The sequence below is a fragment of the Haemorhous mexicanus genome, chromosome 2 (genome assembly GCF_027477595.1).
Source record: "Haemorhous mexicanus isolate bHaeMex1 chromosome 2, bHaeMex1.pri, whole genome shotgun sequence".
Lineage (NCBI taxonomy): Eukaryota > Metazoa > Chordata > Aves > Passeriformes > Fringillidae > Haemorhous > Haemorhous mexicanus.
The window spans coordinates 58,434,865-58,495,231 of NC_082342.1; the positions used below are offsets into that span (position 1 = coordinate 58,434,865).

Below are 60,367 nucleotides of genomic sequence, written 5' to 3' on the forward strand. Positions count from 1 at the left end.
GGCGCTCCAGACCTCATAAAGGCTTGAATTAAGCATATATGGCATTTTCTGGATAAGACTAGGTGGAATCTATCTTCCTTCTGTGGCAGGATAACAGATGGGAGAAGCAGAAGGTGTCATATCTTGACTGTTTTTGACACTGACATGTATTAGTCTTCTACCTCAGACACAGAAACACAGTTTAGAGGAAACTGATATGGGACAAGTACAAACTGGGAAATCATTCACTAGAAGTATTTGTCAGTGGTTAGTTATTGAAATAGAAGCATATATAGAGTGGAATTCCTCAGGAATCCATGCTAACTTTGGGGCTTATCAATATTTCCATTAGCAACCTGAATGAAGATAAAATATGCTTAATCATTACTGCAGATAATCCTATAGAGACCATCAGCTCACTGGAAAATAGGACTGAAATTCAGATTATCTTGACAAGTTGGAGAAATAGTCTTAAAAATAGGTGGCAAACTTATGTAAGGACATATGGAAAGTCCTGCACTTTGACACTACACAAATAAAGTCTAAGCAAGAAGTGGTAAGACAGCAGCCCCATAGAAAGGAGTTAGGAGAGCACAGCCAGGGTTTACTCAACAGTGCTGTTGCAATAAAAAATACATTAAAGAAGAGTAAACCCCACACAGGGATAGTAAGAGTAAAGAGTAAGATAGCCTTGGGAGACTTGAATTGTGGCAAGGTCCTAGATGGAATACCGAGTCTAATTTGCGATACAGCAAAAGAGAAATTGGACAGAGTTCAGAAAAGAGAGAGAATTGTGAAAGGTAAAAAAAATTAGCACACCAGTGAAGAAAATGCAAAAGGACTGGCATGGTTTAGTCCACAGATGACTGCAGAAGACGCGCCAAGAAAACACTTCCAGCAGGAGGTGTGGTTAAACACTGGCATCGATTGCATGAGGAGTGTGTACAACCTCCATCCATGGATATCTTTAGGAACAGGCTAGACAAATGGAAAAGACATAGGGCAGCAGATCATCAGGGCATAGGGAGAGGTTCAGTGATCTCTGGGCTCCCTTTTACCTCTGTTTTCTAGGATGCAGTCATTCTGTATCTTCTAAACTTTTTGCTGAGAGCAGTTGTGTTTAGAGTAATTGTGCAAAGACCAGCATTTCTCATTCAGCAACCTTGGAGCTGAATGAACCTGAGCTTTTAACTTGTTATAAATTCAGTAAGTTTGCTACTGCTCAGAGTTCACTGCACTAAAGCTAAGGCAGTTAGACAGCCTGCTTTTATAATGCTTTCAGTGAATAAATTTGCACAGCTGCTACCTACAGTCTACATTATTGCTCAGCACCACTTTGTTAATTTGGAATCCAGATCTGGTGACTGATTTAGGAAAACAGTTCAGCTAATCCCTAGTGAATAGAAATCCTCAGCCTAAGATTGTATGGCTCACCAGATTCCCACACGTGCAAAAGCAGCAGCTGCCTTGCAAAGGGAAGTTAAAATATCAAGCACAAACTTAGGGGGTTTTCATATGACATGCTTATTTTCTTTCCTCAGAGACCTAGGGCTCCAAAAGGAAGAAGTAGAGACAATCACAAACTTTCCCAGTAGATGACTTTCATAGTAAGGTGGAAAGTGCTCTTATGTGTTCTAGAGAGCTCTGAGAGGGCCATGATCCTGGCAGGACAACATGCAGGGCTAGTGTTAAAAAAAATAAATTCTGCTAATCAGCCTAGTCTTGTTTCTTCAATCAGCCAATACAACTAGTGTGCATAGCCATGTGAAATAATAACCCATATATTTTAAACTATCTTCATGTAATTGTCGTCTGCATGATAAAACACATTCAGGCAGAGAACTGTGAATTACAGTTTCTTTGGTGAGAGTTTCTGGGCTAGAATCCATGGTTATGGGAAAGCTCCTGCGCATCCTTCAAGCCAGATAGGAATCCCTTGAGTGACCCACAACCTGCTGAGCTTTGGGAGAGAACATAAGACCCATTACTTCACTCAAACTTGGCGTGAGGTAGGCAAGCAGCTGGGATGTGGAGATAGGCCAACCAGTCAGACATATGTTATGTACCATACCTGTTCCTGCAGTAGCCATGCAAATTTAGAAAGGAATGAAAAAATATAATAAAACCAACTATTTTAATTAGAAAAATGGAAATTCATTTCTTCCTCAAAATTATTGTTATAAAGATATAATAACTGCTCTCAGATGAGCCCTTCTGACTGGCACTGCATTAGCAAATGGCTCTGCTGCAGCTGGAACTAGCTTCTATTAAGCACAAAATTTCCACCTACCTATATTCAGGAGAATGTCTCCCAGATATGATTCTCTCTATTCTCATATTTATAATACAAGCTTTGAGAATGTTATGTAAGTTGTCTAGCTACATATTGATTTATATATGCCTCTGGATATCTCAAACATATGCCTCCCTTTTCTCATTCTTGCTGTGCTCCTGCACTGATTTTTTTTTTCACTTTCCCCCCATACTTTCTTCCACTGTTTCTGAGATTTTTTTCCTTCCAATAGAGGCTCCTTTTCAACAGACTTATACTTCTCTCCTGTTCTCAAGAGCAAAGAGATTTACTGATTAAATACTCTCACCTCCTGCCAATTACAAAATGGAGCTCACTGCAGTGCAGTGCAATGCAGGCCACTAGAGCAGAAGAGCTGAAATCTGTTCATTAGAAGTAGGATATTCTTGTCCAAGGTTATTTTCTTGCAAGTGTACATATTCAGGTGCAATGAGAAATCTCTGATGTAATACCTAACTAAAAAAAAATGAGGCTCAGAATTTAAAGTTATTCTGATACTTACCTCCTACTGCCCAGCAAAAAATATTTAAACAGGAGTCAGATGCCCAAGGACCCCAGATGACCTTTGGGGATCCAGGCCTATGGTCCCATCTGAGCTACCCAAGCACCAAACAATTCATGGTGCTATCAGGTGAGTAAGAGTCTCATGTGGAAAACTTACCTAAAGTTTCTGACATAAATATACTTCTGGGAAGTGATCTAGGTGTTGCTGGTCTGTTTTCTGAGATCTGTATTACAGATAGCCAATGTGTACCAGAAATGGTTGTGTGTAAGTCATGTGTTGATTGTGTTAACTTCCAGTTTTTGTAGTGTCACACATTGCTGAGCCACTCACTTGACCTGTAAAAAAAAGAAAAGAAAAAAAAAAGACAAGCCGTATTTACCAAAATTATGTAACAGGCTTTTGATTAGCAAATTTTTTCTGAATATCATTTTAGATTGACAAGACTTCCTTTTCATATAACATCTTAAAATTTTTACCTTTAGCCAGATACTGACAGATAGGGATGTGGCATCTAAGGTAGGATACACACTTCCAAATCAAGTGTTTCAATTTGCTGTGCAATACATGAGAAAATCTGCACTCTCAGAAGAGTGATAAACACACAGTTGCATATTAAACCATGAAGAGTCAGTAATACAACAGGCCAGACATGTGAAGCTGCTGAAATCTCATTTCTCTCTGGAGTTTGCATACCTTGAAGCAACAATTCAAAAGTAGTTTGAATTCTAGACCAGCACCTAGCATCACCCTGAAGCACTGAGCATTGCTAGCATGGGTGAGCACTTCAGCAGGAGCAGTTCTATTACATTTGCACATTGCAAATCTCCAAAGCCACAAGCACACGCATTTCATCACCCAAATACTTTCATTTCTATCTATGCAGCCGTACTTTAGAGATACTGAAGGTTTCTCCATATATTAGCCATTTATTGCACTAATCATTTTGATTACTCTTCCTTCAGTTCATTCTAGAGAACTTATTAATTTATGACTGAGAAGTAATAATAATTAATCTATTAAAAGGAGGAAATATACATTCAGATGTATGCAGGGAAATATTTTTTTCTCTGTTCACTCTTAATATACATCTTGATGAGTCAAATCCCCACTGTTACACTGCCAAGTCAAACAACATTTCATCATCGATTAAAATCGTCCCACGGGATTGTAGAACGCAAACCTCTTTAATGAATTTGGTCCACTAAATGATTATGGCCAAGAAAAAAAACTGTATTTTGCATCTCTAAGCAAAAGTAATGAAGAAGACATCTTTTCAGAGGCATTAGTTTTTGAGAGGGCGGATGATTTGCACTTTCAATAGAGGAGTATCGGCGGACCAGCTGCACCGCCCTGGAGGCGGAATGGCCGGCGGTGCCGCCCCGGGTGACCCGCATGGGCGGCCCGGCGGCGAGAGGGGGCGGCGCGGCCACGGCCCGGGGTCTCCAAGGGGGGAGGCGAAAGAAAAACAGAACAAGCGGAGAAACCACAAGGTGTATTGGTGCAGCTGTACAGAAGCCAGAAGGGATTGATGTTATCAACAGCCTTTTCGAGCTTTGGGCTAACGATGTGCTTTTACAGGGCAGAGATGCGGGATGCGGACACTTTCTGAACGCCGCATATCGGCAGCCCCGTGTTATCGGAGAGCCCGGGGGGAGGCGGCGGCCAGCTGTACGGAGCCCTGGGCGAGCTGAGCGGAGAGCCCGGGGCCGGCTCGGCAGGCCAGCCCTTCCCCGCACGGACCCTTCGCCGCGGCCGCAGGGAGGCCGGGCCGGGGCCGAGCCGCGAGTGTCCGGGGCGGTCTCCGCTGCGAGCGGCAGAAACCGAGGCTGAGGCTCAGCCCCTCCGCGGCCCGGCCCCGCCGGGGTGGCGGCGGTGCCACAGGCAGCTCCCTCCTCCCTGTATGTCCTGCCCGGCTCGGCCTCCGCCCGACCCGGCGCCTGCCGGCGCTGCCCTCTGGCAGCACGGACTGCTCCGGCTGTCCCGGCACCGTCCCCAGAGGTACCAGCACTGTTCGAACTGTTCCAGCACTATTTCAGCCCTGTCCCAGTCTGTGCCAGGACTGTTCCAAGCCAGTTCCAGACTGCACCAGCACTGTCCCAGATGTTCCAGCACTGTCTCGAACGGTGTCAGGGCAGTTCCAGTCTGACCCAGCTTTGTCCCAGCACCGTTCCAGGATGTCCCAGCGCTACCACAACTGTTCCAGTACTGTTCCAGTACCCGACCATAGTCACAGACTGTCCCAGCGCTGCCCCAGACTTTACCAGTGAACTGTCGTGAGCTGTCCCAACACAGTGTCATAACTGTGCCGGCACTGCCACATCTTCTCCGCGGGTACCCATCCCACCTCTCCCCCGGGATACCCTAGGGCGAAGGTCGTCCCCCGTGTGCTGGCCAGGCGGCACGAAACGGAGGGACTTAGCGAGTGCAGCCGCCGGCGACAGTTCCAGGGCCACGGGAAGTGTTAATCGCGCCCCAGGATAGCACATGGCCACTGTTAGAGAGACAAGCACGAGAAAAGGAGCCGAGGGCTCTGCCGGTGGGACCCACACGCTGCTTTGCTGTGGTGTTTGCAGTTACTGTGCTCAGGGAAAGATCAGCAACACTTCAGCTCCCCAGGAAAGTCCGAGCACGGACAAATCCGCAACTCGGGGTGTCAAGTTTGCAGAAAATGGCCGAAGATACTGGGGGTTTTTTTATTTTTTTTTTTTTTTCTTCCCGGAAATAAAAACAGTAAGCTGAACGCGGGAGATAAACAACTGTCTGGTGGTAAATACTGACCAGCAGTAGCAGCAGCAGCTGGAGCCGGATCACCAGCACTGCCAGCGTGTTAACGGCAGCGTTCAGAGGAGAGCGGGAGAAAGGGGAGATCTCCGGGCTGCCGCAGCTGCCTGCACGCCCACTGCCTTCACTGGCTTGAGTGTCTGCGAGAAAAGATAAGAGGCTGGTGCAGAGAACCAATAACATAAAAAACAAAAAAATATTTGGGGGGGGGGGGGGGAACAACAAAATGTGAATCATTTGGAAGTAGCTGCAGAACCACTGTCCCCGGCCGGGCGCTCAGGGCAGGTGGCAGCGGGTGGCGGTGGCGGTGCTGCGATCCCTCTGTCCTGCACAGGCCAACCAAAGGGGCCAAGAGGGGAGCGGGGAAAAAGAACCCCGGCCGCAGGGAGACCCCGCTGTCCCGCTGGGAAACCTGCAGGAAATGGACAAGGTGCCCCGTAGCATGGATGGCAGAACAGGCGGTGATAAAGGACTCCCACACTCTCCAGAGGTGATGGAAAAGGAAAGTCTAAAACTCCCCAAGCACACACGTTTCAGTTTCAGCGGAGCGGTATGGAAATGACTGTCGTTCATTAGCAGGTCCTGAAGGCTTTTCGGAGAGTCAGAAGTTACGTTTCGAAGCGGCGTCATTGTCGTTTCTGTCTTTACATATTTCCAACACAGCGGAAAGTTTTCATCCGAGCAATTTCAACATTTTACAGTAGCCACTCTTTTCCCCGGAAGCCAAAACCAGCCAGGGGATCAGATCTGCAGATCTGCCAGGGGATCGAAGCTGGCAGCTGCTCCTCGCTTCGCCTGACCAGGAGATGACGGTAAGGACGGCTGCACTGCCAGGACCCCCCGACCCCTGGGTCCACCACCGTCTCACTGAGAACTGCCCCGGGACCAGAATCGTGTCCTTCAGCAGCTTGGCATCTTCCCCGAACGAGTAAATACCTCAGAAGCAGCAGCTAACTCAACTCCAAAATGTCACATTTGGGGGGAAGGGGGGGGGAACCCTAAACAGTTGTTGCTAGTTTTTTGGGTTTTTTTTTTAATAACGGTATTCCAGCTTTTCCCGACTCTGAACTTCTTTGCTTAATTGCACCGTATGACTTTCTGCTAAAAAGACGTGATCCCTTGCTTTTTTCTACATGTTAAATAACTCCTGATGTGCCAGGACAAATAAAAGTGCCACCAGACACCCAAGGTGCCGAGTATTTGCATTTGGTATTTTTACAATGAGATTTTAAACCACATAATCCTGAATTTACACGCAACTCTGTGCAAAGTTTGACAAGAGACGAAACCCCGCCTCAATGCCGCTGGGGCAGGAGAGGGACGGGGCACACAAAAAAATATGAGCTTGGGGACATCTCTGCGGAAAAGGGTGTTTGAAAACGGGACGCTGAGAAAGCTGACAGCGAGGGGATGAGCAGGATGTTGAACCTGGCACGAAAGCCGTCACAGAGATATCTTGTTATCATCAGAGAAATCTTTGGACTGGGGAACGATAAGGAGCGAGAAACTTAACGCTTGCGGAAGGAAGAAGTGATGCCCCCATGCCCATGGTCCCGGTGCCCCGCAGCTCCTCTCCGGCCAGAGGCGTCTAGGCTGCCATGGAGGACATTTATGAAATTATACCCCCTGCTCCTGGCCACAGTTCTGAAATCACGGAAGTTTTTAATAAATAAATAAATAAATAAATAAATAAGAAAATAAAAGAAAAAAATGGAAAAGACAAGTGCTCGCTGGGACACTGGTCATCCAAACCAAGGTTACTGCATTTCTTTTGCTAAGCGCTGTCATTTTTTGCGGTATATATCGTCCCAATCGTGACGAGAACGTGTTAAAGACACCACTAATTTGCAAAGAACAAAGACACTTTCCACTACACTAGGAAAGAAAATGAAGAAAGGAGGGGAGAAAAAAAAAAAAAAACAAAAACAAACAACCCACACCAAACCTCGACTCAATTGAAAACAACGATTTTGTTCTTGGACGGCTACCAGGTTTTTGCTCTTACCGTCCCGGGACTTTGATATAACCTCAGTAACATCCTGAAAGGCTACAGTCACTTTGCATACATTGCATCGTACCTTTTCGGTCCCGCAATAGAGAGCAGTACCGAGCTGACGGCGCGCTCCCCACAAAGGTACTTTTTTCGGAAAAGAAACGTGATGAGCCGCACGGGGTTAAATTAAACCTCGCAGAGATCCAGTTTGTATGAACAAAAATCCCCTAGTCTTTAACAACCTGGTAACACACGCTGTACATCGACAACGGTGTCTGAAAAATTATTACGAAATTACGCGGGTCTAGACATACCCCTCAAAAAAAAAAAAAAAAAGGATCAGACAAAAAAAAATTAAAAGTGCCCCAAAAATCTCGGTAGAAGTGACCGGTGTTAACTACGGCTTACTGATCCTTCAGCTTCGCTTCGACACGCAGTCCACGTCCATTCTCTCCATAGGTTTCCCAAATTCTCGTCTTTCCAGCCCATTCTGGGGGCTTAACCGTACGGAGAGCGATTTGGGGGAGAGGAGGGGGCTCCGCCGCCCGCCCTCGTCCCGCTGCGGGGCTGCCCAAGCCCTCCGGAGGCGTTTGAGCGAGGGGCAAGGGGAGGTCACGGCGTCCTGGGGCTCCCTCGCAGAGCCCGGGGAGTGCAGCCCGGGAGAAACCTCGGTGCTCCCGCAAGAAAACCGCCGAGGACGAAAGCGGGATGTCGGAGTCGCTCCTGCTTCGCTGGAAGTGCAGACGCACCGTATCAGCCCCGGTACAGCTGAAGCCCACCCTTCTTACTCCCTCTTCCCTCACTTCTCTCTCCTCCCCAGCTATATCTGGGGCTTTTATTGTTGGGCTTGGATTTTTGATTTTTTTCTTGGTTTGGGTTTTTCTTTCATTTTTTCCTCCCTTAAGCGCAAATATCTTCTCTCCTTTGCCTTTGACATTTGGGGCTTATGAGCAAGAAGAGCTCTCTCTTTCCATGACACCACGGGGGAATTTTAGGGGTTCTTTGAAAAAATAAAAATCAGGCAGGCGAAGGCGTTGACTTTATTTGGTGATGGTTGGCAGCACCCGCCGAGAGCAGAGCCGGAGGTGGCTGAGAGACAGTGGCTCGTCCCCACGGTGGGGCAGCAGGGACGTACCCCCGTGTCCAGCTGCAAACTGAGAATCTGCTGGGAAACGGAGCTTGGGGAGGTGCCCCCACCAAACCGAGAAACAACTCTTTCCCGACACCCAAAACCGCAGGAGGCATTTTCCTGCCCCCCCTCCCTGCTTAGGGGCACGGGGAGCTGCTTACAGCCTCTGTCTCCGAATTTCTCTGGTTTCTTAAGAGGAGACGCTGAACTATTACTGCTGCAAGAAAATCACAGCTGCTACAAGTTTTTACTAAAGAGTGTCAAGTCTCTATCTCTGCTGTGATATTTTCTTTTTAAAAATAAATAAAGAAAAGGAAATTAGATTTTTCTGTCCTAATATTAAATGCAGAGAGTTACTCGACCAATAAAACCCTAAAAGTTTATAAAAATATATCAGTCATAATAACAATAATACCAAAAGCAGCGCTCGAAGCGGTGGGCAAACCGGTAAAAGCCTGACCGGAAAACCAAGGCGTTTGGAGCTAAGTTTTGTCTTTTCAGTTCTCCTGCTGGTGGCAACGACGGGTCGATAAACAAAAAGTGAGAATTGAGGGGGAACGGCGGGGGGCAAGGGAGAGGCGGCAAGCGCGACTTTCCAAAGGCGGAGTTTTCTGAGGTCATTTCATCTCGAGGCTTTCGTCATTTTGAATATCAGAGAAAGCTGACTGGATGGTTTTCCCCATCCCTCGCCTGGCCGGGGTGATGCGGTATCTTCGCGCACAGATTACTTTAATCAAGATGTTAAAGCAGTCGGGGCTCTTCCCCTGCCGCTGACCGTGCGTTTAACAAACGCTCGGCGCAACTGTCCGAGCTCCCTGCAAACTGGATTCAATTATGAATCTTGACAGTGTGGACATTTGGAGTTTAATCGTTGCTACTTTTACTTTACATTACAGAAGAAATATGGAAAGTTGTTCGGTAAGTTTTTGATTGGAACTTCAGAGTTTCCTTCTCTATCGTAAGAGCAAGCAGTGTGCAACATGTAGTAACTTTTCCCTATAAGGCATCTATTTCCCGGTGGAGAAAACAATGACTACCCCTTCGCGATATAAAGTACAGCTCTTAAAAACTTGGGGAAAAGACCTTAAACTCCTCCGCTTAAACTCCTTCCCCCTCAAAAACCAGCCGGTAAACCGGCGCTGAGGCAGGCAAGCCGCTCTGTCCGCAAACCTGGGAGGAGGAAAAAAAAAAAAAAAAAAAGGCAGCGGAGGCATTCCTTAGAGCAGAAGTGAAACCGTCTCGATCCAGGCGAGTTTGTTTGTAAACCCGGGAAGCAGCGAGCCCGGGCGGCTGCGGGGGGGCGGCTCCGCCCAAGGGGTGCGGGGTGCGCGGCGGCGGCGGGACTCGCCGAGGCTGGGGCTGCAGCTGCTGACTCAGAACAGCAATGTAGGTCATAACGCGTTTCCTTAAGTTACCTAAGTTCCAACAATTCAGCTTTTCTTTAGAGACTTCTAAAGTGCTGTTGCAACATTTCTGAACGCCGTGGCTTCTGCTGAAACTCAGCCGCCGGCTCCGAGCCACCGGGCTGCGGCGGGGCAGCGCCCGGGGCGGGCATACCCATGTCGGTACTTATGCCTTTTACATCTCACTTTTATCATCCCATTTCCACCACAACGCTATTTTTCTTTCTTTGCTCTTTTGTCTCAGAACGTTAAAAAAAAAAAAAAAAAAAGTGCCAACGCGTCGCACTTCTTTTTCAGAACAGAAGCGAGAGAATTGCCTACCTACTCTCTGCTCACTTCAGCTCTTTCCAATAAGGTTTATTCACAGTTAACAGTTTGGATCTATCCTTTATTTCCACTATTTACTACTTTCCACCACCAGTCAATTTTTACACCATCAGTTAAAAGGCTGTTAAAAGAGCTCACTGGTGCCAGGGGTTTTCTACGCAAAAAACCAATCCGACACTCAACACCATCCGTCTTCGAACTACGTAATTTTCGTTATTTTTTTTTTCTTTCTCCTTTCCCTTTTTTCTTTTTCTTTTTTTTTTTTTGTTTTGTTTTTTGTTTTTTTCTTGCAACCACAGCAGAAGGAGCAGAGTAGCCGCAGTCCCCACGGAGAGCCCACGGAAGATGAGCAAGCACCGTGTTCTGTCGCAAGAGCAGCGATGTGGGACGGAGATCTGGCGGCGAGGTAGTTGAGGAGAGGAAAGCGCGGCATTCAGGGGACGCTTCAAGAAAGGCACCACACTAACGGAATTTATTTTATTCGCTCTGAGCTTTCCTCGGGCATTACCTGCTCTCCCTGCTCCGCAGGGAGCTCCACCACAAGCAGGGACCGTGCGTGGGTCGGGCGGAGCAGGAGAGGGAGAGTTCCGAGGGAATAGCACTCTCCCCCAGAAAATCATCATCGCGAAGGCATCTGTTGCCCAAAACCTAAGAGAACCCATCGCCCATAGAACTCACGAAAATCAAGGAGCGGGAGAAAAACCCCTAAACGTCGCCCTGTTCGACGGTTGTGTTTCTGCTGGGCAAGGATCGCCTGCGGGTACATCAGGGGTACTTTTAGGGCGATCACACAGCCGATGTCACGGTCACGCACGTCTTCAGCCTTCCTCCTTCCCTCCAGCTCCTCTCTAACCCCGTAGTGACAACCCACCGGCCTGTGTGATAGCAAGGAAGGATTTTCCCGTCTAAGTATAGAAAGATTTGCTCAACCTAGCAGGAGCCCCGTGGATGTTTCCCCGAGCATGTCACAAGTAACAGCATCAGCAGCTCCACGGAGCCCCGAGGCTGGAGCCGGGAGCGCTCGGCAAGCTCGGACAAGCCCGTTCCCGGCCTCCGCCCGCCCGGGGCACAGCGGCTCTGCCTCCCGGGGCGGGAGGGACGAGCCCTCGTTCTCAAAAAAAAAAACCAAAAAAAACCCCCAAAAAAAACCAACCAAACAAACAAACCCCAAACCAACAAACTTACAAACCAAACAGCAACAACAACAACAACAACAAAAACCCACTCCAAAAAACAAATAGAAAGGAAACAAACAAAACAACAACAAAAAGGAGCACACTTGTTTTGATTTTCTTCCAGGCTTGCTACCCTGCGCCGTCCCCGCCGGCAGAAAGTTTCCCCCCCGTCCCGCGGCACTCGAGGGCGGTGGCCGGGGTGACCGTGGGCGTTCAGGACCCGGAGGGAAACGAGGCGTGGGCAAAGCTCGGCACCCCTTTGGGAACACGTCCCCCCAGCCTTGGCGGCGGTGGGAGGCCCTCCTCTGGTGTTTGCAGTTTTCTTTGTTTACATTCAGTTTAGAAACATTGGCCTTCGGCCAGAAAAGCGGCGGTTCTCCTCTCTCCCCCCACCTTCCGTGCCCCCTCCCCCCGCTTCTTCTTCGGTGGCGGAGAAAATACTTAAGGTTTAGACCCCCAGGTTTTAAAATGTTTTCCCCTCGGCTCCCCAGATTCACCCTTCGGGGCTACCTCGTAAAGTAAACGGAGCCGGGTGGTGCGTGCACCTGCCCTCGGAGCTCCCAGCCGAGGGGTTCGCAACAGGTTCTACCGGGAGACGGAGGGTAGCGGCGAGCCGATCAGCGCCCAACCGAGCGGCGGGTCCCCCCCTCCCTGTGGCCCCGCCGCTCGGCTCGGCGCGCCTCGCCTCGCCGCCCGCGGGGCGGTGCTGTGCGGCGGCAGCCGGGCGGGGAAGCGGCGCGGTTCTCCCCGCCGCCGCCGCCGCGGCTGCACCGCCCGGCTCTTCTCGTGGTCGCGGCGGCGGCGGCGGGTGGGGGAGAGCGCTGAAGTCGCTTGTACTCGCCGGGCTTGCACGTCCCCGTCCCCCACCCCGCCCCGCCCCTCCACCCCGATATCTTCCCCCACCACCGTTCGGCGAGGAGTAAGTGCCACCGCTCCGCCTTCTCCTTTTCGCAATGTTGACGCAATCTATAAATAGTGGAACAAAAGGACCAACTTCCTCGCAGCTTTGCTGAAACTGCACAAAAAAGGCAACCGGGGGGGGGACACACACGCGGTTATTTTTTGATTTTATTTTTCTCTGGTTAAAAGCCGAATCCTCCTCCTCCCTTCCTCCCTCTCTCTCCTTCCCCCCCTCTCCCCCCCTCTCTACTGGAAGATCTTTTTTATTTTCTCTTGCTGCCTCCTATGCTGGCAACGTCCTGCGAGTGGCTATTTTGCTTTTGCACCGAGAGAAGACCTTCCTCCCTCGCCCTCTCTTCTGACAGTAAGTGCCATTTCGCTACTGCTTTTTCGGGGACTGGGTGGGGGGGCGGCCGCCTGCTCGCCTACCTGCCTGCTGCCCCAGAGAACGGGCAGCGGGGACCGGGAGCTCCAGGGAAGCGGAGGGAGCTTTGGAGGCGGTGAGGGGACAGCGCCGCGGAGCGAGCGGGGAGGCGCGCAGGGGGAACGGGGCGTGGGGGACCAGTGGATTTGGCCGGGGGGGCCGCCCGGTGAAATAAGGTGATCGGGAGAGGGGACGGCGGCTGCCGCCCGCCGAACAAAAGCTGACGCTGATATTAAACGGGCTTTTGTTAGGGGGAAGTGAGTGTGCGTGCGTGCGTGTGTGTGCGCGGGGGGGACACCCCGCCCGCAGCAAGTTGCCGTGCGGCGGAGGGCACCTCAGACTTGTTTACCGCTCGACGCTGAGCTCACTGGCGTGTTTACCCTGCACACACGGCGCGGGGCTCCCCTCCTCCCCCAGCCCCATCACTCTTCCATGCCCCGGGGAGGGGAGGGATGAGCGGAGCGGGGTTTAAAGCGGCGTTGGGGGGGGTGCGCCGTCAGGAGATGCTGATACGATCACGCGTAAAAAAAACCACCCCCCTCCGGTTTGCAAGTCGGATCGGTGCAAGCGCAGGCAGTCACTGGCCGGAGGGAGAATTACATCATCCCCTGCTCCAGTGATGCTACCTTTCGTGCCGCTACCATGCGCGCAGAGAAACAACCGGAGGCGCGCCTCACGCCTCCCCGGCCGGCTCGGTGCCACCCTGGGGGCGGCGGGGGGGAGCTGGGGAGCGGGGAGGCGCGCCCCCGCGTCACTCACACACACACACACGCCCGCCCGAGTGTTTACAGCGCTCACACAGGCGTATTGTGACGTCGCCTGAGTGACAGCCCGCCGCGCCAACGGGGGGGGTGCGCGGCCCCCGACGCCGCGGCAGAGCACTGGCGCCCCCCCCGGCCCGGCCCCCCCCCGCCCAGCGGGACCGGCGCCGTGAGCGGCTCCGCGGGGCGCGGCGGCGGGGGCTGCGGGGCCCCGCCGAGCCCGGGGCTGAACGCATCCAAAGTTAAATCCAACTCACACGCTCCAGTAGCGGCGTGGTTTACGCTATGCCGATCGGTTTGAGTTATGACGTTCTGTGACGTTTTAAGCGCACGCTGTAGAAAGGATAGCTCGTGAGAGAGGCGAGGTGTATTTGCAAGCCTAGGGTGTCTGTGAAGTTACACCGCTCCCTCCGGGAGCGAGCGGGGACGCGGGGGCCGGTCTCTTACCGGGGAGCACGGTCCTCATGGGACTTTGGGACTGGGACGCCGTCAGCGTAGAAGCTGTCATATCGATGGCCCTGGACACTCCATTGTCCACAGTGGACAATAAAAAAATATATATTTTTTTTTTAAAGGGATATAGACTTCAGTACTGAGGACAAAATCTAAATATCACACATCTTATGCTTTGCCCGGTGTTACAAGTGTAACGTTATAGGGTTAGAAACTTGTTGCAATATGCTACTGAGTTGGGAGAAAGTGTCGTGGGGTTTACTCAGACTGTGAAAATATTGAAGCAGTACTTACCCACTGCAAAGTCAATGAAACTAATCACACTAAAACCAACAAAAAGTGCTTTACAAATTGATATTTGTCAAGAATTGTCTGCCAGAATGAAGCAGTGTAAAAATTACTACCAAAACACCAGCATCTACTTGCTGCAAAATTCAAGTAACCACGAAGCCTTGTTTAATAGTACACTCAGTTTTTAATGTGTTAATGGTTTGGGGTTATTCAAAGCATATTACTTTTTGAAGTCTGGGTGTTTCTATTTGTGCAGAAAATAGACTGAGAAGCTTTGAGCTCCTACTGTTACAAAAGTTAAAAGGAAACAAAGTTGAGCTGCTAAGTCGGCAGTCTGGAATGAGTCAATAGTATCTCCTTTGTCCTGCTAGCTTTCTCTGCTGTGGTGTATCTTTGCTCTATTTCCTCTGCAAAAGCAAATGAGCATTTCTACCCTCAGCATATTTAATAGACTTAGTAGAACTCCTGGCTTCTAAATATTCTAAACTACCAGCAATATTCCAATGTGTCTGCCTTTCCCAGCTGTGTACAACAGTCGGGCTACTGTCAGTGACAGTATGCTCATTTCTTTAACCACAGAGATACTGCCCCATTTTCCATTATCTATAATTAATAGAGCAAATTATTTTTCCTTTGTTCTAGTATGCCTTCATAAGGGACCAAATATGCCTTTTTAAAGTACTCCATTATCTCTTGGGTTTTTGGTTGGTTTTGGTTTGTTTTGTTTTTAAGAAAAAAAAAATGGGCTGGAAACATGAAGGAGATGTAAATAACTCCCCTCTTCATTTACTTGGGGGTTCCCTGGGAGTCTCAGAGGGCAAGGAGGTAACATAGCTGGCTTTTACAACAGGATGACAGGTCCTGACACAGGGTCACAGAGAATCTATGCTTGGCTAGCCCTGTGCTCCAGTTTTGTTTAGCTGGTAGCTAGTCCCTTGAGGGATCAATGTCAACTTAAGCATGCTAACTTCTACAAGCAATGGGCTGGCCAGTGACCGAGAGCTGTGACTGGCTCCTCCAGGGCTCCCTACTTCTGCTGCACTTGGAGCTCGAGTGCTGCTGCCAGGCTGCTCCTGTGGCTCTGCAGCTTGTCACAGAGAGAATTAAAGTGGCAACAGTACAAAGCAAGCCCCAACACTGCCTGTTCTCTGGAAACAAAAGGTGGCTAGATGTATTAGGTGGATAGGAAAAGCAGCTTGGGTAGGGACACGGCTTCATGACTGAGGCACAGAAACTGGAACCAACTCCCAACACTCTGAGCTAAGTATCTGTGTACCTCAAAACCACTTCCCCCCTTAAATTCTGGCCTTGAATTGGTATTAGTAGTTCCACAGATCTGTCACACTCCCAGAGGTAATAAACAGATGTCAATTCAATATCCCACAAATAAAGGTATTAGATATCAACCTACTTTCTCTTTTAAGATATGTATATCTTTCTCTTTTAAGATATGTATATCTTAAATTTATCGATTAGGGAACAAAATATATGTGTGCATGTGTTTATGCACTCACACAGGCACACCTCCTCACACTGTCAGTCCTTTCTGGTTTAACTTTCAAAACCCACTGGAGATTAGAGTTGGGTTACTAGAGTTCAAAGAAGAGTCAATTTGTATTAAGTCACTAGGGTTGAAACCTGTATTTTAATATGTACAGTATGTATTTTTATCCAGTTTTATGTTACAATGTGAAGGCTTTTAAAGTCTGCAAGATCAAGGCAATTTTTTGTGTTTATAAAAATAAGGCTTGTTCGTTAACAATTTATCCAACTCTGCTTTTCTTTTGATACTTGAAGTACATAAAAGAGTAATTTAGCACATTATTAGCTGAATGATCCTTCCTTTCCTTTTCCACACTTGAAAAAGATTATCAGCCAACTACTGTTGTATTACTGTATATGTGACCAGTCTGTCTGTACCATTTGATGTCTGATACTTTTAATTTTTTTTTTTTTATAGTCTTATTCTGTACATAGAATCCCAGGGGGTTTTGTCTGTTTGTTTTTTAATGCCCTATAATTCCTAATGATAACAAGCATTTTCTCTGATCACCATAAAGGCCTATGCTATGGATTTCTACAGCTTTCGTTTAAAACTCTAGACACATTTGCATCTTTTAATTTGTAAAGGGTGTTACTAACTTACACTTGGAAATTTGACTGATTCAGACAGCACAGTTTTCCTGGTTCTGCAAGCAGGCAGTTCCAGTGTTCCAGCTTTTGCACAGTAGCACTTTAACAAGGAGCAGCCATGCATAACTAACAAGATTGCAAGTCCAGTTACTGCTTTTTAGAAGCCTCCACCCAGTTCTTATGTTATCCAAAATGTTCATTTTATGTGGTTGCAGGCATATGACAGTACTACTAACAGCAGGAAAGTGTAGTGGTTATTCACAATGGATAAGATACAGGGGGAGAAAAAGAAGTTTTAAAAAATGGAGCCTGAGGTGCAGGAAGAAAGAAGAACAGATCCAGTTATCCTTTTATAGTAACTGGTATTTTGTGGAAAGTGGTTAAGAAAGGAAGACTCTTGCTTCCTTCCAGCAGTTGGCCAGTGAGGGCATGATACTTCTAACTCAAGGCTGACAGCATTCTTGAATAAACCCTTTTGCAGGTTTCATATCCAGTATCTCACACTGCTGAGCTCCTTCTCTTGAAACTACTTTTAGATTCTGGGTCTTACCCTCTAATTATATTGATGGATGTCTAATAGAACAGTTTTCAAATTTGGCATTAATGTTTCATAAAAACTAAAATATTCTTGTGAATATTTAAAAGTACCATTTTAGTTTTCACTGGTATTTTTTTACTGCACAGTTAGCATGGTGAATACAACATATGTATAGATAATATTAGCTAGACAAGGCATCACTTCAAAATGTGGACATAATGTGTACACAAGATAACACCTAGCACAGACTCCAAAAAGTGCTCTTAGCATGGATTACAGGTACAAATGAATACTTTGATGAATGGAAACTAGGAATTCAGTAGTAGTTCACCAGATGAGAAATATGCCTTTAGACTCCAGAAAGAAGTAAAAAATAAATATGCTGAAAACTAGTCAATGCTAGCTAGAAAAACAGATTATTGAGACCACTGTACTTTTTAAGGACTCTTAGTATCCTTGTTTCTGTCTGAATGTGTTATTTGCATAAACATCCTTTTTCATAAAACAATGAAATTTACAAAGATTCCACTGTACGACACTGTACGGATTGGCTGTCACAACTACTGACTAAATATTATTTTTGGTCATCTTTCTAAGCTAAATCTATAAACTCCTACATCTGGGTAACTTTTAAAACTCTACACACAAGTGAAACACTCAACAAAACAATTTCCTGACTTACACATTGTCCATCCTTGTTTTTAAAGATTTGGTTAGTAATTTAAATTAGTTTGTCAATTTTACTTTTATTTGTTCGATAGAGAAAAATTAGATGGCCTCTTTTCTTTTGAAGTGTATTTCATCTCAGTTTTATTACACTAAGGAGAGTGATAAACACTGCAGGCTAACTAGGAGTTCCACATTGGTGCAATCACTTTGGTTTCATAACTCCTACAGATTTTTATCCCTTACAAGCAATGATTTACATACCATTGAGGGAAAATGAAAATGAGGGGGAATCTCATTATGACACTGCAGAGTCTTAGTTTCTCCTAACACGGACTAGATTAAACCTGGCCTATGTCACAAGAAATGTGAAGGGTGAAAGCAAAGGGTTCTTTCTCATAATAGTCAGGCACAATTAATGCTCTCTTTACTCAATAAAGAAAACCAGACCCAAAATGAGGAGGAGGATATGGGCTCCTATTCTTTCACCTTCACTCCCCACCCCCATCCTCTGAGCCGTAAAGAAAGGATCAGGTTGCACTATTTTAAAAGCTGGTGCAGTACGCACACTTCCTCACTACATTGGCAAGCACTGGGAGAAAATATCTGTCAGAGCTCCCTGCAGGAGTTCCTACTGCTTCATAACATCCTTTACTCAGGATTGGGATGTCTCAACAGAGCTGAGTCTTCAATAAAGTGAGGAAAACTTCTCCCATAAACATACAATATTTTTAGGGACATATGCAAGTATCAGTATTATTGAAATAACTTACCTTTGACACATGGCTTTGAAAGCTTCACACTTGATGAAAATCGTAACAATCAAGCTATCACAATAGCTCAGCACGACAGGCAAAGTAGACCTGTAAATCAATTAAAAGAGAAGTTAAGCAACTTACTATAGTTTCCTGAATATGCTTAAATAAGCAGGATTGATTAACACATTAAAGAACAGAATTGCTCTGTCTTTCGTGCTACTGTCTGAGCACAGGTTACTGCTCCTAAAGACACTTCAAGTTAAATCACACTGCTGATGTTAAATCAATATCAAGGTGGAAGATGGATGGTGCTTTAGCCAAAGTCTGGAATGGGAGTCTAAACAAGGGCCATAATCCTGTCCTTGATCCAGAATTTCACCAATGGCTTTTCCATTCTAAGATGGGGACAGTTAAAACTGTCCTACATCTCACTGACTCTAAGAGATAAAATAATGCTTACAGGATGGGCCAATGCTACACGTACCAAGGTTATAAAAGTCAAAGATAATCCAAGATCTGAAATAAGTGTTTAGCAACATTTTGTTTGCCTGTACATTTGTCTTTTTCAAAATATAAAACTCACAGTTCCCAAGGCAAGGTGCCTAGTTAGCAATGCCTAACAGATGTCAACAGGCTAATCCAACTCTGAAGATCTCTCTTAAGGGGAGTTCCCATGCCATATCATATCTCCACATTAAAAAAGAAACCCAGAATTACAGTGATTGAAATTCTCACCAGTCTTTCATTCTCTTCACATTAGAAATTAAGACTGACTGGGAAAGGGCACTAAAAGCCTCATATGTCACCAAGGGATTCTCCTGCAGGGACTGTGGAAGGAAGCCATAAGCCACCTCCTGTTGGAATAGGGCAAGTTTTGCACTGGGAGAAGGAGTCTGCACAAAGCCCTGCATAAATGCTGGGCTGAGCCAGTGGCACTCAGGGGCTAGAAGAGCTGTATCAATCTGTCAAATGGCCTAAGAGTGAGAAGGAATAAATCCTGTTTAGTCTTGCCTCAGCCACTATTACCTGTGCTCTGAGAGTTTTAAAGGAACAAAATCTCATTCCAGGCTTAAAAGAAGCTTGAGGTCTACAGATAAAAAGCTGTATACTACATCTAGGTACTAAAATTGTAGTTGCAAATAGTACGCAGTTTCAACATATAGACTGGGAAATATTTCATTTGAAAGCAAGAAGGAAAATAATGACAGATTGTGTCATATGACAACAAATTTACAAGTAATAGCAAAACTGTCCTTTTCTTATGCCTAAGAGTCATCATTCTAGAGGGACACCTGCTGGAAATAGGAAAGTGGCACATGAAAATGGAAGGAAAGAGAAGAAGTTTAATGGAAGATGATGATCTGGATGACTGAAGTCTTCATCAAATAAGAAAGCAGTCTCCTATTTACTTTCTGATGCTGTGTAAATGAGTGAATCAAAGCTCACACATTCTCTTGCAAATCATGTCACAAGGATTCTACGTCTGTATGCCCCTGAGGTCATGAGTGACCATGTACTGACCCCTGACAGACTCCTGCTGCCTTTCTTTAATACACCTCTCTAACCACTTGAGCTCCTTTGAGTGCTATACATTGCATGCTTCCTACACTTCCTTTCTTTTATTTTAGCAATCTATACCCCACAAAAATTTCCTATAATCTTGTGCATTTCTCTACAACCTTTCTTGTACTTGTGAAGTTTCTCAGTACTTAAGCAGACATGTTAAGGGGTAAGGAAAAATATAAAAAAATAAGATTATTTCAGGGAGAGACTCAGTAAGTTTTCAGTAAAAGGAATACTGTATTTCAAATAAAATAAGATTGTTTTCAACTGGAAGAGGCTCACTTTTATCTTACCAGTAAAACTTCTGCTGAAAGGGGGAAAGGGGAGGAAACAGTAACTGTAGACAGTAGTTCAAAAGGAAGTTCCGTTTCAGTACAGACCAAAAAAAAAACCTTCTTCTTATCAAGTATAAAATATGTAATTAATGCTGAAGTTCTGCATATGCCTTAAATACCGAGCCATGAGTATAGATTGCTCTTTCATGTGTCCAACAGCCTTAATGCTGAAACCTATACAGGGAAATAATTATGACAATAGCACTCACCATACACAAAACTGAGATATTCTTTCATCCAGCTCTAACAAAGACAGCATTCAAAATAAAAAAAAGGCAAACAAACCACAAAACAAAACAAAACAAAGAAAAAACCGAAAGAAAACAAACAAAAAAAAAAAAAAACAACCCAGCATTCGAAAGACCACTGTAGATGCTGGACATACTGGACATAGACTGATTCTTGAGTTAAACACAGACATCTTCTAGCCAAAAGGAGTAACTCAAACAAAGAAGAGACCTAGAACTAGTTTCAGACCTCTAGTTTGAACTTATCTATGTTTTCACACATCAGTAAGTTCAGTGGAGTTAGAAATATCCAGTATGTGTAACGAAAACAATCTCTATCAGTAGATACAGCACGAACATGATAACGGGTGTTTCCCAAGCCTGGAGCAATTGTCAAGCAATTACTGTTTGTCAAGACAACACACTTGATAGTCAGGGTCATCTTACCCCAGGTCATCTCCTTCTACCCTACAGTGAGGCAGCTCTCAGGAACTCAGCTGCCCAGCTTTCGTTCGTTTGCCCTGAGCCCAAGCTGCAGACGCAGGTTTCCCCGCTGCCCGCAGCCAGAGAGCCGAGGCAGGCGCGGTGACAGGGGCTCAGCTCCCGCACCGCGATGGCTCCAACAGGCAACAGATGCTGGGGTTTTGTTCCCAGGGAAGGAGGGCCCGCACGGGTCAGAGGCGACTCCTGACAACTGATTATTAACCAGGCCTTTCTAAAGCACTTGCAAGGCCCATATTGTGTTTGTTTAGGACCCAGAACTACAAGTGCATGTTATCGGCAGACTGGGTGAATTGGTTGGTGTCTCTGAGTTCAATTACCAATTCTAGCTACTTTTTAAAACAGAAAAGAGAATAGCCTTGTCTTACGCAGTCTATTTTGGACCAGTTTTATATTTCCTTTTTTTCCCCTTTCATTTTAAAGACCTTTATTCAATTAAATATATCCTCTTTATAAAGTATTATTCTTTTTGCTATCTAGATTGTGATGTCATGCCTGCACAATTTTTATTTAATCATTTATATAAGGGACTTCTTATTCTTAATTTTTACATCTTATGATAGAAAATTTAATGGCTTCTCTTTACCAAGACACTGTCTTCCAATTATGATTTATAAAAGTGTGTATGTAGATGGAAAATGGAATTAAATTTAAATGTAGCAAAATAGCCCTTAATTTTTTTCTTGGTTAAATTAAACAGCTATAACTGTACACAAATGTGAGAACAAAAAACTTATCAGAACATACTGTATTGAAAACTGATTTATTCAACAAGGATGAATCACTGCTAGTCGGGGAACTTAGGTGATTGTTTCTGGCTAGCATGACCTTCAAGACTGTACAACTAGTACATCTCATCCTCTTTCAGATTTCATTCATGGACCTAATGAGAAAAAATGAATTACCTGCTTTTTCATCTCCCAGTAGATTTTTCAATTTTGAACATACTAGCCATTAATATAAAGTAGATGAGTACATTAAAAGAGAAAAAGAAAAGCCATCAGAAGGTGGTTCCACATTCAGCAGGTTATAATTCCAAATGCTCTGCCAGTGACTTTCACCCCTTCAAGAGGTTTGACTTTATCTAGAACTTTGGCATAAAAAAATGTGTGGCACGGTATTTCTATTTTGTTATTTTAAAATACTATGGTAAATTTAACCTTAATACTGGCTGTCCTAATTTCATAATTAATTTTAAGTAGTCTTGTTAAAGAAATAAACTTTTAATTTAAAGAAAGCCTACATATAGAACTCTTTAAACACATGTTAATTGTTCCAGGAGACCGCACAAGTAACACAAAACATGATTTCCCTCCTTTCTCTTATAGCCATTTAGACTATAATATGTTCAAACCAGCATGGGTCCCTACTGTGCCTGCTGGTGCACATACAAAGTTAAAGAGACAGAGCCCTGGCACAGAGCAGAGATTTGCCTTCATCTACTCAATACATGAGGCACTAGAAGTAAGATCAGGATAGGCTGTTTCTTTAATGCACTGGCTGTTCAGGTGCAGAGTTACCAGCAGCAGGAGGGAAAGGGTGAAAGGATGCCATGAAGAGCTCTAGATCCTTCCTTGTTCCTCCACCCATTCTTCTCTTCTTCAAGCTATAGCTGCACCTATGCCTACCTACTGAAAACTGAACAGACTTCAGGCTAACCAGGAAACTGAACATAAGAATTCACCATCTTAATCTCTGCTAAAAATAGATACTTATCATTAAACTTCCTTGTCCTTGCAAAGTGACTTAGAAGGATAAACCTACTGTCAGGACACTTTCCCAAGTTTAAAGGGGAAGGAAAGTTATTTCTGAGAATTTCCTATAGTTGTGATCCTGGCTTGCTGCATTTTGGAATATGACTTACAGATCTGGTATGGCAGATCTGTGGACTTGATCTATTCACTTAAGATGGATGAGAATGAAATTCTTCCTCCTCCAAAATTACTGTGATGGAAACAACACTATCCCATGGATTTTCTATTATTTTCATTGCTCTTTTCATTGCCAGGCTCAAAGATTTCCTCTCTGTAATAAAGAGAATCTGAAAGCCAGTACAAGGAACAAGAAAAGTCACTACTCAGAATTACAATGGCAGCAACAAGTCTCTAGAGAGAGAAAGATGAGTAAGGTTTGATTTAAGGAAGGGCAAGATTAGGTGAGAAAAAAAAGAGAGGCAGAGGCATTTCATTAACATATGTCAAAAAATACTTTGAAACACTACAGATTGGAAAGTTGAGAGTGCAGTAAAAGGAATAAGAATGACTAAGGTTGACTCTTGTTGATTGAATTCAAAGAAGGGACAATCCTGAAAGTATTTTGTTTCACTTTTGCAAAGACTGGGAGTAGGTCACGATACATAAACAAACTTTCTTTTAAGAATACTAGAGAGGTCAGACTGGTTCAGGCCAAGCATACACTTGGCCCATTTACCCGTGTCCAACAGCTGACAAAAGCCACTTCTTATCCAAATATTCCCTCAGTGAACAGCAGGACCAAGACAAGCACATTTGATAATGCCCATATACTCCAACATCCAACTTTGTTTTAGCTTGGAAGGTTTCCTGAACCTGATGTGGTTTGTCCAGTCAGTGACTTTCACTAGATCTCTCTTCCAGGGCCTTATGCAGTCTCTCCTTAGATTGCTGTGAACTTCATTAATCTGTACTTTAGTAAAGGAATGCTGTGAGTATAATACCCATGAGCATATAAAGTAATATAATTTATTGTATTATTTACTTTGAACAGACCTACTGCTGTCCTCTGATGCACCCTTATTTTTTCATTGATAGAGAAGGTGAAAAGCTGATCTCTGTCCATTCTTTCTATTTGTGACTTTAAAACATTTATTGCTGTTTTGAAAATGAAAATTTTGCTGTTTGTTAGAGGGGTGCTGTAGTTGCAGTGTCTGAAGAAGACACTGCATTGCCCAAGGGCTGGATATCTATTTCTTCTTAGCTCTGCCAATCCACCACCAGTCTGCCTGCTATCTGTGGCAGATGCTGAAGCTGCTATTGCAAAGAAGTCCTTCCAAGATCCTGGGGAACTGTAAGCCTAGATGAGCACATTCTGAGAGAGCCATTCTTTTCCACTGTTAGGGAAGATGCATTAGAGGAAAAGATGCAGTCATGCATATTGTGCTCTTAAAACCCTGCTGGTCTTTCTGCAAGCAGAAGCTAAAAGAATCGTGGGGAGTGGAAATAAAAAGAAGAAATTTTGCCACTGCACAGAAAACAGCCCCATTCCAAGAAAATTACTTGCTAAAAACTAAAGCTCACGGAATCAATGTAAACTTTATCTAAAATTGGAAGCAGAAAACTGAAGCTAAAGTAGTTCAAGCCTCCTCTAAAAAAGGAGGACATTGTTTCTAGAGTAGACCTTAAGTGGGCACAGTTAACATCATAATGAAAACCGCAGAAGCTTGTGAGAGTTTCCTATTATTTCAGTAGGAGATTCTTAACTCATGCAGTATTCTCCCATTTTCCCTGCCATGTGTTTTACAAGACACAAAAATACTTCTCAGGCAGACAGGAAAACACAGTTTCTATTAGTAAAAAATTATACAGACAGGTAAGACAGGTCTCCGTTGTTAGGTAAAAATATAAACAAAAGCATTTCCTAAATCTTACTACAAGTTAAGGTACATTGTATCATTAAACAGAAGAAGATAAGCAGCTAATACTGAAAAATGCACTTTTAGAGAAATTATATAAACTCCACTTAGTGTCAAAATTATTTAACAGTCCCGTGCTATTGAAGTAGAAGAGGCTAAGGGAGACTGACCATGCCAGGATACTCAAACAGAAAGTCTTTTCATTCAGGTTTGTGAGTAACTCTAGTTAAAGTGACTCTATTTGACACAAAATGATCTGCACTGTTGCAAAATAGTTTCTGTCAGCAGATTTCACTTAGGCAACGCCCTGTCTATCAGCTATAATCATACCAGGTTTGGCTGCAGGATCTGATTATTATTTCAGAAGGGGATGTCTGGCTAAGCAGGTAAAGAGAATGTACTGAAAGTTTTACAACATGCAAAGAAAGATAAAAAAAATGCACACAAAGCCCATATTATAAACAGGTAAACAAAACATTTTGCCAGGAGCTCTCGGCATCCCTCTAGTTAGAACAGGATGCCTATTTGTATCTGTTGTGAACAAGCACACATTTTGAAGTCCTCATTTGAAAAATGTGACGCTGGAAGACAAGTCAGTGCCATTGATTCCCTGCTATGATGGCTAGATATGCTGAAGGTTAGAAAGGCTCAAGGCTCTAACATTTTCAGCTCTAATCCCAAAAGTTTCCTCATTCTGACTGGCTTAACTTAGAGCCGTATGTCACATAAAAGCTCCTGAGGATGGTCTTTCCCCTCACTAGCTCGTTGACAAAAATATATAATTAATTATCATGTTGACTATTGGCACTTGTTTGGGAAGTCCCTGAAAAACAACCCCAAATTTATTTATTGTTCAAGGCAGAGAGTACTGACTGAAATATTTATATGGAGAGCAGGCATCTCCTGAGCATCTCAGAGATTTTGAATGTGAGCAAATCCCTGTCTCTGAACAGCTCTGTCGGTCCCCCAGACCCTTGGTACTTCAAGGTAAGAAGGCGACACTGTAATGAGTATAATTCATTCAAAGTTTAATGAGGAGAGGACTCTTTTGTGTACCCCAGACACCTGATGCAGCAAGTACCAGGTCATTGTAAGGCTGTGCTTTCAGAATGTAGCTCAAGCACAAAATGTTTTGGGAGAGACTATAAATGCTGAGAGGTTTTTACTGATCTTGAAAGATGACCTAGAGGCTGATTTAATTGACCTGTTGCTGTCTACAACCTCTCCTCTGGGAAGTAAAAAGCTCTTGATAATATGATGTCTAACAGTAAAACCATAACAAAATGTTTTAAATTGATGTTGTTTCTGTAAGTCTGAGAATTGTTGATGATATAGTTTTAGACCTGTGTGAACAGAACCAACGATCTGTTGTGGTACTGCACCTCAATGCTTTATCTTCTGAAGCAGGCTGTGGTAATGGCCACTTTTTCTGGAAGGAGGCAGGGTGAACACCAAGTCAACAGAAAATTCCTGTTTTGTTCACAATGACTCAAGGGTAGCACTCTGTAATGTAATCCAGAGTTCCTATGAGGAATCTAATATCTTTTCTCTGCTGCATGGATCCCTATGTAAAAATAGACATCTTGCAGGCTGGCAGTTCAAAATCCCTGAGGATTAGTGATTGGTTAGGAGATTATGGATACTACTCCAATCTGAATTTGAAATAGCAAGTGAAATTGCTGAGGCACCGATAGCTGACACTGAACTGCTAGCCCCCTCACCCTTCCTGTAGAGACAGAAGGTTCTGCCACTGATTTGGAATGGTACATTTGCTTCTGCAATCAGTCATAGAAGACACCCTGTTTCTGGTGTTAATTGTTTCTAATAAGCTGGACAGCTTGTTAGAGAATGAGAGAGGAAAGCCACGAGGCCAATAAGTCACTCAGCACTTTGTATGACACCGTGCTGAAATACAAAGGCAATCACTACTTTTGGGGCTATAAATACATAAGGCACTTAACACAAAACCAGCCACTATCAAGGTCCCTGCAGAGAGTATGCAAGTAATAAAACTAATCTTGTCAGGACCTGAACTTTAAAATACATGAACCAAAGACATGTGATACTGCTGAGGAGTATTTCATCCTTTCCACATGCATGGGCAGCAGCTTGTACTGAGATTCATGTTCCTCTTGTCTCCATCAGACTTCCCTGCCAATATAAGTGGATCCTGATAATGGATATGCCCCAGAAGATCAGAATCCCAGCTTTTAGGACACTGAACAAGAGACAATATCTTTAATCATAATTATAGCTTTACTTGTAGAATTTAGAAATAAACTGATCTCTGTTTAAGGGAAGTCTTCACTGTCTCCCTCCCTTCCCTGCTCTCTGTTTCATCTCAGAAAGAGGAAATGTTGCTATGGGATATGTTGCTCCCATAAGAATCATGCTAGGGAAAATGTTAAACACCAGTAACCTATGACTCCCTTATCCATATACAAAGAGGTATATCTTGTATGTTAACTCAAGCTGTATTTCCCTAAAGGTCATTAGGGGACCTAATTTATTGTATTAAATTAATTGTACTATTACAACTAAAGTAAATCACACACACAGTACATGTACTGCATGATTTCCATCTCTGCGGTATGATGGAAATAATTAAATCATCCACATTTGTATTCACATGGCTATTTAATGCCCTGAGGTCAGTGGACATGAGGGTGCTTCAAGGATCTGCTGACACCATTTAATGGACCTTTTTGTTCAAATGACTTGTCCTTGCACTCATGGGGCACATGCACACCAGCAATGAAACACTTCTACACAACCACTCAAAGAGGCATCCAAGGGCATCCCAGAAAAGTTATTCACATTCTTTATAAAAACGGGGCAATTAAAGTACCTGTCTGTGTTTTGGCCAACTTAGATGGAAAACTGGGTTATATAAATTAACACACACAGAAACTGAATTAATAAAGTAATTATCTCTTTATGCTGTGGCTGTACCTCACACTATTAGTCTGGAGAGCCCAAAACTGCATAGAAATGCAACTTCTAGTTCTTCAAATACAACATTTTTCTTAATTCTGACATTTTCTTATTTATTTCTCAAAACTGGCCAAAAAACTTTAACACTCCTAAATATTAATACTTCCCAACCTATATCTTTCTGGTGTGAAGTTTGTACTACTTCATTCAGTCCAACTGCACTTATGTTAAATAAAGGGATTACATTATATAATTAAATCTGATAAAACAGAATAACATAGAATAACTACACACCATGTTCTACCAATTCTACTCCAATCATATATTCTTCTGCCAACTTAAATAAATATTATATCATTCCAGTTTCCTTGCATGTGGCTGTTTACCTCACTGCATATATTTTTTCTTCCTAACCACCTTTTAATTATTCTGGTTTTGGATGTCTATATTTAATCTGTAAGTAATATTTTCAAAATTATTAACTGATAATTTCATTAACACCTTCCAAAATGGGACTTATATCCATCTATATATTATTAACTGTATGTTTCTGAGTACCATACTACTCAAAATAGATGCAGTCATCTTGCTGGGAATTGATTTCTTTAGTAGTTGCGCTGGACCTCATGCAGGAAAACTAAATTTCTCATCCTAATAAATCCCCTCTGGTCCTCTGGTTACAGAAATACTCTCTTTAGTCAGATTTTTTTTTAACTGTTCAATAAAATATTACATGGGAAAGCTTAAAAAATATAGTTTGCATTTGCAACTTCAAACTGTAAAAGTGAATGTTCCATTACAAAAATTCTTAAATTAATATACATGTTGAGAAGCAAGTTCTTACAAGTAAAACCAGACAGCTGTAGGTTTCAATTGTAAGTAAAAGAAGCTTTAGTAGTTTTTCTCAATTTGTTTAACTGATTAAGGCATCTTGCAATTTAAAACCATTATTCTCTCTTCAGGAAACATCTTGGATCAGAAATTACATTTCTGACTTACATGAGAAGTCAAGTCACACAATTTTCAGAGGCCTCTCAAAAGCAGTATTCACTTCTACCCAGGAATTATATTTTCCTATCCTTGTAAAAAACTCTAACTTGAGCATTCTAAAGTTATTTGCTAGACATATTCCTCTAAAAACTTCTCTGACCTACACTGATTCCCTTCTAAATAAACTGAACTAATATAAAGATGCAGTGTTATGTGAGTCATATTTTTGAATAATTCTATTCAAGGTGACAACAATCTTTATTCAAATTGACTTGCATCATAAAAGTTTTAAGACTTTGGTGGTCGCTTTCTAAGTTAATTCTCAAATAGCATAAGAAGATGCCTGCTACTTCAAAAAGAAACAACAAAAAAAAACCAACCAAGAAACCATAAACTAAAGCCAGGTAAATCTAAGTGGTTCAGGTGCAGTATTAAACAAAAAAAGTCATACTGGAACCCCTTGGTTCCTTACCAAGATAACAAGATAAAATGAGCCACAAAAGTCAAGGGGTGCTACTTCTCTTTTTTCCTATCTGAGGTGTTAGCTGAGTGAAAGCTATTTGATTCTCTGTACAATACTCACATTTTTAATACAGCTGCATCTACTAATTGAAACTTGTCTAACATAATTTGAGGGAAGAAGGTAGAATAAAACGTCCATTTGTGCACAGCCTTTCCTTTTGCAGACCCAATATAAGAAAAACCACTTGAAGATGAACACTTTAATTTGAAGACTTTAATTACTGTTTGATTTAAACACAAAAGTCCTCAAGCATCTAACAGAGTACAACAGAGTAATAATTATTAATACTTTTCTCATCATCCTTCAAGTTGAATCTCTAAGAAAGAACAGACATTAAAACCAGTATTCTGAATAGACTGAATTCTGTCAGTATTCTGAATAGTCAAATTATCTTTATTCCTTCAATATTCTTGTTCTTATGTTACATATTTTATGCTCTAACAAAAGCATATACATGGATTATTCCCATTTTTATCAAGGCTATGAATGTTGGTAACATGAACCATACATTTTCTTTAATATTGTTTTTGAGTACAGGAAAATAAAATAACTTGAGGTTTGGAGCAGAAATACAAGTGATTCTTTCTAATATCACTTACTAATTTCACTTTAGGGTTCCATTATCACAGCATAGATACTAGGTTTCATTTTTATTACTAACAGACTTTATTTGTCACTGTTAAAATAGCCTGTTAACCACAGAAAGTAAAATTCACCATCAAAGTTCTGGTTTTGTTTAGGAATCAGACTTTTTCAGATATTCTGTCAAGTAGCAAACCCTAGTTATCTGTATGTGACTTAAAAGAAACTACATGTGTTTTGAATTCAGAATGCCCTGTAATACCTACAAAGCTATACATACCTGAAGAGTGTGTGCTAGACAGAATTAGAATTCAATAAAAAAGGGCTTTGGCAATGCTGAAATTAGCTTCCTGACCAGAAAACCAAGCAGGGCAAGCAGAATAATAGCACTGCTTGCATGAACAGATAGCATGCTTTATCCTTACTGATGATCTGTAAATAGAAATTATACATAAATAAACTTTAAATTTAAATAAGTGAAAATTAAAATACACAAAGGCATGCAAAATTCAAGAATACATCTATTGGAAGAAAAAGAAACCTGCATTTATAATGATTGATCATCTGTTCAGACTATACAATTTTATCTCCACATTCCAAATTTATTTTTCAAGTTACTACTTAATATTCTGGGTTGTCTATTGTGTGGAGCCAACAATTATGGAAGAAAATAGATGTAAGAGCATTATTATAACAGAAACATTTGATCTAATCTGTTCTAGATTGTCAATGAGGAAGATGCTGCAGCATCACCAGATAACTTTGTTCCAGTCTTTAACTGTCCTTGTACTTAAAAGGACCTTCTAAATATGTAGCCTGTTCTTTTTGGCTATAAATTACGATTTTTTTTTTTGTCCTTCTCCAGCTGGGTACAAAAGACCATTGGTGACCATCTTCTTCACAATAATCTTCAGATATCCTACCATTTTCCCCAGTCTTCTCTTCTCTAGACTAAACAAATAAAACTTTTTTGAAATACGCCTTATAAATCTTGCTTTCAAAAAAATTTTTCACTCATGTGTTCTCCTATGGATTCCCCTTCACCTGAAAATTAAATTAATTTTTCTTTTGTAGACTTTATTTTAACATAGAGATCGAATAATTTTATTCACTGATTTTTATTCTGGCAATTTTGCATGTATGTTCTTTGATTTTGCTTCATCTGTAAATCTAGGTAGTATCCATCCTACTTGAAATTTTATGGAACTGTAGAGCAGTAGGCCCCACAGACCCTTGAAACAAAATACGCCTCTATATCTCTTCAATGATTTTTTTTTTAAATCAGTAGTGACAATTTTCTTTGCATACAAAGTAAGTCACTTTTTCTTTTTTTTTTTTTTCTTTACTTCAAAAAACTGGACACACCAAGGATTTTGTCTATCTTCTTAGTTTTGCATTTAACAGCTGCAATAAGAATTTTAATATCCTTAATAAATAAGCAGACAGATGGATGGATGGACAGACAGGCACAAATCCAGTTTTATTTTGAGAATCAAGCATAATAGAAGGGAGATTTGACTCTCAGCCCATACCTCTATTGCCTCAAAATAGGTAATGTCTGCTGAAACACAGTTAGAAGGATGTTGGTAGTTAAAGTACACTAGGAATCTCTTTTTGATGATTACACAACAACTATTTTGTGGCAAAAATATGTCATATTTTGCATTATTTTCAATGAGTTTTGCATGAACAAAGAAGAAATATTGTGGACCAAGAAAAGTAAAATAGAGGATTTAAGATAATAACAGATCAATTCTGCAGCCACTATCTCTATTCACATATACTCCCAAATGCCTGCCATTAGAGACCCCAGTCTCTTTAATTTTTTTTCTAACCACAGATGATTTATTCCAGGAATCTTAGAATTATTTCCTTGGAAAGAAGGTGGTGGGGGTGGCAGGGGAGATGAGAGGAGGGGGAGAAGAAATGATAAACTGCAGAGCAGTTTATGACATTTAGCCCAGATTTTCCATTGCTTTGCTCTACTTCACACGCGCAGACTATACAACTATACCATAATCACATATGAAAGTTCTTCTCAGAAGTGGTTTCTACAGTTTGGTTTGGCTTTTTATTATTCACATAGTTTATTCATAGAGTACTTTCATAATGAATTTCTGAAACGCAGTAGTTGTTCTTTGTAATCTAGTTAATCTATCAATGGGCAAAATATCCCTAAGTGTGCTCTCAACAGGCTAAATGAGTACAGAGGCTGAAGGACTCCTCGCAGCACTACACTCCTGCTCAGACCCACCCAATCTCAATCTCCAGAAAAACCTCTACCCTTCAGCCAAACTTCTGAATGCAGTTATCTCCTCCTTCCCATACTTCCAGCAGCTCCAAAAAACTGTCCCCCCCCACTTCCTCAGGAAACATAGACAGGCAATCCTTCAACAAGTGATTATTTAAGCAGGAGTGATGGGCACCGAATGCAATCACAATGAACAGAGAAGCAGTCTATGAAGACTTATTTAGCAGACTCGTCCTATCTGCAGTAAGATTTTTCAGAATCTCTTTTTGCAGAAGTCTTGAAGCAACTCTTTACCTCAAAACAGGAACTACCAGTTCTGGCAGTTCAGACATTAGGCTTAGCATATATAATGGACTCCAGAGAGAAGTGGGTAACTTCAAATATTTTGTTTGGCTGTTTCATGTAATTTTCTAAAACTACACTTAAGGGCATCACAGTATTGTAATTTTATATAATTCATGTGCGTTTTCAAAATACAAGGTCATTATAAGAAAGAAAAATTCTTTATATGCAGCAGTAACATGTGTGACAGATTTGCTTTATGTTATTCTCTATGTATGTGCATCTAATTCCAGTTTCTTATATAATTCATTGATATTCTCTTCCTTTTTTTAATGTAGTTCCTAGTATTGGCAAAAACGTAGTCCTGCTGATGAAAAGCAAGCCAAATGCACAAATTCATACATTCATACTACAAAAGGGATTTTTCATAATGCAGTTCCCTACTGTGTTGCACATCCGGTCGATGGCAATATGGTAAAGCCAGATCAGCTGGTTTGTTCCTCCAGAAAAGCTGCCTGCATTTCTGCAGAACAGCTTCTCCAAACACTAAATCTACAGGCAAATTTATGCTGAATCGTTGTTATGATGGTCTATTTTCTTACCAGTGTTCCATTAAGAATAATCTAATATTAAGAACTGTTTCCAAATCCCTACTCCTAATCTTACATCTCAAACTCTTGGCTGTTTTCCTTTGATCTATAGCATCCTACAATTTTGCCCAATTTCTTTCTTTCATTTATATACTTTATGACCTCAGCATACACCAGAGTAGCTGACTGCTTTCAGAATATGTATTTGTTTTTATTTGAGCAGTTTATTTCCTCTCTTTACCTCTAAGTGACTTAAAAGACAATACTCAACTGAATGCTAATTGATTATGGTCCAGCATTGTCTGATGTGCCATATTTTCCTTTCCTTTTTTATTTTCTGTCTTCAGACTTAAGCACTTAATCCCAGGTCACAAAGAAGTCTATGAAAGTAATTGCATTTTCCCTTTTTGTGCCGTTTTTCCTGCACATAGTTTTCTACAACCTGTAAAATTAGAAATTACTATGGAAATAATTGGTGACCTCACAGGTCAAAAGGTGACCTGGAACCTAATGGTAATTATATCACATACTGAACACCTGTCCAAGTAATACAGAGATTGCACTCATTCCAAGACATTACTGCATATCAGTTTGTTTGACAGATGTATAAATATTCAGTAGAGCCCTTATCCCATCTTGTGCATGATGAGGTGACTATTTTATATTGAAGCATGCCCACTTCAGCATCAGCTCCTTCTCAAATATCTCAGAATAAAATACCACAAGCATAGTTCAGGCTTTTATCCTACAAGGTAGATGAGACCCAAACTGCATTTTAATAGTGAACAAAATCTATTTACCCAATTGGTCCTATGCTGAGTTCTTTATTGTAACCTTGCTTATCTTGAAAAGAATATTCAGTCATCTGACAGGTTATCAAGTTTCCATGTTAAAATACTTCCACATCAGATAAGTATTGTTTTCCTTTCTATTGTCCTCTGCCTTTCTTAAATTGCCAATTTTCAGGTTTTCTGGTCAAGAAATAGTAGTCTGCAAAAATACTGGTTTTCATGCCATTGCATATTTGATATAAAACAAGCTAGTACAGTTGTAATTATTGCCAACTGGATGTAGTTCCTAAGGTTATGTCTGTGTTACTGAGCTGAAGAGGGGCCGGACACATACTTGAGCTCTACCATGTGATAATCCACACCCTTTAACTGTTAGCCTGCTCTTGGGTGTGCTTTTGGCCATGGCCAACAAGCACTCAAGAAAAATACTGCAGGATTTGAGGAATAGCATGGGTTAGGGAATCTTACAATAGGCAGTACAAATGATGCTACCCTGGCTCAGGAGAGCAGGTGGGTTAGCCAGGCAAACGTGAGCTGCAGTTTGCTACCGGCTCCTGACTGGGCTGTAATGCATTTTCTTTTTTATGTGACCCAAGAAATTAAATGCAGCCAAACACTGGTAGAGAGACATCTTCATATGATGCCAGTCTCAAACCCGGACAGAGGACTGAGCTGTTGGTATGGGTGAAGGACAGACCAGCGTTAGGCTGACTGTGACTTCCCCAGAGCAGGCAAATTCTCAGCCTGTGAGTAGGAATGGATCTTGGCTACCTTGTGCTACCTCCAGCGAGCAGAACAAGGGTACAGAATCTGGAACCCTTCATATTTTCAGACACTTTTCTATATTCTCAATTACCATTATTATTCACTGTTTCTTCAACTATCTTTTCAAATAAATGATCCAATTCATAGACAGTGGTCTTCAGACTTCCTTTTATTCAGTATTATTCTGTGGGGGAAAAAAAAAAAGAAAAAATTAACTGCTCAAGAAGCTTGAAAAAAATCTGCTTTCTTGTATTCTTTTAAGATTTTCACATACTTTCAGAATATATTAGTAAATTATACTAATTAAGTGGATAATTAGGCTTTCTCAGATAGCATCACATGGTCTGAGCTCTCTTTCTGTTCTTTCTTTGCATGATGGCAAGTTTAAAGTTCTCCTTTCCAGTTTTGCTTCCTTTTCTCCAACTTTATACTTCACTAAACATTTTTTTACAGCGCAATCTCTCTTATTCTATTGCAATGTTAGTCTAAAAAAGCTTTTTGCTATTACTTTTCAAAATCATTCTGTCAGTCTTTCTGTCAGTGATTTTCACAGTATGTTTACACTTTTTCTGGTCTTTTTATTAAACCAGAAGTATTGTACAGTCATAAGGTCTTAATGTTATATCTAGTATCTCCTTTTTTCCTATCACTGAATCACTATCAGATCCAGTACTGAATTAACTCTCATTATTTCTTCCAGTTGTTTTAAGTACCATGCAAAAATACTGTAACCTATTTTGAAGCACCTCTTCCACCTAAGTCAAATTCCTCTTTTACAGCTTTTCATACATTTCCATATATATAGCAATACATGTATGTATAACATGAATATAATACATCTGTTTATATATATATGATAATCATGGAGACCCTCATAGGCCTAGAGAAAGTGAAACTAATCAAACATTCAATACAATCTTCATGGCTTTTGCTTCTTCCATTTTCATTTGTGAAATTATTTCTGTGTCTGCCAGCCATGTGATCTGCAGAATCTGCAAGCACGGTGATTGTTTTTAAACATAAATTATGTTTCCCTCACCTTATATTCCTTATATAACTACAGATAGTTAGATTCTATTTATATCTTAGCCAGGCCTGTTTCTAATGCAATCAAAGAACAATTCTTGGAATTTGTAGTGGTATTGCATCTCTCAAGACCACCTGTACCTAAGCTGTATTTATGAACAGAAAGATCTATTTTTTCATTATTATCTCCTGCTTTATAGATTATGTTTTCACATCTTAATGTAGCAATTCACTCAAAGTTATTCTCCTCTGGCAAATGTTTCCCTATGGTTACACTTACTCTCTTGCTGAAATATCTTTCCTGTTTTGTTAGTATTTTCAGCAATGCTTTCCTTACTGTTTCTAATAGATTTTAAAAGAAAGACATTTAAACTGATTTTTTAAAGTGAGATTTTATCACTCAAAAATCTCAAATAAAAATACACAAAGTTGAGTGTAGAAAAAAATCTTATCGTCAAACTACAAGTCTGAATTTTAGATTAGTAGTATTATCAAAAAAAGCAATAGTTTTGTGACTTAAGCTACACCAATACAGTACTCTCAAAACTATTTTCTAAAACTGTGCTGTCAGTTTGATGTACTTCCTTCTAACAATAACGTGCTATTGTTAAAATTATATTATTTTTCATGATGAGCAAGGCCTTAGTCCACAGCAACTCTGCTGTAAAATCAATAGGAGTATTAAGTCACAGATTATTTCAGGATCTGTATTGCTTTATATTGTTAATAGAAAGGACAGATCTTCAGCAACCAGTAGTGACTTAAATGTATGCTGTCAATGTGTATCATTTGAGGGTATACTCAAAAAGCCCCATCATTTTTTACATGGGTTTTAATATTCTTTTGTTTTCTATGGATAATTTTCATATAGTTTTTCTTTATAAACTTTGTTGCAGTCAATGCAACTTAATTTTAGCAAAAACTTTCTGCTTCTACTGTTCAACACAAACTCTCATTGGTGTAACTATTTTAGAGATTCCAAATTTCCTCTGCTTTCTAATCATTGTCTGTAATGTCATCCTCATGCTCAACACACATCTGGCAAAGGTGTTTTGTTAATGGCCTCCAAATTATGCAAAGTCCTGCAGGTAACTACACTAGTTAAAAACTTCTGGGCACCATAAATGACTCTCACTCACACCTCCAATAATTTTCTAGTATTTTGCTATTATTGCTACTATTCAGGCCATTATTTCTGCCTATATTTTACACATATAAAGCAAAAGTTCTGAACATCGCTGCTTATGTTTTATCATGGCATTCATTTTACTGCAATCCAAATAATTTAGATTATCTAAAGAACATTTAGTATACCTAATAAAATATCCCATAAAAAACATTAACTATTATTCAGTATTTCTGCTACAGCAGAGCATGATTTTCAAAAATTCTTCTGATTTTATGCATGTATACCTTTTAGTTGTCTTTTCCAAAAAATTCTATCTCCTTACATTGCTATCAGTACAAAGCACTCTTTCCAATAGCATTTTTCTTTATATGAAACTGAAAACGTTTGCCATACCATTTATGAACACAGCATGGTTTCATTCATGCTCTTTTTAAGTTAGCATTCCTATACTGAACAAGTATCATAAGTCTTTATTTTTACAGGAATGTTTATCTCTGTCTGTAGTTACTATTCCATTGATGTTGGAAGCAAGGTACTTTGATCCTCTGAAGGCATATGTATCATAAAAAAACCTAAAACACTAAGTTTCTTCTCTGCTTTACTGGAAGTCCTAAAATAGCAGATCCATCCAGCATTTAGAAGTAAATATACTCTTGGGTATATATGATCACGCTAAAGGCAATATTCTAGGCAAATGGATGCAAACATATGAGAAAAAAGGGATCAGTATTGGACCAAAAGAGTTAGGAGAGACCAAGGTAGAAAGGAACCACAAACTTAGATTAACAAAAGGAACAAAAAAAGGGGAGAAGACGGAACTTAAGAGGAGGAGAGATCTTTGACAGGTATAACAAGAAAATACTACCAGAGGGAGAAAGAAAAGAGGTTGACCTTTTAATAATTACTGAATAGAAAAAGAAATTTCACCTTTTAGTAAGTCAGATTTTACCAATATGCAACTTTGTAAGTCTACCCCACATTTTGCAAGTGAGCCATGTAGGACTCAGTTGTTGAAATAAAGACTAATGCTGTATTTTATTATATTTTTATGTCTTTAATGGATTTTATACTCTTCACATTTAATTTTACATTTCTACAAACATCTTTAAGTTACAATTACATTGGGAAACCAACACATTTTATATGAAGGCAAAATAACAATATTTTTTGATTACTCAAACCATAAAAAAATTCATGAGTACCATAGTCTTCTTTTTCTATGTCTTCATTACAATACTATCAGTCAGGAAAATACTGGTATCAGCATCAAAGGAAGAGCCAGCAATCTTCCACATCACAAGTTAGGACAATAGTTTCAACATGGAAAGTAGGATTGTCAGAGAGGTAGCAAGTGAAAAGCTTCAGAAAGGATGGCAGCTGTAAAGAGTCAGAAAAAAAAAAACAGGGAAAGATAAGATAACAAGATTGAAAAGGACAGGAAAAAACAATACTCAGGAAATGGCAAGAGCAACAATTGTGTTTATCCATATTAGAAACAGTACAAGAACACTGACAGAAAAGATGAGGAATAAGGCAGTCATCCTTAGTGAGGTCTAATGACAAGATCTACTGTGGTATGACATGCTCAGTTATTTCTCAATGAAGGTGACAGGCCAGTCACTTAACTTTTAGTTTGAACTAGTCAGTTCAGAGCACGATTCCTGTGAAGTCAGCAAACTAAAGTGGGCACCTCCAGAGGGCGATTCATCCCATCCTAAGATCTGAATCTTTGCCTCTGAATCACATATTTGAAATGTAATTAATTTTGTGAAGTTCACTAAGTATTTATGAAGATAGCATTTTATCTTCAAGATGAATATTTATGGATAACAACATCTAAATTAAAATAATAAGTGATTCAGCATATTTTCAACTTCCTTTAATCTGAACAAAGAAAATTTACTAATGACTTTCATCTGCACAGAACATATAACAGGTTTGTGCTGCAAAATATTTTTTTCTACTGAACAGTATTTGTATGAACTACACTGAGCACAAAAATGAAGTCTGATCCAAATAAAAGGAAGTTTGCTTTTCTGTTAGAGCTAATTACATACTATTGGACTTTAAGTTTATCTGCTGTAAATAAAAATTTAGGCTTAATATCACTGGGATTCTCTATTCCAAAATTGAAGACACAATTAATTAAATATCACATTTAACTGATACTTAAAATAGCATGACTGATATTTCTGTAATTTGTTACTAAATACAGTAAATACTGCTGTGAAAAAATGCTGAAATCCAATGTCATGGTCATGGAGACATATTATAATGGTTATTTTAAACTAACTATAATTAAATAAAAGAGTCATGGGTAAAGGGCTGGTTTTAAAGTTGGTATATAGCCCAGTCTGTGCAGGAAACTTCAGTGTGGAACTGGTCTCTGGAAACAACCTCTTCATACCACCTTCACCAGCTTGCCAGCTCAGATGCAAAGCTAAGACTGTGTGCTTACAGAACAGCAGTACCAAAGCATAAATAATCAGAGAAGGGGATGGGAAAGTGAGCTTTCCTCCTGGGCAGTCATCTGGGGGCTGGAAGACACCACAAGGACAGCTCATTGTTGGCACTTCCTTGTCAATATGGAAAGTCTGAGAGACATAGTCCTAGGACTGGCATGGTCTTCCACTAATAACTATTTCAGAATACAATCATCTTGATATTGCCTATTACATGAGGACAACACAGAGCTGCCAGTTACAATGCAATTAAAAAGACATCTCTAGAATTTAAATATACTTGAAATGGGATTTTGCACTGAACAATTTACATGACCTAAACATTCTAGAATCACGCAACATTAAATAGTGTAATATCAATGCAAAACAACATACTAGCAAGGGCTTAACCATAAAATAGACCAAAAAAGTCTCTTATTTAGAACTTCTAAAAATTGTATCTGCATTTAATTTCATTTTCTTTTTAGAATGAAGAGTAGAGTTATGTTAGTTTTTTTGTATTCATATCTTTACTGGGTGCCCTTAAAAACTGCTGCCCAATGACACAGACATGGCATAGGAATGGGAACCCTATCACAGAGCAATTTATAGCATAGTTCTTATGCTGACCTATCTCTATCAGCAGAAATTAATACACTACATTCCAAAAAGTAGATGTTACCATTCCAAAATTAATTGTGAACTGGCAGCATAAGGCCTCTCCCTGCCCCACCCATTTTCACTCTCTGTCCCCTTTCAGAGGGGATGTTATTCTGCCATACATCAGCTCAGGGCTCAGTTACAATGAAGTGTTCCTCAGGTGAACAGTTAAAATGCTTTATGTGTACCACTGAGGGAATGTACAAAAATGGGAGATCCTTATCTCTGTAGTTATATGGGGTTTTTGCATGGTAATTAATGAAGACCAGTTATAGTCACTGTATGTATATTTGTTAATTGCTTAGTTTAAAAAGTATAAGATTTCCCTAAACATATACTCTTGCTATAATACTATATATACTTATGTGGATCATGCAGAAACTAAGCACATCCACGATCAAATTACTGAATGAAACCTTTTTTTGTAATTTCCTAATTTATTTTATTTTATTACAGCTTATGGATGAAATCTACACTGATGTCTAACCTGTAACAAGTGACAATGTAAGTAATCCATTGTTCTAAGCTACATTTGGTTATGAATTGACTGACTTTGCCTAATCCTGCTGAGTAACAGCTAATTAGCAGGTTTTATTTTCAGTTTCAGTATTATTACAATTATTAGGTTTTACACAGAAATTCTGACATTCTTTACTGTTACTGCATGCGTGCTTTTGCCTTTTCCCTAGTGCTAGTGACTAGAATTAACAGAAACATATATTTTAAAGATGGTTTTGATTTTTTTCATGTCCAATAGTGGGGTTTTTAAGACTAACATGGGAAGACAAACATTGGGGTGCTCATTATTTCAGCATCAATTTTGTGATTCAGGTTGGCCCTGAAAGTCAATTTAAAGCTTTCCTTAGAAGCGACTGTGCTAAAATAAAAATGCACAGGGAGTAAAGTACAGCTCAGAACAGCAGTTAGAAAGCTGAAGTCACACTCTGTTTTCCATGTAAGCACAAAGCATAACATATCTGAGCACTATATAAAAAATATTACTGGAAATACTGGAAATACTCACCTGACTCCTCTCTTTCATCCTATTATTTCTCCTATGCTCATTAAGTTTTTTTCATCTTTCCTTTTGTAAACGAGAATCATTTCCTTCTCCCTGTTTCAGTTTCTTCCTTTGCTTTTTCCTACTCACCTGCACAGTTTCTGGAATTCCAGAATTTAAAAGAGCTATGGATCCAATCCTGGGGTTAAATACCAAGTTCTGAAAGTTGTAGCATGTATGAAGATCAATAACTTAAATTACTTCCAGCAAAGATATAAAAACACTGGAATAAAGTTCAGCAATGAATCTATTTATATAACTGAAACCTTAGGATGAGATCATCATTCTGCAAAGAGCTATGCTCATACAGCAAAACAATGATTTCTATAAATTTGAATTAAATCACTATCTCTGCTACCTACTTTTCATGTTTAACTGTTATGAGAAGGGCATGTCCACTTCTCTCCTTCAGCACCATTCTAAATGATGCACACAATGCTTCAACAAATTAAATGATTCATATCTTTAAATATTTACAACCACTTATTATTAGATATTTAGGAGATAAAAATAGCAAGAGCTAAGACTACCATCTTGTACACAAATATAAGTATTTTCTATCCTGTAACAATTAATAAACAACATTTATTACCTGCATCCATGACATAGATTTTTAAATGCCAGGTCTTGTAAACACAAAATCCATCTGTATAGTATTTTTTCAAGTAGCTTAATAGCCATAATATCAAATGTTGTTTCACACATAGTATGAACATTTGATGTTTCATTGACACAGTAACAGGAAGCCAGCTCAGTGTAAGTTACTTTGTAGAAGATAGTGCCAGAACTTCAAGGTGTTACTCCTCAGGAATCATGAACTCCAGCAGTCTTTGAAGATAAAATGACATATGACAAACAGTAAAAGTAAAGCCAATTTTTAGGGACCAATGCTGAGAATGATCTCTATATCCAGTATAGAAATCCAATCAAGAGAGAAACACAAAAATAGTTTCCTTTTAAAATAACGCACCCTCTTAGAAAAAAGCCCAAACCAACCAACACCCCCCACCCCAAAAGTGCTTTTTTTTTTACTATTGTTAGGGTGATCTTGGTACATTATCTATTTGTATCTATTTGTATAGTCATGTGCTGACAGGATTATTAATTACTGAGTTCAAGTTACAAACTTGAGCAGAAACCATGTATCTTGTTAGCTAAGTTTAGTCATAGACATAAGTGGGCAATCATAATCAATACTGAGAAGGAAAACTGTTAAGTAAAAGCTGAAGACTTATGAAAAGATCAGTGCCAAAAACCCCCACTGCATTAAAAAAAAACCTTTTCATTTAAGAGGATGTCCTATGACACTGCTTTCAGTCTTTCTGCAGACTCTTTAGTCTGCATAAACAACTTTTTAGGGATTTGCAAAATAATTATGAAAAGAAATCCCACCATCCATAAGCTTCAATTTAACACCAATAGGTGTAATAATCCACTGGATTAATTGATTGTTAGGAAGATCATAAATCACAGAAAAATGTAAATCAAAGAGACCAGGCTTTAGAAATCCAAGACTTTTTTCCCACTGTTTAGTAAGACAACCGTTATCTAAAAGTCATAATTCATCATGTGGAAAACTCCATCATGTTCTTATGAGTTACATAGGAAGGGAAAAAAGGAATAAATGAATCAGCAGATTTCAAATGATGGGACATGTCCCACTTGGAGAAGATGCCAGCTGTACATTGTAAAGGAGAAGCATTATCATTGTGCAGCCAGCTTTCCACAGCATCTCATTTGAATCCTTTTGTATTCACTGGTGAGGCCATGCTGCCAGTACTGTACTCAGTCTGGGGCTCCTCACTATGAGAAGGACATGGACATGCTGGAGCATCAGAGGAGGGCAACAGAGCTGGGGAAGGGTCTGGATCTCAAGTCCTGTGAGGAGCAGGTGAGGGAGCTGAGGTTGTTCAGTCTGGAATAAAGGAGACCTAAGGGGAGACCTTATCACTCTCTACAACTGCCTGAAAGGAGAGTGGAGCCAGCTGGGGGTCAGTCTCTTCCCCCAGGTAGTAACCAGTGAGAGAATAAGAGGAAATGGCCTTAAGTTGTTCCAGAGAAGGTTTAGATTGGATATTAGGAAACAGTTCTTCACAGAGAGGGTTGTTAAGTACTGAAGCAGGCTGTCCAGGGCATTTAAAAGACATGTGGATACAGCACTTCGGGACACAGTTTAATGGGGGACTTTTATTGTTAGGTTTATAGTTAACTTGATGATCTTAAGGGCCTTTTCCAATCTAAATAATTCTATTCTGTGATTCATTTGTCCATCTGCATCTGCAGTGCAGAACTCTGCAGATGGGAGGCTGAGGAAAGTATAGTGGGACAGAAGACAAGCTTTAGATGGAAAATATTTATAGGACCATTTGTACCTTTGCATGTAATTGTTCATGGAGTAAGCAGGAAAGTAGGTTTTCCATTTAAAAGGGTCATGTCCAGAAACTGGAGAGGAAGCTGAGGTTCCAGAAGACACATAAGGGTGTAGCTAGGACAAGTGTGGCGTGAGCTAGAGTCAGAGAGCTGTAGCCATGTTCTCTAGTTAAGTGACTTTCAACTGACCCCAGTGTATTTACTCTAATGTGATCTTTCAAACTCTTATTAAAATCCCTTCTCTGATACCTATCCCAAATTCTTCATTCTTATGCACTTATCCTCAGACCTAACAATACACCCCATTACTGCTTCTATACCCATATGCCTTGCCTGGAGTCATAAATCCTTCTCTCCCATTGCTCACAGGAAAACTCAGGAAAGCACATTTCCCCACAGTATAGCAGAAGTCACTCTCTCCTTCCTTCCAAGTTGCTTTCTGATACAAGGCAAAGATTCCCCTCAATCTCATATTCAGCTTGTAGCTCAAGCCAGACCAAAACCAACATCAGAATCATGTAAGCTAGCAACAGGTATTTAGCAAGATAATATAAAAACAAGCACAGCCCCCCTTATTTCCACATTTGTATCAAAAGAAATGAGTAAGAAAAATAGAACATAAAAAGGTTAAACAGAGGACCTGTCAACTTGCTTTATCCTTTTAAAAAAGTTATTGTCAGTATTTGTTTCTAGTATCTTGTTTAAATTTCATACAATACCTTACAGTGATTTTAGATCAGACATATTATTTCTTTAAGATCTTTTTTTAAGATAAACATATTTATACTACTTGAATACAGCATATAGTTTAGTGTACCTCAAACTTGACACCACCACAATTCCTAAGAAAAATATGCACAGAAGGTTGGAAAAGCTAACATCTCTGCAAATTACTTTTGGATGTGCTTGTATGGTACTCAGGACAATGGGAAGTAAAGTCTGTCAAGGGCAACTAAAAGCACTGCTAATATAAATATTTTATGATGCTGGAAAATTTTCAATAGTAAGAAAAAAGTAATAAGAAACATGATATGAGGACAAAGAAGCTTTTTACAATGTAAAATTATCATTCAGGGAAATAAAAGAAGTTGGTCAAATACAATTGGGATTTTGAAAAAGTAACAAATGGGTAATAAGACATGGTAATAATTGTAAGGAAAGTTTATGCCATTAATAATGACAGAATGGAAAATTCTAAAATCTGTTTTTCTGGCAATGAGAAATCAGGCTTTAATTCAAAGAAATATATATATTGTAGTAGAGGAGTTGACAAATTTATTTTTGTCAGATGAGGACTCAAGACTTGAAAAATCTTACTTATTTACCAGCAAACGAAATCTACTAGTTGGGAATATATATGACAAGTAGGACTAGTGAAGAATTTCAGGGATACTCAAGGATGATACAATGATTCAGAACCCCATACTTCTGTTACTGGGGAAGGCATGATGGGGACAGAAGGATTAGTGCTGCCAGACTACTTTTCCTGGCTCCTTTCTGGGCACCTCTTGCTGCTGCTTCTTGTGAAGAGAATGCAACGTACCTAAAACTGAGAAGGTAGGGAGTGCTCTCTACTTTTTCATACACTCCAGATCATCAGTTCCCACTTTGTTTTGAGCAACAGATCATTATCGGCCCTCAGCAATTTTCAAAAGCCACCACACACCCATCTGATCAAACTTTTAATTGGAAATACCATTTAAAGCACAGTTATGGTTTAGCCAAACAGATGTTCAATTCACCATAGCCTTGGAGTCCACTAGGGATTTGCAGACAACAGCTTGGAAACCATTCCAGCTGTTGCAAAGGTACAATGATATCTTCTATTCCATCCCTCCCTCCAGACCTTCTGGTTGCTGCATGAAATATTTCTGCTTCTTTATCTGATTTCCCCTGGGATTAATTTTAGGGCCTGTGTCTGCTTTTAGCTTCTGAAGTAGCAGAAAACTGGCATTTGCCATTGCCCACAGGTTAGTGAACAGTAGAAGTAAAACTGATCTGCACATCCATAATATTGCTACTGCTAGAAAAAGGAAAAATAAAAAAACATCTACAGATTTAAGAAGACGGGAACATTGATTGATTAATGTGTAAAAAACTATCATCAATCAATGAGGACAACAAACTTATTTACAGATCCAGAATGATTTTAAGAAATTAATAGATGCTGCTAAAAATCCATGCAAACACCAGTAAGGTGGCTTGAGAGCCCTGGCTTCTAAGAGCAGCAGCAAGACATTACCCATCACTTTAACAGTGATATTCCAACCCTGTAGCAGGCAGGAACTCCAAGTTCAAAACACATACTTTAAGTTCATTGAGGTTATGAAACTCTGAGAAAACAGGGAGAAAGAATCTTCTCTTCATTTTGCAGCCCCTGCTGTTAAAAAGCACAGCTACAAGTCCCTGCCTTCCTGAGTGGCACGACTGGTCACAGCCTGCTGAGCTCATGGTTTATGGGCTGATGGCTGCTGTAATCCAACAGCCACTGCCTCTCTCTGATGATGGATTCAGCTGAACAGTGGGGTCAGCGATATCTGGCCACTGTGACAGCCACAGCTCCTGGATCACCACAGGTCCTGCTGTGAGATCCTTCTGCAGCTCTTCAGGGTCAACATTAGGTCTGCCTCCAACTGTGAATATTTTCCTTTTATCATCTGCAATATTTACAATTGCACTTTTCCAGACTGTTTAGGAACAGGTGGACCAGCAAAGGTGCCAATACAAACCAGTGTTAAAACTGCCCATTAGTCTCTATACTGTTTCTTATCTTCTAACCCTTTAGTAATCCACAAAGAATTTTAAATGACTCCCTGCTTCATTTTGTTAATAGTTTTCAGTTACAGAACTTTTTAAAACTTTTGGGTCACTTTTTTCCTGTGCATCTGGAAGTGACTCTTTCAAATAACTACCAAAACTCTAAGACAAAACTACTTGTACAAAAGGGCATGATGGTTGCTATTACACCTATCCACGTTCCTATAAACACAATCACTGGCATTTTGTCTGTCATGGTAGCCTGATATTTTAGTCCATTAGTCCATGACCATCCCTAAAACCCTTTTCAAAACTAGGGTCACATTTGTTTCTTTCCATTCCTCTGTTATCAAGGCTAATTTATATACCAGATTACACAACAGAGTTCATGGTTTGCTCACCAATTTAATTTCTGAATTTTTCTAGGACTACTGAATGAACAGCATGTTATTGGGCAATTTATTAATGTGTATTCAATCAATTTGTTTAAAAACCTTTTATTGAGGTATCAAATCTGAACTACTCCCTATAAAAATAACTTCTATTTGGGGATGTCCCTAATCATCCTGTCATAAACATTGCCAGTGCAATAAGTTCAATTTCTTTCTATAATGGCTTTGTCTTTCTCCTTAACCACAACTATCTATTAAACTCACTTCTCATCTCGCAAAGTTTACACTGGAAAAAGACAGGGTTTGGCTTTTAGAATTTTAGCCCATTGCATTTCAAAATCTTTTGTTCTGCCTCATACCAGGTCTACACTTGCCAGAATTGTGCTCTTTTCTGCTTTGCTTGCTTGGATTTTGCTTTTTTAAAAACCTCTATTTATTTCTAGTAGCTTCTTTTACTGCTGAATTGTGTTGGAAAAGTCTTATTTAATCGGGTTAGAAAACAAAGCCCCTGTGTATTTTTAATATTTATTTAAACTGTGTCTTCATTAGTATACAATTCTTTTTTTAAACAAGACTGGACTTTTTAAAAATTTCATTTTAAGCTTTTTTTCTCCTACAAGTACGACAAACTTGAGTATAATATCTCACTACTGAATGGTTCTCCCACAGTTATTTGTTGCATGTTGATCTAAACTAAATCAAGGACTGTCTTTCTCCTTCTGGATTCCCTATCTTGTTTGCTCAAAAATTAGTGCTCAGTGATATCTAAATAGACAGCCTGTGCATGATGGCCTAATGAGGCCTAACATTAAGTTTATCCAGTGTGTGTATATATATATATATATATATATATAGATAGATATATATATAACCAAGAACTGTTATGTATGTTATCTATAACCATAAACTGCTGCTTATGATCAAGCTTTTCGGTTGTACAGTCTCCCCAGGCTCCCACAGTACTTCACAGCAATTTCATCTCCATCTCACCAACTAGCCCAGAGCTCTTACTAAAGTTCTCCTACTCAGCCATAGAACCATGTAGAACTACATTTTGTGGTTATTCTGATAAAATTAGACTATTGGACTATATTTTCTTTGGTACATACCGCACAGTCCAATCTGCCATCTCTGTAATCAGCCAGGCACTCAACATTCCATCATCTCTGTACAATCTAAACACTGACATTTCAGGGTACCTTTAAAAGAAAATGTTACATGCAGATCCACTTACAGAAAGAGGGTGACATGCCTGGGTAATTCCTAATTGAATTAATCCTTACCACTTCTCTAAAGGCTCATTATTTTTGAAGCACAATGCAACCAGAGCATTATGAGATAGGGATGTATCAAGATACCAAATAAAAACCAGTGTAGGTTCCTTCCCAACAGAGACCAAATGGCATTTGAAAAAGGACTGATGAATGGCACCATTATGGTTATTTAAGATTTCTGTACCAAGAGATGCTGTGTCAGGAATGAAGTTTGCTGCAAAAGTATAAGAAGACCTTCTGCATACACTGCAGACCATTGTGATATTTGCACTTATTTCCTTATACGAGAAGGGAGAATCTGGAGGAGAGGGAGAGGGAGAGGGAGAGGGAGAGGGAGAGGGAGAGGGAGAGGGAGAGGGAGAGGGAGAGGGAGAGGGAGAGGGAGAGGGAGAGGGAGAGGGAGGAATGCTTTCAGGACACAATGGCAGTAGCTACAGACTTCAGTTTGACAGCTGAGAAGACCTCTGGGGCTAACATTTTTTCTATTGGCTGCAACTCATTTATTTTCCTTTTATGAGACCTCTGGTTGGAGCACCTTCTTTCTGCATTAAATTTTGACGTGGCATTAGGCACAACAGAAGCCAACAGCTAGGCTGCAGCATCCAGTGTATATTCATTATTATTTATCTGTACTACCATAAATCTTGGAAGGCCTCACCATGGGCCACTGTGTATTACACTGGGTCATGAATAAACACACAACAAAATATAGATATGCTTAAATTCTACATAAAGAGACAACAGAGGGATTATGGCAGAGTCCAAATGCAATGACAGTACTACTGTGATAGGCATTGGCATTAATATACCTGCAGTATAACTGTTGTCTAGTTGTATTGCTTAAAGCTTCACAGTGCATAAAACTTTCAAGAAAATATTAGAGGAAAGATAGTGAACACTTTTGTTTATCAAGAAGTCAACCAGTACATGAGAGGCAGCTGAGGAGAAAATATTCAGTGTGGTCTGAAAATTCAATGACTGAATGAAGGAAGTTGGCATCATATGTTGATCAAAACCAGAGTCAGCCTCTTGATACTGAAGGAGAGGTATCAGGTAGAAATAGTCCTGATGAGCCTTGAAAATAAAGACAGATAGCTTATCTTTATTGCTTTAAAATAAAGCAGGAAATTGAAAATAGCAAAGAGTAGGTTTGGAAAATGGTATTTACATTAGGGCAGCACTTTGACAGCTAATGAGCAAGGCAAGGCTGCATTTTGTCAAGACAAAGTAGAAGATTTTCTAATAAAGACTTGATCGATGAAAAACCTGCTGACAGAGAAGAATGATCATCCTTTATGGATTGAAAAAAGATTCCTAAAATGCAGGTTTACACTAGATTTTATGACAAAACAAATGACAGCATGATGGTGTCATTCAGAAAGGGTCCAGAGAAGTTTTATGAGGGCCTCAACCCAAATACTAAAAAACCTACTAACAAAAGAGTAATAGTTCTAACTGCAAATAAGGAACTGAGGGTATTGCTGAAGAAGATTTTCATGCATTAATTCTGCTTAGGATTGGAAAAGAAGAGGTATTTGAAACACATAAAACATTGTTTTTCCTATAAATACTGTGAAATAAGAAAATTCTTTTATGACACTTTTATTACTAACTTGTTACAGCTATCTATGCTACCATGTTTTGACTTTCAAGGGTTGAAGAAAAACAATGTTCCTGATGTTACAATGTGAGGAGTGCCTCATTCGATACAAATAAAGACATGCTACATTCAGGACAGTCACCATATTAGCAAACAGCAGTAGGGGAAGAGATCAAAAAAACTTACAATTAACATGCTGAAATGCTGAGGCACGTTCCTTTGCTCTTCCTTCTCAGTGCACAGAAGGAAACTTTGTTGCTGTAGTTTGGCATTTCAGCTCTTGAGGTATTCTCAAGAGCTGACAAAGTGTAGCTGTGCAGCAAATGCCTGCTCCCTACATTCCAAAACATCATCTCCTTCTCTTGATATCTGTTTTATTCCTTTGGTCCTGGTTTCAGTCATTTATTGCATCATGGCATGTGTTAAATGAAAGAGACCATCAGATCAGGTACTCAACAACAGGGCTAAGGAGCAGTGAGTATTGGAGAGCTGGTTACAGCAGGAGACAATTCTGAGTTCCTTTTCTTCTAAACATTGGTAGCGGCGCTGCTGCAGGCAGAACAGAGCTATGCCCCAGCATTATCTCCCTCAAAGTACTGGGAAATTGCAATCACAGGAAGGGGAAGCAGTCACACCCAGGTGGTCTGCCTCTCAGTGGTGATGAGAGAAAAAATCAGATAGAGATGAAACACGCAGAGGATTCCCAATACCCACTCACCAGCATGTCACTTTCCTGCCTTTCCTCCTCTGAAATGAGATCTGTTCTGAGGCAATTCTAATCTAGAGGCTCAGCTAGAAGGCTGTGTTTAGGGGGTTTTTTGCAATCACCAAATCTAATTCTGCTTTCCTTTCTTTCACCCAACTCACTAAAAGTAAAATATATATATGGCCAATAGGTGAAAATGGCAAACATTCAGGTCTAAACATTTTGAAAAGAAAATACGCTGATCAGGATTTTTTTAATGTAAAATGAAACATTGAGTGTTCAGAAACATTTCAGTTTCTGAAATGAAATCATTATTTCGTTTCATATTGAAAAAAATCTCAATTTGTGTGGTATATTGCAGAATCTCAAAAGAATAAGTGTTCAGGTTTTTAAATGAGAACTCTGAAAATACCCATCCCATAATTAACATAATGAAATTTTGATTTGAGCGCTGTTGAAGGTGATACATTTCAAAATCATTAAGTTTTGTGTTTGAACAAGAAATTATGGCTTCTGCTTGGCACTAATTTTATATATCAACCCATTGTCTTCTCTTCTTAGTTGTAACTGTCATCTTGAATCTCCAACTCATACTGTAATTCACAAGTAGTCACTGAGTCTTCTTTAACACTTCAAAGTTCTTCTACTCCTCTCCAGCAGAAGAAAACCAAAAACTTCAAGAAAAGCATTTACTGAAAAATTTTAACTTAAATCTATCATATATTCAGTGCAATGAAAAATACCAGTAGCTATCCATTTAGTTCTCCTCTCAGGTATATTTTTCAAAGCCATATTAAGGGGTTTGGTTTTGTTTTGGGGGTTTTTGTTTGTTGGTTTGTTTTTTTTTTTAACTGGACTCTCTAGTCTGATTTCTCTTTTGGTCTTGCTCTTTCTTCAAATTATTTTCATGCTGCTCTTGTGCCAAGCAATAAAAATAATCCTGCGCTCCTTAACCTTTACTCATCAATTATTATCTGTGTCCTTGCTCCATGAGAAAGAATCTCTAATTGTCCTTACATACAATTCCTCCAGACCTTCACAGCCCCTTGGTAGTTATCCACAAATTCAGTAACATTTCCAGTTCTTCCTTTTTTTTTCTTTTTTTTTTTTTTTTTTTGGTATGAAGACACAGCTGAAAGCATCCTTGAATTTAAATACCAGAAAGGAAATACAACATCATAAAAAAGGGCACAGAGCTTACAATGCCCCTTTTGTTATACAGGGAAAACACCTACATGTAGTTTTTGCTCATTTGTATATAAACACAGGAGTCAAAGCAATGACTGTACCCATAACTACAGGAAAAGAACTTCCTCCTTAACCCAAGCATAGATATTTATAGCTATTTTTGGGTGAATTCAATGACATATGATAGGGGTAATATGTAGTTCTTGCCTAAGACTATAGCTAATCAGCATGTATGATCAAATTCACTCATAATGCCAGCTCACTTTAATTTAACCAAGGTACACTGACACAAATATAAGTGTATATTTATTAACATTCCAGTATTCAACCCTGCAAGAAATTACGTTAGTAAATCAGTTAGCAATATCTATACAAATATTAGTGGTATAAACAGTTTTTAAAGATCTATAAATTTCAAAAAGCTTATCCATCAAAACACAGAGCAACTCAGAGACACACCATTCTGAAAATAAAGAAAACAAACAACTCTGAACTCCCTACCTAATTGTAGTAGGGAAGAACGTCAGGGTCCCATGGTGAATTACCTAAGATTAATAAGATCCTTAATGGGTATACTCTATATATTTTCTAAAAAGAACTGAAGTAATTTGACATAAGTCGAACCTCTTGATTCACATTTTTATCACTATTAGTTTGCCAACATCAGTAAAGGCTAACTATTGAAAAAGTCAATCATTTTAATGTACTTACAGCTGAATTTTCTCATCATGTGATCAACTATCCACAAAGCCTCAGTGCCATTAAGAAGTTTTGAGGAATATAGTATTTGGTACTGCCAAAAAAACATAATTAAAAGAATGCATGTAAATTATACTAATTTTCTAATTAGAAATGTTTTATGATTAATTCTCATCTAAAGTACAAGTGGGGCAAAAGCAGGACTTACATTATCCCAATAGGCAGGTTCCAGTACAATCAATGAGATAGTGACAGAATGCACAGTAAGGAGTCACAGTAGGGTCCTGATGTTGCAACTGAACCTTCACAAAAAGAACCCCGCACTACTGCAGAATCTCCTGAATTTCAATAGGGCCCTACCCACACATAATCAATTACAGAGTCTGCCTATGTGGGAGTAACAACAGAGAGAACAGGACCTGTTCCTCCACACACCTGCAAAAATATCAAGAATAAAAAAAAATAAAATTAGTAACATGCAGCAAAACCTACTGATAGCCTTTTTTATTACAGCATTTAGCACATAATAAAGGAGTTCCATACATCTTTAAGTGGCATATTTTTAGAGGAATTTTTAGCTCCTTCTTTAAAGAATGTTGGCTTAAAATTGCCTATGAATTTTACATGTAGTGACAGCACATTATGGAAGCTTTTACTGATATTAGTTGAAATATAATTTTTTAATTATCACTTTCTAAAAATTAATTATCCTAGTTTCCTTGGTCTACTGTGCGAGTCACTTTTTAGTGCTTCAACCTTCTTAAAGTCTGTCCCACAACATCCATTTTAGGGATGCAAGATAGGTCTGTGAATTTATTGAGGTCTTCATGACTGTGAAAGTATCTGACCACATACAGTAGCATCCATGACTGAAGTCTTCAAAAATACATAATGAAAAGCAGTTTAGAATTAGTAATTCTTAGACCAAAAAGTGGTAGCTTTTTAAAACAAAAAATCCTTATGAAAAAGGAAGTCCTTTACTAAGTTTAAGGACTTTGGGCACACCATTTAAAACACAGGAAGCACACAACATAGTGTTAAACACACCACCACTTTGCTGTTCACACAAAACTTAACATCCATTATTTGACCTTAATCTTCTTATTAAAAATACATCTAGGTTGATCTTTAAAAGGAAAATGTTATAAATTACAATATTTTTATATATTATAACCATTTAAAAAACAGATAGCCATAGGTTCCGTTAAGTAATATTTAACTGGTGACACTAGGCAAGACTACTGGTAATAAATATTTTAAGAACAGATAGATCCTAGAAACATGCAAAAGCACATTTCTTCATTCCTTTAATATAGATAGCTCTGCAGAAACAACAATACTTAAAACAAATACACAAAAAAGCTAGGACCAAATGAAAGGATTTGAGAATCTAAAAACCCAAAAGTTTCATAAAATGGAATGCAGTTTGTTCGAGGAGTTTTTTTGTAATGACTAATTGTTCTCTTCCTGGCTTTGATTTTGTGAAAAAACCCCATGAAAATTAGCAGAAAATGGAAAAGAGTATCACAAGCCTTTGTTCCTTGCTGCCAGGTTGATGGTTTTCAACTGGGCAAACAAATTTGACATTTCAAGACAATTACCTTATGATACTGAACTGGAAGTGTTACTTCTCATGTTACTTCTTTCAAATTTTACATTTCATATGCATGACACTTAGGCTTGTTATTCTGAGAAATTCAACTGCTTTTAAATAATATGCTACTGCACTAAATTCTGCTTAAAGAGTGTTGTATCTTGACCCCTGTCTAACATAACATAGAAAATTTTAAAATATCAGATATATGCCAAGTTAGTGTGCCTACCTGAGCCTGTAGAGTGAGTGACACAGCACCTCTGGCAATTTAACCTACCCATTTCTCACTGACTGAGATGAATGGGCAGACAATACCTTTCAGAATGATTTTGGTGACAAAATCACACAGCTACATATTTAGCATTTCTCAAGTTGCAATGGAGTGTGGTAACTTAAAGCCTGATCCTAATACTGTTTTCTCTCCCTGTATCCAGTTCCACATCTTTCTTCCCAATGGAAGTATATTGGAATACAATGCATATTTTCTGCACTGTTCCAAAAGAGTAGGTTGTAGGATGGGTCAGGGACACATAGCTGCAGTCTAAATTACAGTCAGTTTCTGGAGAGAGCTGAAAACACAGTTTTACAATTTTGACAGCCTAAGAAATAGCTCAGAGCTAACATACAAACAGCCAAAGAAATGAAATACTGAAGCTGTCACAACAGTTCCCTTCTCTGACATGGACAAGAAAAATCCAGGTATAGAAAACACCGTATCATGGAATGATTCACAAGTGTTTTGGAAGACTAGAGGGCCCTGGCAAAACCAAGGCTTTTTCATGACTAGCAGAAATAATGAAGTCTAGTTACCTACCTGCATCCTTACAGGTGCCACCAACACACTTGTACCGAAGCTAGCCTGGCTGTTTTCCCATTCTCTTCTAAACAGATTTCTCTAAATTTCAGCCTCTAATGTTTAGTAGAACAGGAAGCAGCTCACATTGTGGCCAGGTCTGAGCTACACATGTCGACTGGCAGACCAACCAAGCATGCTGACCTGCAAGGCAACAGGTTGAAGAGAACAGAAAATTTCTAAGTCCATGCTGCAGCTTTTTCTACCCCAGGGGCACTAATTTGAGTCCCTTCTCTACTCACAGCTGCTAAATTTCATTCAAATTGCAGAAACTTGACTTTGTGACCTCTACCTCTATATCAAATGCAGCCGAAATTAAGCAGTGGATTTGAAAGTTATTAGGAGACAACACAATCCTATATATCTTGTTTTGCTCAGAACCAAGACATGAAAACACTGTAGCATAATCACTGTGATAATGATTTTTATGTCACTGTTTTCATTCAGGAGTTACACCACAAAGTCAGATACAGCAGAGCACAATTGTTACACAGTGATAGCATAAATGAATCCAGAGAATGTAGAGACTTTCAATAAGACTGGATTCACTTTGCAAGGTGAACAGAGCCCTGTATACAGGTTGCTTCATAAAGGTGATAATTTAACAGAAGTACAGTATTTTTTTAACTTACCATGACTCTAACTGACTGCCCTTCATGGAGATCTGTGCTTCTCTTCAAACTCCATACTATCTTTCCTAAGGCTTAAAAAAAGTTTAATGATAGACAGCTCAATAAAACAGCCACATCAAGTCTAATCAGTCTATTCAGCATACTTGTACTTTTGTGGGGGTTTTTTGTTGAGTTGGTTGTTTTTTGGGTTTTTTGGATTTTTTTTTTTAGAATAGGCACAGTGATTTTTAAAGCATCACCTTAAAATCCTGATCTTACTTCCTGGATCCTGATATCCAAAATTAGAGAATAGTTTTTAATAATATGTAAAACCCAGATTATTTTCTATAAATAGCATCCACAATTCTCTGCTTACCCTTTCTATTGATATTGCACTTCATTTTTAACTTGTGTATTTCTCACTAAAAAGGCAAACTTGAAATCAGAGGGGTTTATATGTTGCTGGATTCCAGGACGAAGGAAAGAAATTGAAAAAGTATAATGACCTCTCTAAAACTCCAGTAAAAAAAGAAGAGAGACAAATAATAATCAGTGTGGAAAAGTTAATAGAAAACTTGACATTAGAGGAAAGGTTAGCAGGACACAACAGGTATAAGAAGAATCAGGGAAGTGAAATTGATTCAGCCAAATGGGGATGGAACAAAAGAAACAAACTTATATTCTAAGCAGGGTAATGAAAACAAGCCTTTCAAAACAGTTTGACATTGGCCTACCTTCTCTGTCAAAGTAAAAGAATTACATCAATTCAAAAAATGCCTCAAGAAAACCTTAAAACCATTTAACTTAAAGCATTTGAAGTAGCTAAACTCTGCTCAGCTAAGCAACTAAAGAAGGGCTTAAATCTGGAAATCAGTTTACATCCTATTGTTACCTTTCACTAGGTCTGTAGTATCAAAAACATAATCAGAACTGAGCCTCAGTTCCTTACCCTGATAACACTCAGACTCACACTTTGGTGCTGGTCGGGATCCAGCCCATTGGTTACCAGATAAACAAAGTCAATACAAGATGCAAGGGGCTAAAGTGGGTTCAGACTCTTCTCTCCCACACTCTTGCAAATATTTTTACTTAAGTGCAAGATTAACTGATGAAGAGAATGCAGATAGTTAAATGTTCAAAATTAATTCAAGAATCAGCTCTCTAGAAGAAAACTAAAGAAAAAATGGCTGAGAAAGAACAAAGAAATGGATTGTTGAATCTGTATTAAAAATAAATGACCTCTGGGTTACATCTCAATGCACTGTGCCTGAAAACTACAGCTTCTTTCTGGTTTAAGTATTAAACCTTGTTTTTAAAACATGAAATGGTAAAGAACCTTGGCAAAGGTTAAATAAGTTTAGCGGTTGATAACAGTACTAATTAAAGTCATTCTCAACACAGGGTGTAGCTCAGATGTTGGCATAAAGGGCTCAGCATCTCTCTTGGCTATTTAAACACATTTGTGCTTCCAAACCCAGTTTGATAAACATCTGAGAGAGGGTAAATATCCCATATTCTAAGAGGATAAACTGTAGAAATCATAAGCCACTAATAGGGTTCTGTCCCTTTTACTCCCTACTCTACATTACAGTTACTAAAGGAAAACAAAAATTTATTTGTTGAGATACCAAAAAGGTCTGGGGTATCTCTCAGCATTCTTTGAACTTCCGGTCACTGTGATCCATCTCCTGAGCTATGGATCATCCTGTGCACCATTATTTTAAACTGTCACCTATCTAAATTATCAGGAAGTCAACAACAACACTTAACAACTATATTCTTACACAAGCAAGCCTCTGCTACCATCCTTTATTTATATCTAAAAGAAAGGAAACTTCTCATTTTAAGATCTATGCTTAATAAAACCATACATATAAAAATCATTACCTAGTGATTCTATGACTCGGATTAAAGACCTGATTAAGGCAGTGAAATAAAGGGAGAAATAGTTCCTCTATATTCAGTCACCTTTTCACAAAATGGCTAAACAAAATAATGTTTTGTTCTTCCCAGGAGGATTATGAACACTACTAAAATTTTATAAATGTTGTGAAGTTCAGAGTTCAAAACTTCCCAGAAACTGGGAAATTAGAGAAGTAAATTAACATCTTGCATCTTTCAGTCTTAAAAGAAACAAATTGTATGCAAAAGAGCAAACAAAGTAATACTAGCTAAAAGCACTTTCAGATCCCCCACTCCTGCATTCATTTCAGTGGCATTTCATTTAGTTGCAGGCATTCAAATCTGTAAAATTTAAACTTCAGTCTTTTAAACAGCTTCATATGTCCCGAACTTCACTCTTCTAAGTAGTGCTACTGATAAAAGTATTCATGTGAATAGAGTTAGGCACAGGACTAAGGCTAAAGAAAGTAATAAAGAAATTAACTAATGAATTCAGTGTATCATTAACAGTTATTTTTAAAGTTAGGGACAGCAAGGAATAAAGCAAAGTTTGAAAAATTAACAGCCAGAATATGGGGGGTGGAGGAAAAATTAGGTTACGTTCCCAGAAATCACCCCACAAAACTCTAATTTCAATACCTATAAAATAAAAGAATCAGTGCTAAACAGGAAAAAATAATAGAGCATCCCTAACTTAAAAGTCATGACAACCACACTCTTTTCTCACCATTTGATGAGTCTTCTTCGGTTCAAGCTTGAAGTTCATGGCTGCTGGGGAGAAGATCACTTGGCCACTGTTCTGCTGTAATTAATCCATGAATAAAAGAATGGGCTTCAGTTTTCACAGATACCAAGACAGAACTTTTCATAGCCATTAAATCCACAAAAATATTAAAACGTTTAGAAGTTACAGTTAGACCATTTAAGAAAAACTTTAACACAGAACCTAAGTTTAATACCAACTCCTTTATTAAATCCTCAGGGATAAGTTTGTTATTATGAGTCAGGCCTATAGATATGTAGGAGTCACTATAAGATGCTAACAAAACATAGAAATCCAACCTTTTGATGACTACACCACTAGTCTTTATGCTATATTGAGTATTTTAGTGGTTTAAAACAATCTAAATTTAAGGTTTGCTATTGAAAAATCAGGAGGTAAAAGAAAAAAGGCTAGTTTTATTTTTCATGTGGAAGTTCACAGGAAATCTAATAAAGTATATGCATGTCTTAAGCCAGCACATACTTCTTGCAGTCCTTACAGTCTATAGAAGTATCCTTAGACCAGATTTATTCTGGCAAATTCAAAACTCTGTTTTCATTGTACAATAGTAAATGCTGTCCACTTCAGTCCTAGGTTGACAACCTCTGTCATTGCAAGCAGACTAAAACTGCAAAAGCAATGAATTCCAAATCCTGTATTTGTCAGGGTAAAATAGAGACTGAATGGCTACAGCAGAAAGCAAAACACACATGAAGGAGGATGCCCAACTACAGTTACTAGGTTATTAAACTGAAACTTTAAACTTCAAATGATCTGAAATGTACAGAGGAGGCCTGAAGAGAGGCTTAGATGAACCTATAACAAGGATCTAGAAGGCTGGATGAGCATTAGGGGGCAAGGCAGAGCTCAAATTAGAAAAATAAATAGGAAAAAAGTTCAACTTTTCACTGGTTATATGTCCATATACAATACAAACACTGAATACCAAAACAATATGTAGGTGTGCAATTATTATAATCATGTGGGTGTACCTTAGTGCCCCCCAACTGGTCTAACTTATCTAGGAACTTTCCAGATGAAATAGAATAACATGCAAGAGCCCAGGCAAGCCAAATGATCTAACTAAAAAGTTACACAGTAATGACACAATGCCAGTTTTCATTACAACAAATTCCTCTAATCCTCACAGTTGTAAAATAAATCTTAAAAACACGTAGCAAGGTAATTTGTAAAGTAATGCATGCCTGAGCCAGAAGACAGCCTCCAGCTTTCTAACCATCCCTAGCTATGAGTTTCTGTGTCATTTCAGCAGACAAGTGCCTTGCATTGGTTTTGCCACCTCTCAACTGGATCTAAGCAATCCAGTATATTCATGCACAAAGCCTGCTGCATATAGGAAACTCCAAGTACAGGAAGCTCTTGGAGATGTCATCTTAGCAATGTAGGGTATTATAAGCCCTTCTTTACACTAATTTTATCTAGACTTTTAATTTACAAATTTGGGGGCTCAGGATTCTCCAGTGCATAAACCCAGGATTCCTAAAAAGCGCCTTCCTTCTAGGTCTCTAGACTGGATCCAGTTGGCAACTGTTTCCCACTCCTGACATAAGAGGACCTATGCAAGAAGTGGGAAAAAAAGCTGAAAGTTCTACAGACAGAACTTTCTCAGGGCCGGTGAAAGTCTAATGAATGAAACTGCATAAGAACTAAGGGCCATCAGAAATCTAACTGCACCTTGCTTGAAGAACAAAACATATTACTTCAGCCTTACCTCACTAACATAAAGACATAATGTGTATGGAAGACAGATACAATAAACTGAAAACATTCAATAGCACATGCTCCTTCCCTTGGCAACAAAAGAGCAGACAATATGACAAGTGCTGGTCATGTCACTTCTTACTGTATGAGGAGATTCTCTGACAATTTAATGGCACTCTCTGAGGAGAAGAACCTGTAATGCAGGACAGGCACTATGAGGAGGTGTTCAGAATGAGAATTGCATGAAGAAAGGAGTTGATTGTAGAAACTGCAGCTTAACCTCGTATCTGCTTCCACAGCAGATAAGACATGCACCACTCCGATGAGTCCAATTTGTTTGGGATGGAAATTTGATCTAAAAGATAGACATTATTTTTGCTGAGGCTCAAAATCCCTTTCTTTTCTTTCTGTCCTCAGCTGTGTTCCTGCTGTGGCTTTTTGGCTTGGCTAGTCACTGAGGAAACACACTGATGATCCTTTCCCAGATGCTACAGCTAAAGAATGCAATAGCCACCTCCTCTTACATGGATTTTTAAACTACAGCAATTGCCTTTCTAAATTGTTCTAATTCTCAGTTAAATATTTACCCATTCTGATCCACAAATTATTGTAATTGTGCATTATTTAAGAGATGTGGATAGAAGGTGTAAACTAAGACTATCACATTAGGTTTAAGCTTTATGCAGTCCTAAGTAATTCTGAGAATAATGATTGTGTAATGTCACTATTAGCTTTGTAAGTCCGAAACACAAGAGCATAATAATAAAGAGAACTACACAGTGTGCTTACACATAATATTCATTTCAGTCTGTGCAGAACTGGGGCCTATGTGCATTAAGAATGGAACCTGAGAGCAAGTACTAGATATTAGGGGATGTAAAATTTTCTCTTTCATTAAGAATCTTAATGAAATCTTAGGAATGATATCTGAAAGTAGTGTCCTGTTCATATTAAAGAATACCATGCATCACAGAAACAGTGTATCACAGAATACTGACATACTATTTTCTACAACTTATTTTTATATTAGGGTTGGAAAAATGGGTGGAAAATAATAACTAGAATTATTTTAGGGCAAAACTATACAAAATCTAAGTACAGAGAAATGGTATCAGCAACACCATAATTTTATATTTTCCTTTACTGTTT

General features: G+C 39.7%; 1 long non-coding RNA gene across 2 annotated transcripts; it reads left to right on the plus strand.

The window, feature by feature from the left end:
• Positions 1-12,497: 12,497 nt before the first annotated feature.
• Positions 12,498-59,822, plus strand: LOC132323592 (uncharacterized). Of its 2 annotated transcripts, none has more exons than XR_009485378.1 (3): positions 12,498-12,867; positions 40,184-40,231; positions 59,019-59,822. It is a non-coding gene; the product is annotated as an uncharacterized LOC132323592 (long non-coding RNA). The 2 variants fall into 2 exon arrangements; XR_009485379.1 differs by having other exon boundaries at positions 59,636-59,822.
• The last annotated feature ends 545 nt before the right edge of the window (positions 59,823-60,367 follow it).